Source organism: Protopterus annectens, chromosome 11.part0 (assembly GCF_019279795.1).
Source record: "Protopterus annectens isolate FY-2018-M chromosome 11.part0, PAN1.0, whole genome shotgun sequence".
Taxonomy (NCBI): Eukaryota; Metazoa; Chordata; order Ceratodontiformes; family Protopteridae; genus Protopterus; species Protopterus annectens.
In genome coordinates, this window is record NC_056745.1 from 1,051,544,445 (window position 1) to 1,051,616,533 (window position 72,089).

At 37.2% G+C, this 72,089-nt stretch overlaps 2 protein-coding genes and 1 long non-coding RNA gene across 3 annotated transcripts in view; all 3 read right to left on the minus strand.

Annotated features, from left to right (window-relative positions):
- LOC122815020 (mucin-19-like) overlaps positions 1 to 11,673 on the minus strand; it is a 118,947-nt gene extending 107,274 nt beyond the window's left edge. The window contains exons 1-4 of the mRNA XM_044087272.1: positions 11,647 to 11,673; positions 10,985 to 11,177; positions 4,900 to 5,028; positions 4,464 to 4,584 (exon numbers count right to left, since the gene is read on the minus strand). Coding sequence (XP_043943207.1) covers positions 4,464 to 4,584; positions 4,900 to 5,028; positions 10,985 to 11,177; positions 11,647 to 11,673 — 470 coding nt within the window. The remainder of the gene's footprint in view (positions 1 to 4,463; positions 4,585 to 4,899; positions 5,029 to 10,984; positions 11,178 to 11,646) is intronic.
- Positions 11,674 to 31,611: 19,938 nt separating this feature from the next.
- On the minus strand, positions 31,612 to 60,146 carry LOC122815692. The gene is made up of 3 exons (XR_006366988.1): positions 60,029 to 60,146; positions 40,203 to 40,263; positions 31,612 to 31,711 (listed from the first exon to the last, which is right to left on the minus strand). It is a non-coding gene; the product is annotated as an uncharacterized LOC122815692 (long non-coding RNA).
- A 5,913-nt stretch (positions 60,147 to 66,059) lies between these two features.
- Positions 66,060 to 72,089, minus strand: part of LOC122815021 (mucin-6-like) — an 11,823-nt gene continuing 5,793 nt past the window's right edge. The window contains exons 2-4 of the mRNA XM_044087273.1: positions 70,665 to 70,697; positions 66,218 to 66,446; positions 66,060 to 66,126 (exon numbers count right to left, since the gene is read on the minus strand). Coding sequence (XP_043943208.1) covers positions 66,060 to 66,126; positions 66,218 to 66,446; positions 70,665 to 70,697 — 329 coding nt within the window. The remainder of the gene's footprint in view (positions 66,127 to 66,217; positions 66,447 to 70,664; positions 70,698 to 72,089) is intronic.

Here is a 72,089-nt window from a genome sequence, read left to right on the forward strand (position 1 = left end):
GCAAGTGTGTGTGCTGTCCTTTACCTCTTAGCCAGGGCAAGGATATATTGTGCATTTCTATGTCTGCCGGCTCCCTCTGCAGCTGGAGGTTCTCCCTCAGAATCCTCATCTGTATGTGCTAGAGGTGCTGGCCCTACCTGTGGTCTAGGAATGTGTGATCCTGGTCCTTGCTCTCCAGGTTGCAGCTGTTTCCTCAATATAATATTATGTAACATGCACATACTGTGAGAAGTTCTGTGCAGGTGCCTGGATCATACTGCAGGCCACCCCCTGATGTGACTAGACAGAAGACACTTGATTTCAGCATGCCGGACACACACTCTGTGATGGCTCTAGTTTGAGCATGGGCATCATTGTATCCTTCTTCTGTGAGTGTCTGTATATTTCTGATGGGCATCATGAACCATGGCACCAGTGCATAACCTGCATCACCCAGCAGATGGCCTTTTGGAACATCACCTCTAGCAAACCTTGTGTAAAGCCGAAAGGTATGCCAAGGCAAGGGTTGGAATAAAGGTTAAAGTTTTAGCCACACAGACACAAGGTACAGAGTTTTATGCTCACCTTTGAGGGAAATTGGCTAGGCTTAAAATGGCCTATAATGGCGGCTAGCCTATTATTTATCAGTGAACCTATATATGTGTGAGTTATGGTAACTGCAAGGGTTGCCTGCATACATACTGAGTATGATCCCTCGGATATTACAAACAACTTAGCATTTGACTGAGTGGAGCCCCTTCCTGTCAATGTATGCTTTTCCCTGTTTACCAGGTGAGGCTTTTATTTATAAGTGGGTGCAGTGTATGGCCCCCAAAACTTCATGGAAGTATGCTGTAGTGAGCAAAAAAAATCCCTGCATTGTTCTTGCTGTCTCATCTCATGTGCATGGAAAATAGATGTACTCCCTTACGTGTTCCAGCATGACACCCCTATCCCCTGTGTGTCTCTAAAATGTACCAGTAGCTAATATCCTCAATGCTACACATACCTTAGTTTCTAGTGATACAGGTTCTCCTCAATTTCAGTTAGATTTAATGTGGTGGCAGCAGAGGATGCAGAGTTCCTGTATTGTTTCCCTATCCACCTGTATTGCTCTAATATCTTGATATTCTGCATTCCATTATATGTTAAATGGGGTTTGAATACCCTTCTCCTCCTAGGCGGAAGTCTCTCAGCAACAGCAGTATAGATTTGAGCCTGTTGCACACACACATGCAAGAGAGCAGCAGCAGCCCCTGATATTTTTTTTTTTTTTTTTTTTTTTTTTTTTTTAAGTGTGATGATGGCTGTATTCCAATAGGTTTTGTAGTTCAATGCAAAAAATGCAAAAAGCTACACCAAGTGTACATAATTACTTTATAGCTTCCTGAATGGCTTCGCCAACTCGGATTGTTTAATTAGCATGTAATTCAGCTGTTTATGTTTTCTTTTACATACTCTGCCATTTACCTTTGTTTTTCAGCTATATAAGATGTGTATAGCTGTTTAATGAACACAAAATAGTTCTCGATCATATGAGAGTGGCAGTGTGATGTGCACATGGTCGGTACAAAGTTCAGCCATTCATGGATCCAGCCCAGAAATGTTTCCTGAGAGATGAAATTGTTTATTGATTTTGGATCTCAGAGTATATAAGTTTTGCTTGAATGAATAAGAATGGGTATGAAGGATCAGGCCCGACACCCAAATATTTAAAGATGTGTATCCTCTAAAAAAGAAATTAAGTTGGGTCCAGGCAGTTCCAGACAGGAATCTTGCTTAATTTCTTCATAGTGTCACATGGCATGTCCTAGAGTTTGATAACATTTCATTCTGGTTTTGTAATATCCATATAGTTAAGTAAATTTAGAGATATCTGCAAATATCTTTTCCCTAAGAGTAACCTTAAGAGTATGAGACATGCGACAAAAGCAAATCATCGGCATACAGCATTGCACACAGACCTGATTTTACTAAGTTTATTAATAAATTAATTGAACAGCAGATCAAAGGCTGACCACTGAAACAGTCCAGCCAGAATGTAATGTGATATGGCATATCCCTTTTTCAACCTTGACCCCATAATGTCAACTGAAGAAGTGGTTTGCAAATCACAATTTAGGGTTGCCAACAAAACCAGGTCTAGCTAGAATGCTCCAAACTTCCATCATAGCCATCATTCTCTTAATTAAATTATATGGTATCATTGTCATTTGTCTGATATTTCTCGATATCTTCAGTGAATTCACTGGGTGTAGACCAAGACAAGAACATTTGCTCACCTTATCAGGGCCCTTACCTTCTTTTTAAATCAAATGTTTATCAGAGGTCACACAGTCTGCATTCTCTTTCTTACTCTGGAGTTCTGCACCTCACAGCTTACTCCTGAAAGACTGAAAACCTGTATTATATGAATTTTACATCTTTACACATCTTTTAAATCTAATTCTGACTTCACCTTATTCACTTTTTTGGGTATCAGGTGATTTGTATGCTGCATCCCACTATAATGAATCTTCAGCCCTTTCTTCAAGTAGATTGACTTCATAGTCACTGGCGTATCCACCTTTTCCTTTAACAAGTCACATGGTTATTTGCTGATATGTTAATAACTATATGTGCCTCCCCCTGAGCTTTTTATTATTTCTTCCTTTACATTTCAAATGCACTTCTTGGCACTATTATCACCCAACCTCTGTTCTGTCTTTCTCCACTGCCATGCAGACTAATCAGTACTACTACTAAATATCCACTATGTATCTCTTACCACCTTCATCCCATCTTTGAATCTCAGCCTGACACCCCCCATTACCCTGCCATCTCCATCTTTCTTTTCTATCACTCTTGTGCCATTAACCTCCACACTTCCATAATCACTTATTTCAAATTCATTGCAGAAGCTAATCATTTTAGCAAGATATGCAAAGAAACTGTCAGTGACTTGTATTTAAGCACTATGCTAACTTGATGAAAGTTACTGCTGCTGGCACGTTTGAAATACCTCAGTTCATATGCAGATGATTTCTGTAGTGGTGGTGACTGTGCAGATATATGTGTGTGTGTGTGTGTGTGTGTGTGTGTGTGTGTGTGTGTGTGTGTGTGTGTGTGTGTGTGTGTGTGTGTGTGTGTGTGTGTGTGTGTGTGTGTGTGTGTGTGTGTGTGTGTGTGTGTGTGTGTGTGTGTGTGTGTGTGTGTGTGTGTGTGTGTGTGTGTGTGTGTGTGTGTGCGCGTGCGTGCGTGTGTGTGTGTGTGTGTGTGTGTGTGTGTGTGTGTGTGTGTGTGTGTACATTCATTTCCACATTAACAACATCAATCATCTTTTCCCTTATTTCATCCAATTTTCTATTTCCAGGGTGGGAAAAAAGATTAAAACTCCTTCCAGAAGCTTATATCTGCCTCTGCATTTAATTTTCTCCAACTGTCTGCTTCCAGCTTCACTTTCATATTTCAGCAACTCTTACTGCCTGATCCCCTACCATTCCCCCTTGCAGTAAATGGATCATTGACTCACACCTTTGTTACTAACTGGGATCTTCAACTACAAAGGCAATGAAAACTCATAGTTTTCCATTCTATCAAATTTAAGCAAGTCCATCCTTGAGGTCTCACCACCTCCAGTATCCACCCAGTGCAATTCTCCTGCCTATCAATTTCCAGTACCACAGATGCATTCACTCACCATCTGCCTTCCTAATGTATATCACAGTCCCTCTCCACATCATTTATTTTCTTCCTTAACATAGCTGCAGCTTCATTCAAACTCCAGATATATCTCAACTTGCTTCTGGTCTAGCCACACAACTGTAAAACAGCATTGGTACTTCCAATGCATTTATATTTCTAATTGTATCCTACTCCTGGACTAAAGTACCTTTTCTTTTCTCAGCTAAATCACCCTTGCAATGTAAGTTATTTCCCCTTATTCTCTGCACTACAAATGATTGTTCCTTCCTTTTCTCATGAGCTATTATTGCAATGTAAAACAATGAGTGAAAGTTCTGGATGAAAACTTAGCAACTCCAGATCATAAACTAACATGTTACTGCACTAAACAGGCCATTCACTCTGATACAAAACTCTTACAAAGTTCACCTGGCTTCTGGTGGACATGTTGTGCATCCTTAGTGCCAAAAAAGTAAATGATGCTGCCTTACACCCTTATATTCTCTTTTGCCCATAGCTTCATATTCACTCAAAAAGACCCTTAAGCAAAATAAGTGTGTATTTCAACAGGTGAAGGGAGCTTAAAATGGCATGGGGAAAAGAGAGAAATTATATGGAAACTTCTCCTGATATTAAAAATGTTTGCAGAAAATTATAAAAAGTTTGATAATGAGTTTTCTGTGCAATATGAAGAACATAAGTGTAAAAGAAAGCCAGAAGTGATACAAGAGTAGAAAAAGTGATTTTAAAATGAAATGATATGGTGTGAAGCAAAGGCATCATATATACTATGCTAATGAACTCAGTAAAATGCTGTTTACCATGTCTCACACTGTGATGTCCTTTTTGCACCAGGCTGATGTACAACTCCTCTGTATTTACAGGGACAGTGTTCCTTTTTAATACACTGCTGGCCATTATCGATATCATTAAGAACCAGATCTAGAATAAAAATAAACCAATTAAATATCTGATTTGTACTGTCAAACTCAAGCCAAATACAATAAAAACAGGGTAAATTTGAGAAATATCCTCAGTTATTTATTTATTTGTCTTTGTTTACTGGAACATCTGACTGGGCAAAGTCTGTTTTCACTGCAGGTCCAGGGAGAAAACCTCCATCAGATACAATTAAAATACTCATAAGAAAATATTTTTTTTACAAAGATACTTTACTTAAATAGTTATTAATACATCTGGAAACAATGTATTATTTTGCATGTAAAAACAGTAGTAGAAGATACTGTTAAAACTAACCTTTGTCACATTTGCAGACACTTGCACAAGAGTCAGTGTTAGAATTGCTTGGATTTGGATGTGAGCATGTTGGCTGGTAAGGTTTATCGCACAGGTCAAACACTTGATTACCCTTGCAAGTTGGTTTACCTATATAGGGAAAAGAGTGTTACATATTAAGTTATTTTAAATCACATTGTTTGAAATTTAAACAATGTCACTGAAGTCCTTTTAAAACCTTTCTTTAAACTGTTTTAAAAAGCAATGAAGGATGAGAGATCTATTCAAGGACACATTCTGCATCTCAAATGGAGTGCAACACAATGACAACAGCTTTTGTATGAAATAACAGAAAATGGTGGTGTCTTAGGCCAAAGAAGTCCTGAAGTCTCTTCTGCCACTATATGTGTTCAGACTCAGCAGGTAAGATGAGTTCAGTATATTTCATGACACAGATTTTTTTTTTCGTACACGCACAAAACAGATAAACATAGTCAATTATTAACTCTGATACAGTATATATAATAATAAATATCATTTTAATTTCAAAAATGTTTCAAAAATATATACAAAAGCTGCCTGTGACGTATGAAAAGTACAATTTGTGGAGTTTTAGAACCATGTATAATCACACTGCAAACTTCAAAAAAGGATAAACTGAGAGATCTGAGGGGTAGGGAAGAGAGTGCCCTGAAATAATATTGTAGAGAGATGTGCCAGGATTGGTGCACTGCAGTGGTTGTCCTACACTACACCAGTGAGATGTGATTCTGCATCAGAATTATTGTGTAGTTTTTTAACTCAGGGACAGACCAAAGTGAATGTCCTGCAAGGTGTTGCAATAGGATTATACTGTGGCTAAAAGTGTAGTGTAATGGACCAGTTTGAGGTTTATATCAATTAACTGAGGATAATGAATAATTCATTTCACTGTCTATGAACTATTAGCTTTTAATATTTATAATGTCTGTTAGTTGATTCAGTCTGGCAGAGGAATAAATGATTTCTTCACTGTTAAATTCAGTGTTGAATATCTGCACGCCACTCCAATAAGATCTGATTATTACTTTTTAAACTGTTTCTTAAACAAATGCATACATTTTAGAAAATGATACCTCACATAAAAATGAGAAACAGCTGATTCAAAGCATTGTTTTAAAAGCATTCTTTCTGATATTCTTTCTAATGTAGTCTAACATTCCCCTTTAACTCCCCTAACAATACTCTTTAGAGTACTGTGCAAGAGTGGTGGGGTAGACTGAAATGGGGTGTTCACTCCCTCTAGAAAGAATTACAGAAGGTGGCATTACCCTACATATACCAGAGCAGCATGTGTCCATGTTTACACATACAGTTGCAGTGTGTCCATGCTTATACATTCTGTAAATTTGTTAAGATACCCAAACTATACAACAGTATTGCTACATTGTGTAATAATTCTGGTACCAAAATATCCTGAGGAATCACTGACATTCATTATAACAGTAAGGGGCTGAAAGACTACTCTATGTCTCCCCAGGGTAGGTATAAAGAGGTTCACAGACTGATGGTACATTGAAGAGAGGCTTTCAGAGGACATTAATAGTGCTGACACAGCTAAGCATGAACAAATCCTAAATCCTAAGGTGAGTTACTGTTTTGATTTACCTAAGAGTCATAAATACTTGGAAGATCCATCTCCTAGGCATATGGCCACCATCTGTGGCAGTCAAACCAAAGCCATATCCGTTTACATTGAAGAGAAGTCAAAGCATACAGTCATTAAAAATCCTTTTATAGATAAGAGCTTTGCTCAAAAATGTAAACATACTGCAGTGACTAAATTGATGTGGAGTCTTTATATTCAGTAATAGCCAATGATATTGGTTTAGAAGATGGAGATTTGTCAGCCAGACAGGTTAGATTATTCAAAGAAGTGATGAATGTTTGTCAAAAGGGCTTTTCATCCAGAAAAAAGGAGGTCACTGTCCCACTGTACTCATCCCTGATTAGACCCATTATAGAGTACAATGCCCCATTTGGTATGTACCTCACAACATATCTGCAACAGTTGGAAAGGCTGCAGAAATATCTCACTAAAAGAATCACAGGCCTAAAGCAGATGTCCCATGCTGACCATCTAAAAAACTTCCAGCTATACTCTGTGGCATATCATCTAATCAGAGGCAATCTCTGCTTAACATACAAGGCCATGTCAAACCCTGAGCTGTTGGACATGCTCCACTTAAAGAAATCCCAATCCCTCAGAGCCACACACTCCAGGGATCTAAACCTTGTCATCACAATAAACAAAACATGCTGGAGGGATAGGTTCCTGACCCAGAGACTCCCCATGGGAATAGACTGCCCATACATGTCAAACAGAGCGCCTCCTTGGCCGTCTTCAAAAGGAACCTTGACGATTGGATGGGAGACAGGAAATTCACCGCAGGGATCATGTCAGTCACCCTGCTAGACAGGGGTCCAGGGAAGTAAATATTGTGGGAAGAAATATCCAGGGAACTGTTATGGCTAGGCTTGTATAGGCCCTAGGGCCGATAGCCTACTACCAAACTATGAACCTATAAAAATGTTGTAGCTTTTAACAAAAATATTTCAGGCAAAAAGGAGTAGTGATAGATGACAGTTGCTGAAAGAATATTACATTTTATAATTATTTTATTGACAGCATATTACTGATATGCATGATGAAATTGTTTTGAATTCTTCATTTTGCTTGAAGCAATACTGTGATTTTTTTTGAAATGCATGCACAGATATAACTTGACCAATATTATTTATTTGGATTTAAATATTTCTAAGTTTGATGGGCATTTACATACTGGAATTCACTTGAAAGGGGTATTAAACAAGAATTTACCAATAAAATAATTCTGTAAAATTGGAGGATTTAAATAATAAATTAGCTAGGCATGCTCAATGTTGTCTTAATTTTTAAACTTTACTTTTTTTTTGTTTTAGGTTGAGTAAATTTAATTTCAGGGATAGTGCACTTGAAGAAATGTTAGCTCTTAAGGAATACAAATGGCAACATAGACTTGATAATTGGACCTCACATGAATCATTAAGGTGGTAAACATTAAAGTGGTATTGAAAAATAAGACATTAAAGCACTAGCCATTCTATTAGGTCTACCCTTTTACTGGTTGTTTTTGTCATAATTTTACTTATTTAAACACTACTTTAAATGCCCTAGTCACATACTGAAGAAGTTCTTTCAAGATGGAATCGCTTATTGTGATTATTAATAAACTTTGGTTTGCTTTTATTTCAAAATTTCCAGTTTGTTTTTGGGACATATTTATTATTACTTGTGGTATTTGATATGACATTGGACTCTATGTTGATAACTACATATGATTTGTGAATAAAAGCCCACAAGATGCATTGGCTTTTAAATACTTTTGCCTTGAAAGAGAGCAAAGGCTGTCTAAACATTAATTATTGTCAGTTATAGATGGAGCTATGAACTCTGGGGAATTATTCATGGAGCAGAAGCAGCTAATGCACTGAGAAGTAATTCTTATTTATGTTGTTAAATAATTGCCAAAAAATTATATTTACATTATATTTTATTTTATTTTACTCATTTGTTAAATGGGTAAGCCCACTGGATACTTTTGTTTGAAGTGCAAATTATGAGCAGTGCCTTGTTACATTACTTTCTTTGAATCACACAGAAAACAAATTAAATCAAATCCTATACAATGGATACATACATGAAGCAACTTGATAAAAAGCTCAGATCCATAATCTTCTACTGCACCTGCCCAATATTAATACTAGCCATACAGGTCTTTGTGTTGACAAGTTACCCTCAAATGATATTACAGATGAGGAAAGTGGCCACTAGGGTTATTGGCAGAAGTTGTCAAAAAATTGTACCCTGAGATAGCTAAAACTATTGGTGCCAGAAATGACCACCACCAACCTTCAAAGCTAAAGTAGAGCACTGACAAAATTCATTGTAATATTACAAGACAGTTTCATTAATAGTATTTTAGGCAACAAGTGAAAGCTAATAAAAGAAAAGAAATTGTTACTCAGTAAAGATGTAAATTAAAATGAGAAATGAATGCCAATGAGAAGCATGTATTCTTTCTATTGCAATGGGGATACTATGGGGTTGAAAAACCACTTGAGGGGTACAAGGAGGAAGAGATATGAACAAGTGTTTGTTTCTACATCCTCAATTACCTCCATTAATACCAAGAAGTTGGGTCATAGCTTATTTGAGAATATGTGGATTCTGTTGGGAATACTGATAATGTTCCTGACTTTCCATTTGGAATATCAGCTACTACTATACAGTATCTAAAGATCAACCACAATGTCAAGAGGTGCATCCACTCAAAACAAAGGGGGGGGGGGTTGATTACCAGTCCTAACTTACCATATGGTAAGTGATGCTGCTAAACCAGTATTAGAGAAAGATATTTCTTTTCTGCCTGCAGCTGTTCTAAACGAAGTGTCTTTAACTGTATACATTGTATGTTTTTGCTACAATCTTTGTTCACATCTGTGTATGTTAAGCAATTTGTTAATTGAGTGGATACAGAAAATTATGAAAGCGTTGAGTTCAACATTAACTATGAAAAAGATAGCCAGGATTTGAATTGCTTACACATAAATGTTTGTGAACATGATGAGTTAACTGACTGTGATAGTGCCAGCAGATACAAATAGTTTTATTACTAGGTATATTCCTCTTCAAGTGCCTCCTATGAAAAGTATAACTATTTTTTTTTTACCAGAATTGAGTGTCTTCACAAAAATACAAGATGGTATATTTTTAAATCTATTAAGGATAGAACCAAAAATGTTATGAACCATCGTTTTATCATAATATTAATCAAGAGAACTTATTAGTAAAAGAAATACAAAAGATAAGATCAGACCATGTTTTCAATCCAGCATATAAAGGAGAAGCCTGCATATAATGAAAATGTATGACTATGTCAAGATGTATAGCATCTTGTTAAACAAAGAAGCCACAGCCTGCCCTCTGAAACCTTTATAAGAGGAGAAAAAGTTGGAATTGCTAAATGGGGCAGCAACTGGATCTCTTAACTCAAGAAGAGAGGAAAGTTTTTACTGAATGTGCTGAACTCTCTGTCATATAGATCTTTACCTAAGCTGGATAAAAGTTTACAAGGTCTACTGTGTCAACCAGTTGTGTCAACTGCTGACAATTTATCATGTGGCACTCTGCTTGGTCTTCTAAACAATGTAGTACTGCTCAGTCAAAAGGATGGCTTGCATGCAGTCTCAGGTGTATTTACAGAGGCTGTATATCTAATTAGGTCCTTGTTTTGCTTTCCATTTCACCCATAACAATTTTGTATTTAATGGTTATTATCATTTGCTGTAATCAGACAGTCACTGTCAAACCATTAGGGAAAGTAATTGGCAGGTACTTTTCATACAGGACTGCAGTACTGGCATTGATTTATGAAGTTGCAAGGGTATTGTGGCTTTATAAATGAAGGCAGATAATACATTTTTGGTAGCAAGTAGCGTGTTACAGTTGTAGTAAGTTACAGCAGCACAGAGTCTCTAACTTCGAGAAGACTTTTTTCTTTGCTCCTTAATTTTGAGTTTTGGGAGTTGCCAGTTTGGAGAACACTGCCACTCTGGCCTTGATGGATCAATGTGCAGTCCTTTCCCTGGCAAGATTGTACTATGCTGGAAATGATGCATAAAGAGTCATCATCAGGTTGGGTTATGCTTAATTTTCTGAACTATTTAGCAAAGTTAGCCAGCATTGAGCATCATTCTGAATACCCCCCCAAAGGATTTCAGTGTAGACCTGCATTTAAATAGTCAATGTTGATGTTTTCTTACTGTTAAAATAGGCAGAAAAAGCTATTGTGATCATTTCTTTTAAATTCAGATGAAAGTTTCTGTCTTATGGAAAGTGAAAACTTCCGTTTTGCCTAAAGTAACTCATAGTTATCAGTAGATCATAGTAAGTAGTGTCCTAGCATATTCTGAGATAAATGCGTAAAATCTAATTGTAGTGTTATGCGTATTTCAGGTTGTATCAGTGTCATATTCTTAGATTCAACAAAAGCACATTTCAAAATATGGCATGAAAGTTACATACCACATTTTGGCATAGCCGTTCTCCAGTTCTTCCACGTATCATCATCTGGAAATTGTCTTGCAGCTTCTCGTGCCACTTCCGAAAAGATATCACATATACATTTATCATCATTCTTACAGTTGCAGTATTCTTTTGATATGTCATTTTCTGAATACCTTGATCCAAAGTAGTCAGAGAGTGCTTTCTTAAAGGACTGTAAAAATAAATAAATATTAAATATAGAAGATAGAAATGGCAAGCAAAAATTGTAAACAAATAATCATGCTTCATTCTGAAAAAAAAAACAGTTGCATGGGGAATTCATAGTATAATACTTATATCAGAAATGGCACAGCAGTATAAAATGTAATAAAAATAAATGTATATAACATTTCAGAATGATAAACATAAATTTAAATAACATTTCAGAATGACTTCACATGATGATATAAAATAAAAGGCAAACACAAAAGGCCAGAACCGAATTAAGACTGAAGATACTAGACATTGAAATGCTGTCTCCATAACAAAATTATAAAGACATACAAAGTTTTAGTGCCAGAAATCTATTGTTTCACCTTACACAACAGTGCTTGTAGTGTACTGCTGACTTATTCGCAATATTCTTAAAATCAAACCTTAGTCACTCAGTAATTTGTTTTCAGGTACAAACTACAAAATACCTTTAATTGTAAATCTAGTTTGTCCATTACTTTGGAATATCAGAATATCCGGCAAAGGAAGAGGGCTATATAACTTAAAAGTAAAATAGATATGGAGCTCCATCAATGCCCAACAATATTATTTCTATAGATCTGTTATAAACTATGTAAATCTATATTATACTACTGATATGAATAATTAATACACTCGCAGAAATCGATTCATAGATTAGTACTAAGTTAACTGCCCTTGCGAGCCATTTTAAGCCTAGCCAATTATCCCTTGTGAGACTCAAACCCTGCACCTTATGTTTATAAGGCAAACACCTTAACCATTAGGCCACCCTCCCATTTAAAATAGGTAATCAGCTATTCTACTCAAGGTGCCTAACATCAGAGAGAAAAAAAAAAAACACATACTACATAATAAAACTAAACATCTCCTTCCCAATAAGGGAGGGGTAACGTATGTCAGTGCGTATTTAAATAGTAAGAGGTATAAGGTGAGCAGTCGTCACATAGCATATGCAATCGGCATGTGCTCTTGTGGAAACATTATTTTAAAATGTCAGTGTTGTAATATGTTACTTAATACACTATGACATTTTGAATCAGAAACACAGTTTCAGACTTTTAGTCTTTTTATTTCAGTTATTTATGTTCAGCATAATGGCATTCAGAATTATTCGTAAGAGCCCTCCACAATATTAGTTAATGCATGGCATTAAAGACAATTTTAAAATGTATTTTACTGGTTATTTTTGTATTCATTTTGCATAATGTGTAAAATTATGACTTTTTTAAGAGAGCGGGATTTGACCAAAAGAGGATGTTAAATCTTTGCTGGCCTCCTAAGGCAGGCAAACATGAGTGTGCTAATATTTTATCACTCGAACTTTCCAGAAGGACATAGTACAGTTCTGTTATTCATAGTAAAATTAAGTGATTAATAAAACATGTTGCTTATTCATTGAATGGAAATCTATCAGGAGACATGCAGGGCATGTAGGTACTATAACAGTTAGACCATGCTGACTTAGTTCATAGGACAGGAGCAGAGTAACAGGAAAATAGCATAGCTTAAGGTCAGCTTCACAATAAGCAGCATAAGATTCTCTGTCCGTCTCCTTATACATCCTACATGCTATCAAGGTATGATCAATATCTAAACAGTGTCCACCTGTGCTGTGGGGTCTGCCACAGTGCCACATTTATTTTAGACATACAAGTAGCCTTTGTTTCTTGGATAAGTACAGCTTCAAAAAAGTCGCAGGGGATCAACTGGTTCAGCAACATGGAAAAGTTTGTAACAGTTGTAATAATGAATCATAGAGTAGCATTAGATGCCACAGAATTAGGCTAGCATTGTGATCATCTGAAGTGACATGTCGATAAGTTTATGACCCTACCATATGGCTACCACAGCATCCCTGCTCTTCGGGTATAACCTAGCCATGCATCCAGTCTACACTACCCATAGTATTCATTCATCCTTCCTTCCAGCCATCTACATTCTATGCTCACTGTCAGCCAGTTCAGCATTATAGAGCCAAAGTCAAATTGAGCACTCAGCAGACTCAAGGCAGGATGCAGCCTCATATGAGTTGCCAGTCCATTGCATGGGGCATTTTAACCTTGTCAATCAAATTATCACTATTTCTCTAAAATGAGAGAGGAAGCTAGAGACCCTGAAACAAATGCATACAAAAACACAGAGAAAATACTAACTTCATACAGAAGACCCCTCATTCAAGAATCACCAGCGCAATCCACAGAACTGAAGGCATGTGGACTATTCCATTAGTGTATTGCCCCACTCCTTACAATTTTGTATGCATTTTTTTAATTTGCATATTGTCAGAAAAATATGTATTAATGTATGTGTTTAGTGCTTATTAGAAGCTAAAAGGGTTAACACATTTCATTCTATTTTATGCACAGCTTAGTTTTGTATGAAACTAAAAGATGCTTTCTGAAACTACAAGATGCTCTCTGACCTAATATTTGCTAGCACAGCAAAAATCATGTTTATGCCTTTTGGAAATTTACTGAGAAGCAGGTGATTAGCTTCTAGGTCAGGAAAATAATGAATAGAACAATACTGTTTTCTATAATGTTATTGAACTTGAACAATCAGCTCTGTTCGTGTTATGAGAACATGCACAGCTGCAGAAAAAGATAGATACAGCTGAACAAAGACTGCTTGAAGAAATGAACTATAATCTGTGCTTGCTTTGTGCTCAAATTAGCCATAGTACCTTCAATGGTAACATCACATAGTGAGAAGTTGTATCTAACCGGTGGTCTCCAAGGCCACGTTGTTTTTCTTTGGAAGTTTTTTCATAATCTTGAAAATGTCAGCAGAAAATCATGGACAAACAGCTGCTATGAAATAATATCGTAAGAACTTGTGATTTGTTACGTCAGCCTAGTAGGCAATGTCTTGTAAGAAATGTATAAGAATGGCCTCACTTCCTGATTCTAGTTAGACAAACTCTGTATTAACACATTTTTGTCTCCTTGCTGCAAGAATTAAAGTGCCTTAACCTGAACCTGCCATGTGTTGATCTTTTTGAAGTTGTTTTTTGATTTGACAGATTGGTATTTCGGACCGGAAACTTTCACTTCGCCTCAGGTCAGATGGGCCAGGTGGCATGAAACTGTACGGGGAAGAGACCACATCTGTTCTTCTGATCTGAAAGACCTCCGACTGAATTGTTCTTCAAAAGAGGCCAGCCACTGTTCTGATCTGCGACTGGAGGATGATTTAACGCTTTTTCCTCGAACCAGACGATCGAGTATCAGGTAAGGTGAGATTTATCTTTTTCTGTTTTAGATCAGGGACTCGATGTGCATTGTCTGTCAGGAGATTTGTCTTGTACAAGTCAGGGACAGGAAGACTGCAGTCTTGTCATAGATCAGGGAAACAGAATAGGTAGGCAGTTATTCTAGATAAACTGAGAAAAAGAGAAATCGTGGTACCACGTAAAATAAGAAGGGTTGCGTAACATTTTTACAGTATGGGAAATAGGTGCACAAAAAGATTCCAAGATCCGCCATTAACTGAAGATGCAAAATACATGCAATTACAGTGTGCCGACAGTGTTAGGTACTATACAAAATGGGTTAATTAATATGAATTTGATGGCAAATTAGAAAAATCCTCACTTATTAAACTTGTCAAACAACTTAAAACCAACGCAAGAGGTCATGTAAAAAAGTAACTTCAATTAGGCATTCCTCAGGCACACAGGTGGATTGAGGAAGCAAACCGTAGGGAACAAAAGAGTAATAATTCAAAAGCAATGTTTCTAGATAAAGAGGACAATAATTTGGTAATAGCATCAGCCCCTCCGCCCCCTCCGCTTCCCTTACCAGAATATGAAGCGAGTGGACAAGCTGGTCCACCTCCGCTATACCCGGCTGTCCCTGTGAAGCCAAGACCGTTTATCAGAGATCCCGTCGAGACTAGGTCTCGAACACGTAACTTAAGAGGGGATATTGAGTTATATCAAATGAACAAAAATTCACGAGCTATGAGTGAAGAAGAGATATGTCCGCTCATAGAAGTACCAAATCCTCAGGCAGGACAGGAAGGGCAGGACCCAACTCTCCTGGTATATAGACCATGGACACCGGAAGACATCCGGAACGCCACAGAGGGAATTCCCCATCCAAAAGTTAATTTTAGAAAATTCTTAGAAGACTTACAGGGCATGAGGTTAAGTTATCATTTAAATGGAGAAGAAGTAGAAAAAGTAGTTAGACAAATTGTAGGTCCAGATTGGCACATGATCAGTGGCAACTGGAATCCCCGTGATGCAGAACACAAGCCATTCCCACATAGCAACGCAGATCTGGATAACTGAATAAAAGGTCTTACAGACCGAATCTCTGAGAAATGGAAGCCTAGGGCAGACTGGACTTGAATCAATCAATGCATCCAACAAGAAAGTGAAACTGTTGGCAGATATTATGCTAGATTATTAGAGTGTTTTAATAACCATTGTGGAATGCAGGTACCTGAAGACCAAACACATGATTCCCCATATGAGCAGCAGCTAAAGAATGCATTTTTAAAAGTCATTATTTTGCCTATAAGCAGCTTTATTACAAAGCACATGGTAGACCATCGTACAAGTAGATTACAGTTACTACTTGAATAAGCTAGACATGCCGAGAGGCATTTTAACAGTAAAAAGAAAAAGAAAGCCCAAGTATTTTCTGTAGAAGATGGAGCAGAAGTCTATGTAGTACAGTCCAGAAAAAAGGGCAAGAAAAATGCCCAGGGAAACAAACAATCTGATAAGTGATCAGAGGAGTTTGAAGAGAGAAAGAAAAGGGGTGAATGTTTTAAGTGCGGAAAAAAGGGACATTTAGCAAGGGATTGCAAGCAAAACAAGAAGGTAACCATGGAAGATAAGGAGGGTGAGGACTGACTATATGATAGTCAAGAATCACTGGAAGGGAATAACCAAGAAAAGACAAATCCAAGTATGATAGAGGGAGTAGAGGATGTGACAGAACAAATAGAGAAACTACAAGAAATCGCAGATAGTGAGGAAAGTGAAATTTTAGACTTAGCATTATTGAGCCTAGAGCTCTACATAGTAGATACAAAACCGGAAGTTACACTTCTGGTAGAGGGGAGGGAAGTTAAATTTTTGTGTGACTCAGGGGCATCGTGGACCCTGATACATCCTTCCAAACTACCAGAAAATTCAGTCACTCGATTACATATTAGTGAAAGCAGCTAATGGACAGCTGTATCAGGAGCCACTCTCCCATAACATAGCAATAACTGACCCCGTTTCAGGGATGACCCAGAAAAGCAAAATTGTTGTTTCTGAAAAATGCCCAGTAAACCTTTTGGGCAGAGATCTTATGCAGATATTAGGCATAGCAGTAGTTACAACTATGCAGGGTATGGAAGCACAACAAAAAATGGATACTTTTGTAGTGCGACCGGAGGGCGAAACATTTTATTGGTACAGCCAGGACTTGGTTACGACTGGTCCAGGGGCAGTAACCAAAGAGCTGATGAACGTAGCCATCAGTAAGTCCCCCTCCTTGACACTGATAAACAACATTTGTTGCACTGTACTCTGTATTACTGTAGCACAACGGGACCTGAGAAGGAATATGAGCAAGAACTGTTTAGAAACCGTGCAAACAGATTAGTATTACGTAATCTGTACTGGGACATAGAAGGGAACAGTGTAGTTAGCTGTTCATTGCCCCAGGAATTTTTTGCACTTTATAAATCTAATCGATTACCACATGTTAGTCTGACTAAGGACAAGAATGTGAAATGGGCAGACCTAGGAGAAAAAGTCACAAAGTGGGAAAAACAGACAGAGTTAGAACTGTCAGAACAAGGAGTAAAGAAGCAGAAGTTAAATTGGATAACACAGACACACCCAGCTGTACACTTGCAGTCTAGCAAGGACAGCTGATTAGCACTCTTACAAGAAGAGGAAGAAAATGCCTTATTGGGTATACCAGAAACTCTCTGGTCAACAGAGAAATCAGATGTAGGACTCATTCGTACAGCAGGACCAGTTACTATCACGTCAAAATCAGCATTTAGACCACAGAAGAGACAGTATCCCTTAAGGAAATATGCAGAAGTAGGAATCAAACCTATAATAGCAGCTTTACTTAAGGAAGGGGTACTGGTAGAATCTCCCAATTCACCATGTAACACAGCCTTATTTCCTGTCAGGAAAGCAAACAGAGAATGGCGTATGGTCCAGGATTTACAAGCTGTAAATGATGCAGTAATACCTAGAGCACCTACGGTGCCAGATCCACACACCCTATTGAATGATTTGAAGCCTCAACAGAAGTATTTTTCTGTGGTAGATATTAGCAATGCGTTCTTTTCGATACCGATACACCCTGACAGCCAACATTGGTTTGCATTCACATTTCAGGGAAAAAGGTATATATACACGCGACTACCACAGGGATATTGTGAAAGTCCAACAATATTCTCACAAGAGATGGCAAGCAACTTGGTGGGATTTACCCCACCGAGAGGCAGTCAGATTTTACTATATGTAGACGACATCCTGCTGGCAGCCCCCACCCAGCAAGAATGCAGAGAAGATACCATAGCATTATTACACTTCTTAGCCACTCAAGGACATAAAGTAAATAAGAACAAGTTGCAGCTTTGGAAAAAGCAGGTTAAATACCTGGGATATGTAGTATCCAAAGAAGGCAGAACACTAGATGAAGATAGGAAAAAAGCCATTTTACAAGCACCCAAACCGACTACCAAGAAGGAAATTATGTCCTTCCTGGGTACGACTAATTTCTGTCGGAGCTGGATTCCAAACTATGCCTTGGATTCTGCTCCACTGACCAACTTGATATACAAGAAGCCTATGGCAGCACAAGATTTATTACAATGGACACCAGAAGCAGAATCAGCTTTCTGCAAACTAAAACAATTGATAGCATCCTCATTAGTTTTAGGATTACCAAACTATCATAAACGCTTTTTCCAAACTGTAGATTGTAAGCAAGGTTATATGACATCAGTGTTATCACAGCAACATGGCGACAAACAACACCCCATAGATTATTATTCATCACAGCTGGACCCAGTGGCGCGATCCCTGCCCCACTGTGTACAAGCAGTAGTTGCAGCTGCAATGACAGTACAGGCTTCAGCCTCAGTAGTGTTGTTCCACCCTCTCACATTGAGAGTGCCCCATGCTGTCGCGATTATTTTACTGCAAGAAAAAGTAGCATATCTTTCTCCTGCTAGACATCTTTCCTGTATGACTATACTGTTGAGCCAACCTCATATGACAATTGAACGATGTATGACTTTGAATCCGTCTACCTTGCTCCCAGCCCCTGCGGATGGCACACCACACAGCTGCCTGCAGAAGATTGAGCAAAAGACACTGCCTAGAAAAGATCTAATGGATGTTCCCTTGGATGATGCCAAGGTGACATATTACATGGACGGCTCATGCAGAAGGGGTCCTACAGGGCAGAACCCAGTAGAGTATGCAGTAGTTTCTGATACTGAGATTTTAGAAGCAAAGTCTTTACCACACAACTTATCTGCACAAGCAGCAGAATTGATTGCCTTGACAAGGGCATGTACCTTGGCAAAGGGTAAATGTGTAAACATTTTTACTGATAGCCAGTACGCTTTTTCTACTGTACATGTTTTTGCACAACAGTGGAAGAATAGAGGAATGATAACATCTACTGGCAAACCGATTAATCATGCACAGTTTATTTTAGATTTGTTAGAATCTATTCAGTTACCTCAGAAAGTAGCTATTTGTAAATGCGTAGCTCATACCAAGCAACAGGACAGGATTTCAAAAGGTAATGCGAGAGCTGATACAGCTGCAAAGCAGGTAGCTTCAGCTTCAGAAATATTTCTTTTGAGTGAGGAATTACAACCTTCTGAGATTTTAGATTTAGAAATGTTGAAAACAATGCAGGCACTTACTACAAAAGTAGAACAACAGAAATGGATAAAACGAGGAGCAATTCTTGAGAAAGGGTTACACATCTCCAAAGAAGGAAAACCGATTATGCCATCTAACTTGTTTAGATATGCAGCTTTGTTGAGCCATGGGCTGTGCCATGTCTCAACAGGGGGGATGGTACAGTTAGTGAATCGAGTGTTCACAGCATATGGATTTATAAATTACACTAAAAATTTTTGTGCGGCATGTCTTGCTTGTAATAAACATCATGCACAAGGGGCATTGAAGCCTAAGCAAGGGAGTTTCCCTGCACCACCGTACCTGTTCCATACTATCTGTATGGATTTCATAGAACTGAACAAATGCGTAAACAAGAAGTATTGTCTTGTCATTATAGATATGTTTTCCAAATGGGTGGAAGCTTTTCCGACCAAAAATCCAGCTGCAGCTACTGTTGCAAAAATCCTTGTTAGGGAAATTATTCCTAGATTTGGCATACCGGAAAAGATCTACAGTGACAATGGCTCACACTTTGTAAATCAAACTATACAACAGTTGAGCCGATATTTCGGAACTTCCTTGAAAAACCATTGTGCATATCATCCACAATCTGCAGGACTAGTAGAGAGGCATAATAGGGTTTTGAAAAATAAACTTAGGAAGTTAATTAGTGAAACACAAAAAAATTGGGTGTACTGCCTGCCTCTGGTACTGTTGAGCATGACAACTGTTCCAAATGCAAAGGGGTTAACTCCTTTTGAAAAATTATTTGAGAGGGCATATTATATACCTCAGTGGAAACCTCTCATGCCTACAGACCAGGAGGCCGACAGATCACTCGCAGAATATATGAGACGACTTCTAAGTAATAAACAACTTTTGCAGTTTGCGTCTTGGATTCACCTGACACACTGTAAACTGGTTAAAAACTTTGAACTGGACAAAAAACTTGTTACTGTTACACAATAAGAACAAAAATGACCAGATATGGAGCAAATAGAAATACAGAACAACCTCAGAAGTATTGCATGATCATTCTGTTAACTATACTGATAACAATAATCTTTTTGCTGTGGCCTTTCCTTTTTCCAGCCACACGAGCTGAACTGAATAAACGTGATGTGTTACTCATAGACTGGCATCCAAACTTTAACAGTTATCAAGCAATCAAACATGTGTATGCTGAGACTTTTAATATTTCATATTGTTGGGTTTGTACAGCTATACCAACAGCATACAGGGGATTATTAATGACTGCTGTCCCCCTAGGGGTCAATGAGACCTGGGAAAATTTGATTTTTGATACTACGACTGTAAAATCACAAGACAAAATAGCATTGTACCTGCCTGTTACACAAAAGGGAATTGTATGTTTTTACAAAAATGATACTGTTCAGGTGGGTTAGAGCAATTGTAAGGTGACTTTTCCTTACAAATGTTATACCAAAGCTAATAATGCAGGTTCTATTTGTGATACAAACTATGACTCATTTCTTGAATCAATGCACAAAACAGTTAATGAAGTACAACATAATCCTGTTCTTTTTAAGCAACTAACTATCATTGATAGAAAAATGTTTCATGCAGGGCAAGTATATATTAATACTAAAGTAGAGGACTGTTATTTTGTATGTGGAAAAAAGGCATACAAATGGTTATCTGAGAATTGGTCCGGCAGTTGTTTTTTGGGCTACCTGGTTCCGGCCATACGACACACTGCAGTTTTGCCTCAGGGAAGAATTTGAAATGTCAGAAAGGTCACCAAAAAACCTGGAAATCCAATTAAGAAACCTTAGAATCCAATGGGACGAATCGAAGCAGGTTGGAGAAACCATAACTCCATAAAAAACAAAGATAAACTGACACACATGGACTTGAGTGACACTATTATATCGTGGGCAGGTATAGCTCCTGCATATGGCACAGTAAAATTGATTTGGGAGCTGAGAAAACTGTCCAAACTTCTCGAAGTAATGAGCAATGCAACTTTTTTCTGCTCTCAAATTAGTAACTGATGAACTGAACGCTATGAGAACTGTGGTGCTTCAAAACCGCATGGCTCTCAACTTCACCCTAATGGCGAAAGGCGGTACTTGCGCTTTAATAAAAGAGGAGTGCTGTTCGTATATTCCTGACAACCAGCATGAGATAAACGACCACCTTGAGGTAATTCAGCAAGTATCAGCCATGACCAAAAGAGGCCCAAACCCACTGATGGATTTTTTCCAGAATTTGTTTGGGGGGTGGGGTACCATCCTAATGAACATCCTCATTGCCATTTGTGTGGGATTACTCCTATTAGGAGTGTGTGTTTGTTGTGGTATTCCCTTCATGAAAAGATTAATTAAGGATTTTATAGACATGTCAGTTTCTGAAACTTTGTATCAAAGTACTGAATTTGAAGGACTGTTGAAAAATGAAACACTTTCATAAGTCTAAACTGAATGACTCTCTTAACTGCAAATTCTGAACGGAAGAGGTTAGGAGAAGAAGCAAACTGTTTATGCTTTTGAAAATAGAATAAAAAGTATTAACAGGGGGGAAATGTCAGAAAAATATGTATTAATGTATGTGTTTAGTGCTTATTAGAAGCTAAAAGGGTTAACACATTTCATTCTATTTTATGCACAGCTTAGTTTTGTATGAAACTAAAAGATGCTTTCTGAAACTACAAGATGCTCTCTGACCTAGTATTTGCTAGGACAGCAAAATTCATGTTCATGCCTTTTGGAAATTTACTGAGAAGCAGGTGATTATCTGCTAGGTCAGGAAAATAATGAATAGAACAATACTGTTTTCTATAATGTTATTGAACTTGAACAATCAGCTCTGTTCGTGTTATGAGAACATGCACAGCTGCAGAAAAAGACAGATATAGTTGAACAAAGACTGCTTGAAGAAATGAACTATAATCTGTGCTTGCTTTGTGCTCAAATTAGCCATAGTACCTTGAATCGTAACATCACATAGTGAGAAGTTGTATCTAACCGGTGGTCTCCAAAGCCATGTTGTTTTTCTTAGGAAGTTTTTTCATAATCTTGAAAATGCCAGCAGAAAATCATGGACAAACAGCTGCTATGAAATAATATTGTAAGAACGTGTGATTTGTTACGTCAGCGTAGTAGGCAATGTCTTGTAAGAAATGTATAAGTGCCTTAACCTGAACCTGCCGTGTGTTGATCTTTTTGAAGTTGTTTTTTCCTTTGACACATATTAACTGGATAAGTGATTTGGTCCATATGAAACTTCTGAATCTAAGAAGATGTCAGTGCAGCTACAGCCAAATTCTACATATATATAGTAGCAAAGGCCAAACACTTTTAAAGACATGGCAGGCGCAGTATGAGGAAGCAACAGGTAACTGAAACAAATGTTTTAAGCATAAAACATAAGTAAATTTCATCACAGGGAGCAGTGTGATACTACAAGTCATCAAATAAATTCACCACTTAGAGCTCAACTAAAGTAAGCCAAAGCTTTCCTCCTTACTATAAATATTGATGATAATCTAGATTTTAGAAAACCTAATAATATGCTCTGAAATAAGGGTACATGACAAGTTAATGAACACTGCTATACTGAAAGTCATAATACTGAATGTAAAATCCTGAAATGTCAAAATGTTGAAAGTTTACAATGTTGAACTCAACGTACCTAGTAACATACATGTACTGCAAATGTACAGTGCACCAGTTCACAGCCAATACAAACAATATCACTCCCTTTCTGGTGACAATTTTGCAATGTAATAGTGAACTAATGAAAGCGCTTAAATACCTTTTTTGTTTTGCTGTTATGTGGCTATTTCACTACTGTTTTTAATTGATGTTTGCTGGAAGATTGTGAATATTTCACTGCTGGAATTAAATCAATATTGTGCTGAATACTGCTGGAGCTATATTGATTATGTTTTGCTGTGAAGCAAGTACCTGCTGCTTTCCTTCATTTCCACAAGGTTTGTGTTTTTTGTAAGTTTCAGTGAACTTTGAAACAGTTAAAGTGTTTAAAAGTATGTATGTACATGTATATATCTATATATATCTATCTATATATATATATATATATATATATATATATATATATATATATGGGTACCTATCAAACCATCGACAACTTAAAATAACTGACTCATCGACAACTGAATTAACGACAGTAAAAGCGGGCGTTTACAAGGTAAGGGGTGTAAATTCGCTACTCAAGCCTACCATGGTTTAGGAAGGGTGGCAGTGTCATGCACACCATGGTAGACTTGAGTAGCGAATTTACACCCCTTACCTTGTAAACGTCCGTTTTTGTGCTGTCGGTTAATTCAGTTGTCGGTGGAGTCAGTTTCGTTATTTTAAGTTGTCGATGGTTTGATAGGTACCCATATATATATATATATATATATATATTCACACATTCATCATTCATCATCAATAACTGGAATGCTAAGCATGGTAGTAAATATCCAGCTGGAATAATGGGTACGTTAAACCTTGGAGTACAAAATGAAGCAGAATGTAGAATAATAGAATTCTACCAAGGTAATTCACTAGCCTTAGCAAAAACTTTTCCAGCAGACTGAGATGGCTTTATACACGGATATCACCAGATGGTTAACACCAAAATCAGACTGACTATATAATTTAAAGGCAGAGATGGAAGAGACCTATACAGTCAACAAAAACAGGACTTGGAAATGACTGAACTTTGCAATACAAAACCATTGCCATTGTATTGCAACGTTAAAAATAAAAAAAAATAAGTCAAGACAAGCCTCCTGGTCAACTAGATATGGCCTCAGTCATATTCTATATATAGTTCAGGTAAAGAATGGATTTAAGGGATCAGATGTGGTGATAGAGCACTTGTACAACTATGGACATAAGTTCTTGACATTTTCCAGGTAGTGGCAACTATACATGTTTTAAACAGATCGAAGATTAAGAAAGCAAAATGTTTGTGTATAGGGTTTAAAACTGTCTGATTAAAGAAAGATGGTGACACATAATGGAGATAGGGATAAATATGTCAAATGTGAATGCACAGTTTCAAAGAAGAACAATAAATATTTAAATAAACAGTGCAAGGAATGGTGTAAATAGAATAGTGAAGACAAGGGATCCTTTCAAGACGTTCGGTGATAATAAGAGAAACTTCCAGGTAAACTGAGATAAAAAACAAGAATAGGCGGCTCCTAACAGAATATATTAAGAAGTTTTAGGAATATAGAGAAGAATGATATAAGGACACCAACATTGTTGTTTCTCTGAACTGCCAGATAATCCTATTGCGATGTTAAATGGGCCTACTTGGCTGGAGGAAGTAATAATGTTCCAGCCAAACTGTGCTAAATTTTGCAAAAAAAAGAATCTATTATAGTATTGCTTGAAATTTGCCAGGAAGTTTGGAAAACACAGCACTAGGTATTGCTTTGGAAAATGTCAGTTTATATTTTAATCCCCAAAATTGGGAGTTGGTAAAGAATGCCTAGATTATTGCATAATACCAAGTGCTACAAGTGGTGCACAGACTAAAAAGGTAATTTCAAGAGCCAGCAATATATGGACTACAAACTGCCAGATCTGCAAATTAGTTTTAGAAGGATCTGACGCACCAAATATCAAACTGATAACATCTCCCAGATGATATGGAAAGCAAAGAAGTCTGGAAAATATTTACTTCTATTTTATTTACTTCTCAAATCCTTTGACTGGGGGTACCATAACAAACTGTGGCAAGTTCTTAGAGAAATTGGGATACCAGGTCACATTATTTACCTCCTAAAAAAATTGTATGCAGAACAAGAAACAACATTTATAACTGAATATGAATATATGAATATTTGGAAAGGAGTGATAAAAGACTGTATATAGTCATCCTATTTATATATTTATATACTGAGTACTGTATGTAAAATACTAGGTTAGGTGAATCAGATCTAGAATCAAAATTGGTGTGAGAAATACTAATAACTTCAGATACGCAGATGATACCATTGTATTGGATGACATGAGAAAGTAGTGAAGAGCCTGTTGATGCATTTGTAACTGAAAAGCCAAAAGCTGACTTGCTGCTCAATGTTAAAAATACTAAAATGACATCATTGTACCTTGTTATTCCTTTGGAAAAACATGGGGACGAAGTGAAGGCAGTGAGAGATTTTATTTTTCTGGGCTCAAAGATCTCTATAGAAGGTGACTGCAGCCATGAAATTAAAAGATGCTTTCATCTGAGAAGGAAAGATGTGGCACATTGGATAGTATTTTAAAGAGCAAAGATGTCATATTGTCAAAACGGTCCTGCTAAAAACACAAGGCTGTGATAGTTGGACTATAAATAAGACTATGGGTTGGAAAAACAATGGTTTTGATCTGTGGTATTTGAGAAAGCATTTTGAGAATTCTTTGGATTGCAAGCAGGTCATATCAGTCAGTACTTAAGTAAATTAACCCAGACTGTTGACTAGTAGGTCTCCTTGTAAAACTAAATCTCAACTACTTTGGCCACATAATGAAAAGACAGGATTTACTAGAAAAGGCACTGATGCTGAGAAAGTCTGAATGCAAAAGAAGGGTCAGCAGATACTAAGATGGGCGGACAGAATTACTGAAATAATAAGGAAGCAGGTTTTGTAAAAACACGAAACAAACTTCAGGAACCACACAAAGGAAACCAACGGCCTGTAAACTCCCAAAGGAAATCCAACAGCAAACTCAGCTGGAGTACACCCAAAGTAAGCAGCTATACAAGCAGATAAATCCAATAAGCAAAAAATTGAAAGCTGAAAACTGGAAAACTGGAAAAACTCTGGCAAAACTACTTTATTTAAGCCTTAAAAATATAGCTTTACGTCAGTCCACAGACTAACTTCTTCAGAAACAATGTATCCAAAACAAGTTCCAACAGTACTCTTGGCTTTAAAAGCTCTGAGGAAGCAGGTTTTGACAGACAGGTCTGATGTGTTAAAGTCCTTGAGACCATGAAGTCAGACTGCTAAATAACTAAAAAGTGGCAATGAAATGGTCATGAAGCCCATCTGTCACCCACATCTCTAGTGATGACAACAATTATTTTTCATCTCTATGCTGTAGTGATGGTAATAAACCGGCTCATATACAATACTAATATCAGTGAGTTCTAATTTATAGTCTAAAACAAACAGGTTGAAATATTCACTGACAACAGCAGTCATCCCTGAAACTGTTGTACAAATTTACTACAATTTTCCATGACACAATGGACTATGAATCTGCAATCTACAAAATGCATACTACTGCTAAGTTTAACCACTGAGGTTGTACTACTCAAATGATTTTATCACATTTAAATACTATTAGAGTATAGGTTCATGGGTTCATAGGTAAATACCAGGCTACCTACACTTGTGGGCCATTTTAAGCTTAGCCAATTTCCCCTTTGGTGTTCAAATTAAGCTACCTTCTTTGGTTAGAAATTGGCTTTACCCATCCCACAGTTGATTATATATTAACCCTAGTGAGAATAGCCAGGATCATACCATACATAATTTGAGGGCACCCATGCATGGGATAAACCATTCAAGAGCTTCATCTGTCCATTAGCAGTACAAGGGGCAGTCCTAGTTCCCATTCATATATCTTTGTTGCTCTTGAATATTGACACAGATGAGCTCTGTTTTACATGGTTGGGGAGTTTGTTCTAGAGCAGCCATATCTTTTGCGAGCTACAACTGACCCTCCAATCTGGCAATAATTCTGAAAGCAAGATTAGAAAGTGTAATTATGTTGGTATATAACTGCAAAGGTAACCTCAGACTATACTTAGCCTTTTTCCAACTGTTACCTTTCAAGAGTTGTATAAAGTCAGTAACTAGAGTTGTCTGAAGTCAGTAACTGTCCTTGTCCGATGCAAAATGTTGAAACATATAGTTAGTTCTTCCTTCACTTATAATGTAGCTGCATACACTAGAATGGAAGTGTTTTCCGGATACACACACACACACACACACACACACACACACACACACACACACACACACACATATGTACACACACAGTCACAGTCACGTGTGCACATGCATACATACATACACACACACACACACACACACACACACACACACACACACACACACACACACACACACACACACACACACACATATATACACACACATTACTCCCTGTCAAAAGTTGCATTACCTTATGTGGAATGGAGCTCTCTGTAATACATGTAGCTTTGCTTTAAAAATAAAAAAGCATCTGCTTTGATCTGAAATTTCTAATCTATAAGAAATGTTGAGTGAGGACCATGTACTTTCCTCTTTGTTTGGAAAATGGACATGATTTTTATATGGATAGCAGAAGAAAGTGATTATGGCCTTTTTTCAACATCAGTGAGCTCAAACCTTTTCTATTTTGTCTGTGTAAAACTTGCAATGTATGAATGTTTACAGAAAATCAGTGGTAGTTAGAATATAGCAATCAGTGGAAGGGGTAGGATCATTTAACTGTAGTTAGTATTTGCCTTTTGCCATCAATTTATTTAAAACCTTTTATTTTTGTATTCTTTGTATAACAATATGCTTGTTTGTATATTTCATTTGTTATATCTATATTAATAAATGTCTATTAAGTAAATTGTTTTTATTACTCAGTTATAAACTTCATGGTTTCTGGTTTATTTTAGCATATAACAGTATTGACTCATTAACTTTTGCTGTCAGATTTTTGAAATGTGAGTGATTTAGCCAAAGCTGCTATGTGGTTATATTATTTGTTGGTTCATTTTAGAATCGTGTTTGTGTACTTGGTATGCTACATTTGTCTAGCTGGTGGCAGCATTACTGTAAAGACAGGACAGAGGTTCTAGCACTACAGAGGTATCATGCAAGTAAGTATGCAAAATTGTTCTGACAAAGTCTTAGTTATGATTATATATCCCTCATTTTGAAGGAGGCATGGGCCTCCGCAAAATTGATTACATGTAAAGATTTGCATTCATAGGACTGCATACATATCTACTGACCTCATCAGATCCAAATATAGTGAAAGTTTTGAAACATGAAGAGAACAAAAGTAAGATGACTTTCCTGCTTAGTTTGGCAGAAGCATATGAGTGTCAAGCAGAAATGGAAATCAAACCAAAAGTAGACAAAAATAAGGCAACAACTGAATGTGCCAAAAACAAAAGAAAGAATGTAAGGTGAAGGATTGGATGGGAAGGCAAGAAATGTGGAAAAAGCATAAATATAGTGGTAAGTACAGAAAATTCCTGGAATGACCTCATGATGATCAGGATCTGATGCAGGAATGGTTAAGAAGAGGTGAATTTAAACCAAAAGATGAAAGGTTAATATTAGTGGCCCTGGATAGTTGATTATTTACACAGTGGTTTACAAAGTCTATTAAACATGTGGGAGAATCAGACAAATGCAGGTTCTGTAAAACAAAACTGGAAACAGTCACATATCTTGTTGCTGAGTGTGATACACTAATGGCAGAGGGCCTGTATATTGAAAGGCATAATAATGTGGCAAAACTGCTGTATTGGGAATCATATCACAATAATGAAGTAGGTGAGAAGCATTGTAAACATGAACCATAAAACATTATAGAGAATGATGAAGTTTTTACCACACGGGATCTCCCATTACCAACAGTTCAAAAAAACAGATGTGAGAAAATCAGATATAGTAGTCCATGGAAAGAAGACAAAAGTAGAATTGATCATTGAAATTGTTATACCCAGTGATTATGGTGTCTTATGTACAGAGAGACACAAAGTCATAAAATACTAGGATTTGTGGGCAAAAACAAGGGCAATGTTGAGGGAGGTAATCCAGACAGTTCCAATAGTAGTAGGAGCAATGGGCCTCATAAGAAAAAGAATTTACAATCTTATTTAGATATGCTACTGATACATATAACTCTGTATGAGTTGCAAAAGGAGTCAGTTCTAGGCACGTTGTGGGCACTTGGAAGAGCACTTTTGGATAACATCAAAGACTGCATCGATACTAATTTAACAAACTTTAATCATGCTTTGACTTAGGAATGGGGTCTATTCCTGTCATAGTATTAGAAACCCAAAAGACTTGTTGAAATTAAAAAGTGATATACCATTCGTAGTGACCAAGAGATGAACTATTGAAATTTTCGAATACATTTGTTTGTGTCTTTCGGCTTTTCCTGGTTAGGGGTCGCCACAGCGGAACTCCGGTCCGCTAATGATTGGCAGTAGATTTTTACATGCTGGCTTGCCAGACCTAATGCACAACCTTCAACAAAGGAACGCCCATTCATGCATGTCATCACACAGAAGATGCTCTAACTGAGAATCGAATGGGCAACATCTAACTGTGAGGCAACAACTCTACCGCAGCACCGCCACCGCAGTAAAATTGTCTAATACATAAAATTGCTAAATCTTACAGTAAGATTCCACTAAACATTTCTGAATATTTTATTTTGCTCTGCATTAATACCAGCCTTCTGCCTGAGCTGTAGTTTTCCTTTTACAATCAAACAGCATGTTATTTAAAACATGGAAAAAACTGAAGTTCCAAAAAAAAAAAAACTCATACACACGTGGAAAGAAAATATAAAGTCCACAGACAGTGACAGCAACCAAAGCTATGGCTTGAAACCCCACATCTTACAGCTATGAGATAAAGGTCTTAGCACTGAACCACATTGCTGTGCTTATACAAAAAGTATCTCATATTGCATATAACCCCCTTATTTGTGGAACAGATTTATAATCTTTCTCATACAATATGTATTCTTATGCCTTTGACATTACTTGTTGCTGAAGGTTTCATTTTTGAATGAAAGGCTTGAAAAAAAATATTTGCAGTACTTTTTTCCAGTTTTATTTAAAGTTAAGATATACACCAATTTTAAAATCTAATAAGAAAATATGCAGTTGCAACTGTTTTTGAACATTTAAGTAAAAAAAAATACTCTGGCTTCCATTGCATAGCAATCCCTTTCTTTATACTCACAGATAGTTTATATGTTTGATTGTTAACTGAACGTGAAGACATGTGAAGGAGCTGTGCATGTTTTATATCTGCAAGCCTAGGTGCATAGCAAGGCATGAGCCTAAGTCTGAGCGCCCGTCCTTACTTTGCATACTCTATCACGTGACAATCAACATCCTGAAAATGCCTTTTTGAGTAGATAAAATTACAACATTGTATGTTACATTTCTGTAATAAGTCTTGCACCTTATATTTCAGTATCTTAAAAATGATTTAGCATATTATTCTAATTAATGGATTTTAGCTAGCTTTCTACATATAATATCAGCATCTTCAGTATTCATCCCAGAATCCACATAATCAAATGTATATTTCATACATCCTGTTTTAATGTGTCCACTGTAAAGTCCACCACTTCAAAGAGTAGAAGCTGTAGAAGGAAAATGAAAAGTCAAAGTGGCCAGAAATTAATTAAACTGTGTGTTTATAATATGTGGAATATAATGACTGGTAAAGGAAATACATTAGTATGCTAGCCCTGTGATGTAAAAGGATAATGCCCTAATTCTGTCCTAGGTTACCTTATTTGATTAGTGGAGTAGTATTGCAGGGACTAGAAGGGGGATGGGAGTGAGTGATGGTAGATGCCAGGTTACCTATCCTGTTGAGTGGGGGTAGCTGCTCAGCATGCTGCACTGGTGATCCCTGCAGGAGTGCAGGTGTATCATCCTTAGAAATGAGCTGAGGAGGCCTACACTGCAATTATGTACCACCTAGGAGGAGACTGTCATGTGGAGCTGCATGCATGCTTCCTCTGTCAGCAGCCATTGTACAGCAATTGAAGTCACTAGTGGGAGTGGTTAGATAAGTGAGACAAGATCCATTATGTACAGCCAACAGTTACATTCTTGGTTCATTTGGCACTTTTTCTGGAAGAAAGAATTGGGCATCAGGTTCTTTCCTCTCAGGAGTGAATGGACCAAAGCTGAGCATTCATTAGTGTAGATCTCAACAGTGAGCAGGAGATCACAAAAAGGAAAATGGATTGGTATAAAATTCATGAATTTCAGAGATAAGAGCAAAGCTAACTATGTGAATTATTCCATGCATTTCAGAGATGGAAGTAAATCCAACATTTTGAATTAGTATATAGATTAAATTATTTTTTAATGCTTAAGTCTGCTAGATAATTGTTTTGTAGCTGTTATTCTCAATATATGTGTATTTCATATTCATTGTTTGTCTCGCCACAAGGCCCAGGTTGCGGTTAAAAAGATCTTTAGACTAGATCATTTACCCAGTTAACAAACCTAAATAAATAAATAAATGATCTAGATTATTAATTTCCAGCATAAAAAGCTAAGATGCAAAGATGACATCTCACTTCAGAAAAAGAGCTAGGATTCAGAAGAAAGCAGTGTGAAATATACAGCTACTGTACTTATAGGTAAGTAAAGTAACTGACTTAGCAGAAACAGAAGAGACACAAAGAAAAAACACAAAGCAAAGGCTTCAAAGAGAGATCTTAATATACCTATCATTAATATGATCAAAATGTATCCAGACAATCTTACCTTATCAATATCACATGATGCATTAAGCTGAACTGGAGTAGTACAATATATTCCCTGGTCACTAAGTGTGCTCCTGGCAATCAGTTCATTGATTTCAACGTCTGAAAAATATTAAATTGTTTATACAATTAATCTGCATTACAGTAGAGTATGTTTTAGATAATTACATTAAAATATTATTACAAGCACTTGCTTTTAAATTATAATCATTAGGTTTTAAAATATTATCTCCATTATGTCTAAATTTAAATTAGTATACAGTGCAATGCTATAGACAAATACCTGTTCATTTTAATGATAAAGCATGATGTTAAGTATTAGACTGTTACATGGACATTCATTTAGCAGAAAACTGTTCCAAATCACACAATGACAGGAACATAAAACATAATAAAACATTGTGAGTATAACAAAAATTGCCATGTTAAATAGCCCACAGTTGGAGGAACCACCTTACTTATGTTTGCAAGTTGACTATGGATTATATTTCTCAAAATTCAAGGCTAAAATCAGTTAATATTTGACACATAATGTGCTCATGGAGAGGCTGATTGAGACCAGGTTGCTTATGGTTAACAATCTGTGGATATAATAATAGGCTGTGGGACAAACACACAAGCAGAGACTTCTTTTGACAATGCACTAACTTGAGCTTGTAGTTCCCCGATACCCAACTGACCCATTCAGTCTCCTATCCTACAAATTATAGCACCATTAACATCTTATGGAATATGTCCTGTTTTTTCCAGAGTGCATTAACCTTTCAGTTGCAACACATCCTGCTGGTGTAGTGGAAGGCAAGACTCAAGCACCATATAACCATTAGCTAAAGTTGGCAAGGGTTTTTCATTTATGTTCCAACCTTTGACTGTACTAGCATATTGAATACACAATGTAAGTAAACACCAAACATTCCAGCACTATTTTAGTTACTGTCTTTGTGCATTTTCAGGTAACTATTACAAACTGCACCAAGGCTGAGCCTTCTGGTTTACCCTTGAGGATATTCCTGTCAGTGTCAAAATCCCTCAAAATGGAAGAGCTGCAGATTATTCAATTCAAAATCTCCAAGTGCATCCTCAAATATCAGGCCCCCTTTTCAAGCCCTGATTGCCTGCAATACAGTGAGGATGGCAACTTTGATATCAGTGGAACCATTTAGAGACAGCTAACATTGTCTCTTTCGGAAGACAGGTAGTAAAACATAACTCCATCTTACTCTAAATAAGCAAGGATTGGACACGTATGACTGACATCATATTAACTGCTCTGTGGGATCTGTGGGAGGCAAGCTAACCAAAAAGTATAAAATTACCCCAAACAGGAAAGAAATATTAACTAATTAATTAATGATTAAATATGCTGCACTTTATTAAATACTAAAAACTTCACTACAGATTATTTAACTGTGGAGTTTCATACTATATGCATTATAATGCCTTACTAGGTAGTATATATAGAAATCCTGTTGCATTGCCTTATATATAGAGATCCTGTCACATTGCCTTATACAGAGAGATATCACTTGCCTTATATATAGAGATCTGTCACACTGCCTTATACAGAGAGGTATCACTTGCCTTATATATAGAGATCTGTCACACTGCCTTATACAGAGAGGTTCATAGGTTCATAATTTGGTACTAGGCTATCGGCCCTAGGGCCTATACAAACAACAATTTCCTGGCTATTTCTTCCCACAATATTTACTTCCCTGGACCCCTGTCTAGCAGGGCAATTAACGTGATCCCTGAGGTGTCACACTACCGCCTTGCTGCATGAAAGTGCTGGAGAGGGTGTCTGATAAACAAACATGCTGAGTAGTAGACAGGACGATGAGTGATAGTTCTGACTCATATGAGGATACAGTATAACTGACACAATGTATGCAGTCAGACAGATATTGGAAAAGTAGCAGGAAATGAGAAAAGAATCCAAATAAGCACTCCTAGACTTGAAGAAACAATATGACAAGTCCCCAAGAAAGCTAATTTGGGTACACCTGTTATGGTCTGAAGTCTTAGAAGAATTGATAGAATTAGTGTAGGCTATGCATAAGGACCTAATAGCAAAACTACAAATAGCATTTGGACTCACAGAGGGGTTCCAGTGGCAGTGGCTGCACATCAGGGATCCTATCCAAGCCTACTGGTGTTTATACTGGGGATAGACTACATCTTTATTGTCATTATATCAACAAATAGTTTGGAGGATTGGAGGGCACATATCAATAAAGCTGTTGTATGCAAACAATGTGGCAAAACAAGCAGACTGTGAACAGGAATTTGTGCAAATGATGGGAGACTGGAATGTAAAACTAATGGGAAATGGCATGAAACTGAATACAGACACGAGGGCAACCATGTCAGTAAATGGGGGAAATCAGAGGAAGCTTAGTGTCCATTCACAATACTTCACTTACTTTTTGTTTCCAGGTGGTACATCCAGGACAGCAAAACATTCCCATTTGCATACGGCTTTATGTATTCAGTAGATATTTTAAATAAATGTTCTGTGAAATTCAGTTATCAGTTCCCAAAGGTGTAAATGTTACTATAACCCTCAGTGACATCACAGGAGGGCTAGCATGTTATTACACACATTTTAATGGACATGCCACTGCACATGCACAGGGTCCTGTTCATTTATGGACAAACTTGTCACTGGAGGCTAAAAATAATTAGGCATGTTTTAATAAAAACAATCGCAGAGCTTTTTAAAAGCTTTTTTATTTGTTGTCACTGGCTGGCTGTTGAATACTGACATTTTTTTAAATGTCTTGATCTGAACTAGGGACAGTCAGTTGTATCATATTGGCAGAACAAAATGAAAGGTATTAAACCTTATTTCATTTGCCTGTTTATGTTAGGGAAGTTTCCCTTCTGCATTGATTCAGTCAGCAAAATAATTATATCCTCCATTAACATGTTCTAATAAATGTGATTTGTATATGTAACAAACTTTGTTTTCTTTTGACAGTGTCAGTATGTCAAAAAATCTTAGTATTGATATATTTTTTAATCTTTTCTCATCCCTGGGTTTTGCTTAATGTCTCAGTTTCCTTCATACAAATGACCTATTTGTTCCTGTTTGAGCACAGCAGCCAAGGACTTTCAGTCCATGCAAGAGAATTATTTTCTCTTCATCCGGGCCTTGGGTCTTTGTGAAAAAAAATGGAGAGTAATTTGAGCAGACTTATTACTGCAAAGAAGTGTTTTATAAGTTGCTCATGGAGATGGATTAAATAAGAAACTGTGGTCTTTTTTTCTATCTCAGAATGCCTCAAATACAGGATTGTGGGTTCCCCTAGTACCATCAGAGGTTGGGGTAATTTCTTTGGCAATGGGTCTACCCTATAGCGCAGATAGTATTTCCATAAGAAAAAAAAGTATTAGGAAGAACTGGAATATTAATCTCAGTAAGAAACTTATAATCATGTATGCTGACTGACCATAATAACTTTTTTTCCCTCTATAACAGATTGGCATTAGGACAAGCCATATATACTTAATATAAACATATTCCAAGACAGTGAGAACAGCACAGTCTCACTAATTCTGCTACATGGCTTTGAGACAAATTGTATTTAAAAACAACATAAAATAACATGACAGGAATAAAAGTATAGAAAGTAAATTACATATACAATAGGAAGGAGTTCCTCTGCCAGTACAAAGTAAGATAATTAAATTAATAAAGATAGTCATATAAAATGAGTGAGATAAATCACAACCATTATATCAAAATTCCTATTAAATACATTACAAACTATTAATAAATTTACACAAATGTTACTTATTACATTGAAGTTGGCATGCTAACATTTTGTACACTGAAATGGTCCCAGCCATCTCTTATGGGAAAATAGATTTAATTTTGAGGAATGGTACTTAAGGACATTTTAAATTCATAACTTTCATTGCTATTTACATATCATATTATGTCATGTGATTACTCATTCCCTGGGTCCCTATGTAAATGTGCTGACTCAGTCGAAGAAATGAAACAAAACTAATTAATATTTTGGGTCTATATTACATCGTTTTAACTTCAAAAAGTTTGAACGATGTAATATCGACCGAAATGTCTGAAACATTAAAATAGCGAACAGAAAGAACAAAGATTTTTTTTCCCCAGGGAAAAAAATCACTGTTCCCTAACAAAAAAAAAAAAAAGCTCCAACCTAAAACTTAAACTACTTAAACTAAATTGGGGGGCTTTGCCCCCCACACCCCCCTACTTAAATATACCAGCTCCGAGATCACACCACAGTGAAGGAAATAGCAAAGCCGCGAAAATGGCCCACCAATTTTTTCCCTGAGAAAAAAATCGATGTGCCGTGCCTTCGCTATTTTCAGGTTTCGGACATTTAAGTTCGATATTACATCATTCAAACTTTTTGAAGTTCAACTATGTAATATAGACCCAATATTTTTGATAGTTATAGCTATATTTTATTGTATTTATTTATTTTACATTTGTTTACCGGGTAGCGTCCAACTGGGCTGGCGGCCCGTTTTCAGTGGTGAACCAGGGATGAAAAGCTACAGAAAAAATACAGATGAAGATATACACTAATATATTACTAAAAAAAAAAATAAGAAAAACTAATTACCATAATTGCCAATTTTGGCAAAGATTAAAATAATATTCATCATACAGTTACAACAATTATAAATGAAAATATCACAGGGTTTGGATAAGTAAGTAAAAAACTGATAACAGGCAGTAAGCAAACCTACACTGATGAGACATGCAGCAATGTTATAGAATGTGAAAAATTTGCTTTTGGACTGTATAAAATAAGTACAGACCAAAGGCTGTGCAAAGGAAATACTTAACATTTGAGCTGTAATAGTGGAAAGGAGTATGTGAGAGAAGTAAATGAGCATAGGACAGAGGAGTTATCCTGGTGGAGAACACGGGCAATGCCAGCTGATTTTAAGATGTTCTTTTATTTTTGCTTTAAATGTAGAGGAACAATAGGTGCATTGTATGCTTAGGGGAAGAGCATTCCAGGACTTAGCTATTTTGTATGAGTAGAGGGAGGCACCATGATAGTTATGTGACTGTGTTATTTTGAGCAATGGCCTGTTGGAAGATCTAAGGGACCTACTGTTTAACTGTAATTGGAGTAAGGTTGAAATCGATTTTTTTCTCAGGGAAAAAATTGGTGGGCCGTTTTCACGGCTTTGCTATTTCCTTCACTGTGGTGTGATCTCGGATGTGTACAATTTTGTGGGCTAGGGTAAGTTGGTTTAAGGTTTACAGGTTTGGAAATTCTAGCCAGTGAAGTTGAAGAAGAGAGGAGCAGTGATGGGTTTTATGGGGGTGGTTTGTGGCAAACTTTGCAATTTTTTTTATAGCAGGATTCCAGATTGTACAGGCCAGCTTTATGTAAGTTGGTAAAGATATGAGAGAAGTGTAGAGAGTAGTTGAGATCTAGCAGTGGCTAGTTTGGCTTAGGGTGTTAGATATGGTTTGGCCCTGTAGAGAGCACCAAGCTTGGAGTTGACTTTTTTGATAGTTTGTGAAATGCGGATATCAAATTTGAGATGGTCATCTATTGTAATACCTATGAGTTTGGCCTGGTTTGCTGGTTCAATTATGGTACCATTTGTGGAGGGAATAGGGAGGGGGTAGGTGGTTTGACTTGGTAGTTTTGTTCAAGAAGATTATTAACTTTGATATATCTGGGTTAAGAATGAGTTGGTGGTTTGATAAGAATGATTCAACTTCTTGAAAAGCTTTTTGCATTTTATCCTGTAGTTCTTGAGGGGAAGGGGTGGGGCAGATAAGAAAAGTATCATCTGCGCATTGTATGGTAGAGGCAAGTTGGGTTGCTGTGTGAAGGTTATTAGTAAATATGATAAAGAGAAGGAGGCCAATTATTGACCCTTGGGGTACACCAGTGGCAACTGGAAGTGATGGGGAGAGTTTGCTTTCCGATTTAGAAGCCTGTTGATGGTTTGATAGATAACTGAGAAACCAAGACAGGGATGCTGGACTGAGACTGTATTCGCAAGTTTCTTCAGTAGTAGTTGGTGGGAAATGGCTTTTGACATGTCCAGGAAAATTGCAGAGACTAGTTGTCCCTTGTTCATTAGGTGAAGAATGGCATTGGTGAAGGATAATAAGGTTGTGTTTATACTATACTGTGGTGTAAAGCCATGCTGGGAATCTGACAGAAGGTTGTTAGTGGTAAGGTAGTTTAGGAGTTGTTGCTGAATACATTTTTCTAGGATTTTGGCTAAGGGTGGGAGGATAGCAATGGGGCGGTAGTTAGAGATTTCTACTGAGGGGCCACCCTTGTGGAGGGGGATGATATGAGCAACTTTCCAGAGGAGGGGCACATACTGTTCAGAGATAGACCGATTGATTCATATAGAGATAGGATAGGCAACAGATGAGGCAGCAATTTTTAGGAATTCATTTGGAAGTTGGTCATCAGTCAGGCAGCAGGGTTTTAGTTTGCTTAGGAAATTTTTAATGAAGGATGTTTGAACTGGTTGAAAGGATAGGGAGTTAGTGGAACTAGTGCCTAGTGAAGGCAGTGTGAGGGGTAGTTGTGGTTGGCAAGGAGGGAGGAGATAGAGTTAATGAAATGTGAGTTAAACTGTGAAGCTAAGGGTGTGGTGGTATTGTTTGAGGTAGAAGTTGGGGTGGTGGATTTACCAGGATTGAGGAGGAAGTTGACTGTTTGCCAGAATTTTTGAGGGTTCATAGGTTCATAGGTTCATACTAGGCTATCTGCCCTAGGGCATTTACAAGCCTAGCCAGAGTGTGTTTGGCTTTCGCCACCCCTTGGAATGAGTTTACTGTGCCCTTTTTAAGGTTGTGTTTACTGTGCCTCTGTCTAGTAGTGACACAGAAGTGATCCCCGGGGTAAACCTACGATCTCCCATCCACTCATCAAGATTTTTCTTGAAGAGAGTCAGTGAGGGGCCCTGCCTAACATGGACTGGGATTCTATTCCAGAGTGAAAAGAACCTCTGGGTTATGAATCTGCCCCTCCAGCATGTCCTATTTATTTCTGTGCTGAGGTTCAAGTCACTCAATCGCGTAGCTCTAAGGGATTTGGATTTTTTGAGGTGGAGCATGTCCATTAATTCAGGGTTGGACATGGCTTTGTACGTCAGGCATAGAGCGCCTCTGAGTATGCGGTATGCAACTGAGTAAAGCTGGAGTTTCTTTAGCCGAGCAGCATATGGCATCTGTTTGAGTCCCTTGATCCTCTTAGTGAGGTACTTTTGGGGTCTTTCTAGTTGCTGCAGGTGTCGGGTAAGGTGCATCCCAAATGGGGCATTGTACTCAATAATGGGCCTGATGAGGGATGAGTAAAGGAGCACAATGACATCCCTTGATCTAGATGTGAATCCTTTCATGATAAGGTGGGCTATATAGAAGGTCTTTCTAACCACTTTGGCAATGTGGTTGTCAAAGGAGAGGTTACTATCAACTTGGGTCCCCAGGTCCCTAATTACTTCTTCTGTACTTAATGGATTACCTCCTGTGTGGTAATTTGTGGGCACTTTGTTTTTGCCAAAGGGTATAACTATACACTTTTTGGCGTTTAGTTTAAGGCCATGGCTCTGGCACCAGTTATCCATCTCTATGAGACCCTTTTGGAGGATGCTTGTGTCAGCTGGAGAGTCAATTATGGCGCCCAGTTTGCAGTCATCCTGGAACTTGGTCAGCCACAGTCCTCCCGTGTTAGCCTGTACCTCAGGTTGTGAAGGAACTTTTGTTGAGAGGTATGGAAGTAGTACTTTTTATCGCTATTATTTTTTTTCTTAGTCTGGTTTCTTAGTTGCTGATAAGTGGTGAGGTCAGATTTTTCTTTGGTGGATAGGTATTGAACCTTGGCTTTGTCTCTTTGTTTAATTAGTTGTTTTGCCTCATGGGAAAGCCATGGAAGTTGTTTGGATTTGGGGCATATTTTTCTGGTGGGGTTTAGGCTATTTAGTATTTCAAGAAATTTATTGTTAAAGAATTCAACTGTAATGTCCAGGTTTAGGTTTTTTTAATGGGGACCATTCGTAGCATTATAGTAATACATTGCATAATTCTGGTGAGAACTTACTTAAATTTTCATGCAATTTCATCTAGAAACTATAGCAATCCTGATGTCCTGTGAAAAAAATGCCTTGTCTCAAGTGGTTATGAAGGAAAGTACTCACTACAAACAGGCACATAAGAAGTGTCATTATATATATTATTACAATAATTTAGGTTTCTTTTATGATGACTAATAAATGGTTTCATATTCTGAATTTCCATTATGCTAAAAAATAAATTGCTTTGTCTGCACAATGAGTCAGAAGCAATAGTAGCATCATCCAATATTTTTTAACACAGACAGCAAACTTCTGGAATTTCCTTTTATATTTTATGACATCTCAAAATGTTTCTATAGCTGCATTAAAATTATAATTATATATACCATTATAATAATTTATGCTTTCTTTTATGATGACTGATAGGTGGCATTTTACAGAAAATACAAAGGAAACATTCATACACAATTTATTTAAATATTAGCAAGGAGAACGTATCATATGAAACAGTAAAAGAATGTCATAATTTATATACCTGAAGAAGCATTCTTGTTCCCACAAATCCCACGTGTTGGATAATCTTTCAGAAGATTCAGCTTAAAAAGAATAAAACATTGCTGTAATTCTCAGTCAGTAATATTATATTTTTTTTAGAATTATACTCTGCTTATGTTAAGTCATATTATGTCTACAAGATGTATTACTGTAATTCATAGAGAGGTATAGTTTTGCCTAGTGAATGATTACAGTCTGAAATACAGTTTTTCGCAGCATTGACACTAAGCGTAGTTTGTTGCACTGTTTGCAGATATTTTAAAATTCCTACCCCATGATCAAGCAACAGTGTGACAGTGGTAGGACTGCTGAAAACACCTTTGTTGTATGGAATCAGGCTACAAACATACCCAGCCTCATAGTCCAGATGCTATTCCTTCCCAGAGCTGCTTATACAGTTTATTAGCATCCTGTTGGGTCAGAGTCATTTATGTATATGATGATGTAAATGCCGGGCTCACATGCAGGACTGGTGAACAAACCATCAGTGTTGATCATAATGCTTACTGCTTCAATTGTGTAGTGCCCATTCTTTAAGTGGACATATCTAATTTAGACCTAAAGTGCTTGTAAGGGAAACCATAGACAGTGCTTTTCTATGTAGTACTAGTTCTCTGGTGCTATGATTAAGCAGCTTAAATCTAAAACATTGATTTAAATTAGGACAAAGAGCTGCTTTGCTTTATCATTTGAAAATGTTTTTTTCTCTTTACATTTAAATTTTATTTGACTGTGAGCGTCATGTTATTACTGTCCAGTCTGGCAGCAAGCATGACTGTCACACCTCATTAACTGACTACCAGTGGGTATTAATGAATTACCACAAAAATGCTTGAATGTACATCCTTCACCGAAGCCCTGCATAAATTCAATGTAAGAACAGATAATGATAACAGCTTTTACGTTGGAGTGGGGCCAGACTGCTGCTGAGTCACTTTGGAATGTAGCTTTCCTTAATAATATAGCCACAGCTTTTCCCCAGCATAACACAGCCATCACCTTTATGAATCATATCTAAGAACTGTGTCTGAGCAGAATGCTCCTTTGCATTCCACTATGCTGTACTTATTAGGAATGCATAAGAAGGGATACTGTCTTTGTGTATTATAGATATCTCCTTAGATATGGCCATTTGCTTTGTTTTATGGAATCACACATGATTGTAACAAAGGGGTTTGCACAAGGCAAGAAAGAAGGTGTAAATGATTTAATGTCTTTCATTAGATCTTCTTGAATCCCAGCCATAACGAGCAGCTAATGAAACCACTTTGTGTGCTATGATACAGATGAATGTCATATACTGGATTATATGAGATCAATGATATGTTTGATATTTAGACCAACTGTACAGGAAGCAACAAAGAGTGGACATGTCTCTATATACATTAATAATAAAACACAAAAGGCTATTTCTTCAGTATGACTATCCTGATCTACTCCACTTCAAAAGTACCTTAGATAAAGTCTATTTGTCCCCCTCTATGACCCAGGAAAACCGTGATACATACTTAAATGTACCGGATATGCTCCCCATTCAACCTAATACCATATTCATGGGTGACTTTAACTACACCCAATATAATGTAAGAATCATACACAACACCTAACATGCAGGCCCAAACTTTCCAAAGTTTTGTAAATGCAAACACCTTGGACCAGTTAATCTGTACATCCAATAGAGGTGCAAACTTCCATGACTTGGTCCTAACTAACAAAGTGGAATGCTGCACTCTCCCTAGAGTAATACCCTCACTAGACAGTTCAGACCATAAAGCTGCTCTCTTTGGAATAAAAGTAAAACCAGGGACACTGGATAACCTTTGAATTTTTTAGGAATTACTCTAGGAAAAACTAACTACTACTAAGTGATATCCTACCAAACTTTTAAGCCTCCCACCCCCTAAAACCTTGGGAATACCAGTTCTATGCAGAATTATTCACAGAAACCCTTTATAATCATATTAACAGGTACATAGAAACACCTGTATCTACCTTGATTAAGCACAGGATTAACTAAAAAAAAAGCCACAGTTGTGGAATCCCAACATCGACAGGTTGTATAACAAATGGAAAAGAAATAATGGTAAAAATTAGGAGATGCAATGTTCAGCAAGGCAAAAAAATCCCTCATCAACCTTAACAAGCAAAGCAGGGGGCTAACAAAGCACACCAAAGCCAATTTGAGGTAAAATTAGCCTCCCAGTCTATGGACAATCATAAAGCTTTCTTCAGCTATGTCAACAGTCTAGAAACCAAAAAGCAGAGAGAAAAACCTATGGTCAAAACAAACAATAAACCAAGGCAAAATCCAAGTAACACCCAGTCAACAAGGAGACTGAAAAAAACTTCCACATTCAGTTAAGCACTTCTGTCCCATTAATGTGCAGAGGCTTCTTCAGAACTGATTAAGTCCCTACATTTTAATGGGGAAAAATAACTTAACTTTACAAAATAAATTATTTTCTGAATGTTTTGGAGTTCCACTTTTTTTGAGTGAATCTGGAAGCTTTTTCAGTCTCATTGTTGACTGGGTGTTACCTGAGTTTTGTCATGGTTTATTATGTCCACAGTGTCAAAGGCAATGCACAGCAATGTAAAATGAATTATAAATGGTGTCACCTAAACATAGTTTGAAAATATAACAAACGGCCTGACCAACAAATTTAGTTCAAATTTTGCCCTACCTCTCCCTGCCAGATACCCCTCAGAAAATGTTCACATCCATATCCCGAACTATCACTAGAGACTAGGTGCGCAAAGCACTCTCCGAGGCCAAGAACACTGCATCAGTGGGTCCTGATACTATCCCAGGATGTCTCCATAATAGCATGAAACATGAAAAATCAAGACTATTACAAACACTATTTAACCACAGCCTCCAAACAGGCTGCATGCTAAATGACTGGAGGACTGCACAAATTATCCCACTGCACAAGGGTGGGCCATTCACAGACCCAAGCAATTATTAACCAAAAGCCTGACTAGTTTGGTATACAAAGCTATGAAGAGAATAATCATTGATATACTAAATGATGGCATAGGTGACATAAAAACACTGGACCCAAATCTGTTTGGCTTTGTTAGGGGCAGGTCTTATCTAGTCAGTCTGGTACCCCACTTAAGCATTGTAGAAAAGCTTATAAAACTAAGTATAAAATCATATATCACACACTAGATAGCTAGCCGACTTACAGACAAGACCCAAGATGTTAGAATAGGAGACTCTTCCTCTGCATTAAGGCCGGTTACTAGTGGGGTGTCTTAGGGCTCAATGATGGGGACACTCCTGTTTGGCATCTGCTTCCTGGCTTCAGAGCTAATATTCGACAACCATATCACCACAACAGTCAGGAAAGCCTTCTACCTCATCACTAAGGGCTTTTCATCCAGAAAAAAGGAAGTGATTGTCCCACTGTACTCATCCCTCATTAGACCCATTATAGAATACAACGCCCCATTTGGTATGTACCTCTCAAGACATCTGCAACAACTGGAAAGGCCGTAGAAATACCTCACTAAAAGAATCACAGGCCTAAAGCAAATGCCCTATGCTGACCATCTAAAAAAACTCTACCTATATGCTGTCGTATATCATCTACTCAGAGGCGATCTCTGCTTAACATACAAGGCCATGTCAAACCCAGAGGTGTTGGACATGCTACACTTAAAGAAATCCCAATCCCTCAGACACACATGCTCCAGGTATCTAAACCTTGTCATCACAATGAACAAAACATGCTGGAGGGATAGGTTCCTGACCCAGAGACTCCAAAGACTCTGGAATAGACTGCCCATACATGTCAAGCAGAGTGCCTCTTTGGCCTTCTTCAAAAGGAACCTTGAGGATTGGATGGGAGATAGGAAATTCACCCCAGGGATCATGTCAGTCACCCTGCTAGACAGGGGTCCAGGAAAGTAAATACTGTGGGAAGAAATAGCCAGGGAATTGTTATGGCTAGGCTTGTATAGGCCCTATGACCGATAGCCTAGTACCAACCTATGAACCTATGAACATCATGGGCCTCTGGCTGACAAAGTTTATAGATGCTTGTAATTTGGGTGCAGCCATCAAATTTCCAGAAGACACAAATATCCTCCAAGAAGGCTTGATGCTGACTAATAACCGGTGCCAGAGTCATCGTCTAAAACTCCATGCCAAAAAGTACTTAATAGTATCTTTCAGGAAGATGACCACTCTAGCAAACTACTACATTGAAAATACACCCCTAAGAGTTTACTGTGTAGTCAGGAATTTAGAAACATATGTAGGCAGTGATTTGGCATTTGACCATCATGTTTCTACCTTAATGAGGAAATCATTCTATGTTGCACACCTTATAAACAGGGCATGGCATCTAAAGCCAAACATTTCATCATTCCATTTTCCTCTGCTCTCATAAGACCAAATGTTGAGTACACTGTCCCCTTCAGTATGCACCTGGCCAGGCATATGCAACAACTGGAGTGTCTTCAGAGATTCCTCATAAAAGGAATACATGGTGTGGAAAACAAGTCCTGCATGGACTACCTCAAATTCTTTTCCTTATATTCAGTCTCCTGCAGGCTGCTGAGAGGTGATCTATGCGCCTACAAAGCATCCTCTGATCCAGCTATAATGGACCTATTGCACATCTGTAAAACAAATAGCAACAGAAACACCCAATCCGGGGACCGGAACTGTGCCTGCAACATAAATAAAACATGCGGGAGATGCAGGCAAGTGTTTCAGGGGCTCATCCTTCTTTGGAACATGCTTCCCATCCATGAGAAGCAGAGTTCATCACTTTATTTACTTAAGTAAAATTTGGATCAGTGGAAGGAGAACTGTAAATATACCCCTGGACTGAAATTTATGTCTCTGTTAGAGAGAGGAAGAGTGTAAATGCTTAACTACCCATGCTCAAGTATTTATACCCCAGAAAACCCTTGGGAACTGATACCTATCAAATTGTATTAGGAACCATGGCTAGGCTTAAAAAGGCCCCTTACATCAATGGCCTAGTTTCCTACTATGATCACATGCCTATGCATGACTGCAAAATCCCTGTTACATCATGCTATGAAATGCTGTACTTTTTATTTATTTATTTATTTATTTATTTTACAGGACAATGGGCAACTGTGATAAGAAGGGTTCTCTCCATTTGAAGGGCAGAAAAAATGAATGAGTCATGTCCTGATGAGGGAAAATCAGTTGACTTTAACAATTTGGATAATAGATTTAATTATATATTTAATTATGCCTGCACAGTTAATTTTATTACCAGTTCTTATACGATACTAAATCTAATGAACTTTATTAAATATAAATGCCTTTCATTGTAAGGGATCCACTAAAAAGACTGACGTATTGACAAAAAGTAGTGCCTTAAATAAAACTCATACTCACTGACATCGTTTGCATTAAAATAATGCTTGATGAGATTTCATATCTTCTATGTTTATTCTGTGTTATGAAGCAAATTCAATTTTTACTTATTATAAACAAATTTTGATGCAATTAATAATAACTAAGTTACTAAAAGTCATAAGATGTTAATAGAGGCTGAAAAGTTGAAACGTCTAGCTGATTAAACAATGATGCAACAAAAAATGTCTGCATATAGTAATCTTGAAGATGGCTGGCCTTCTTAGCAGCTTCTGAGACATGGTACAATGATAATTCACTTGAATGTCAATGAGAAAAAAGTCTGGAAGAGGGAATCTGGGAATAGCATATATATTGGCCTCACATATCTATATTAGGTGAACTATCTGAAGTTGACAATATTGAGTTTTTGAGTAGGTTAATAACTTGCCATGACAGCAACTCAGCAGGAGGCAACTGAGTACAAAATAAAAATATAATACGGGCAATCAAGTGGAATGTATGCAGCAAAAGCTGGTTGCAATGAAGGATAAGACATGAGGGAAGGATCTGAGAATAAATGGAGTTTTAGAAAGACAACAATGTTTGCATCCAATTGATTTTTGTGAAAACCAAGGTGATGTTACAGAGAGGGTTTAGAGAGTCACCATTTAGGACTGTAAAGGAAATCAGTTGGAGAGTGTCTGCATCAGAAAAAGAACAACCAGGCAAGAAACTAATAGCAGTAAGCATATGCAGATGATTTTTTTGGACGCAACTTTTCAGCAGACATCACATTTCATGAAAACAATTAGATAACTGAAGACACATAGGTTAAAATACATTGATTTTTCCATCTATGTTGAAAATTTCACTAGAAGGTGTCTTGACTTTTACAAATGTCAAAGAAGCTAAAGCTAAGGTAAAATAGCTGCCTCTGCAAGCATTCCAGGATATATATATATATATATATATATATCTATATATATATATATATATATATATATATATATATATATATATATATATATATATATATGGGAACCATGGATTCTCCCCAAACAGTTAAGTAAAAGAAGGAAGGGAAGACCAGCAGAAGATGTTATGAGGCAAGCCACCTGGATAACTATGGTATGAGAGAAGTCAGTTAACTGACTATGCACTTAAAACTAGATTTACGCCATGACAAAACCGAAGACTGAGAAGAATAGAACTGAGCTGTACTCATTCCTGTTAAAGTGATGGACTTCAGTAACTAAAACCTGAGCTCTTCACTACAATTACTAAAACTGGAAATTAAATTGTTTTTAGTAGGAATGCATTATTTTGAAGGAGGGCTCCATATAAAGATGGCGATTGTTGCAATGACGCATATCGGGACAGCCTGCTTTTTTCATTAAAATCAAATAATATACCTGCTGGGTTCTCCTTGGTGGGAGCTACAGTTGATTATTCTTATATTGTTTAAGTTGAGCAATTATTATAACCGTAAAGATTAATAGAACAGAATGAGGGTCCTATTTGGGCTTCACTTATACACTTATTTATGTATGTATGTATGTGCCAGTCCCAGTCCACTTGAATAATGAAAAAGAAATAAATGCAAAACCATTAGTATTTACCCACTTATTTGTTTTTTTAAAGTTAGTCTGAAAATGTCAGGCAACTAGTCAAACAATTGGAGGCTGAGTCTTCAAAGGCAAGACAAACTCAGCGGTAAGACTGTATAGTTCCCTTTCCCTGACAGGAGTGCTACATCATGGAATGGATAAGTCAAACACTGACACTATGTGGGACATAACTCTCTGCATGGGTTTGTTTTTCTTGTCAAACAGTGTGCTCAAGTGTGAGTCTCGCAGTCCTACTTTTCAAAAATTGGTCTTCAAACTTCCAAAACACAGCTATGTGAGTAGTTAGTATGTAAGCAAATAATGGATAGTCTGATTTTTAAATCATTATAAGACTCCCAAAAGAAAGTAGCTTACATGGTACACAGATTAATTAGATGTTGTCCTCTGAATGAGTAATTGGAAACTTTTTTTTGGGGGGGGTGTGCATAATCCCACTGACCTTAGGTATGTTTTTCCCAGCTGCCACATATTTATTTATTTATTTATTTATTACATTTAACTGGGAAAGTCTGACTGAGCCAAGAGACCATTTTCAGCTCCAAAAACAGTTTAATAAATTCTTTGAATAACACAACAATAGTTCAGTTTACAGAATTAAAAACCATTCCTCTTCATCTTCAGCTTTCTAGCAGATGCCTGAAGGCTTTTGGCCAAAAGTGACTGGGATTTGGAACTGTTCATAATTCCCTTCACCTTGACTAAAATCCCAGTTTCAGCTGAAAAAAAGCAACCCCAAAGCATGATACTGCCACCACCATGCTTCACCGTGAGGATGGTATTCTTTTGGTGATGTGAAGTGTTGTTTTTGTGCCAAATGTACCTTTTGGAATTGTGGCCAAAAAGTTTAATCTTGGTTTCATCAGACCATAACACATTTTCCCACATGCTTTTGGGAGATTTGATGAATTGTTTTGTAAATTTTAGCTGGGCCTGGATGTTTTTCTGTATAAGAAAAGGTTTCCATCTTACAATCCTACCCCATAGCCCAGACATATGGGGAATACAGAGGATTGTTGTCATGTAGTACAAAACCAGTACTTGCCAGAAATTCCTGCAGCTCCTTCAGTGTTGCTGTATGTCTCATGGCAGCTTCCCTGACCAGTTTACATCTTGTCTTTTCATATATTTTGGAGGGACTTCCAGTTCTTTGCAACGTCACTGTTGTCCCACATTTTCTCCACTTTTTGATGACTGTCTTCATTGTGTTCCATGGTATATCCAATGCTGTGGAAATTTGTATGTACACTTCACCTGACTGATACCTTTCAACAATGAGATCTCTTTGATGCTTTGTAAGCTCTCTGCAAACCATGGCTTTTGCTATAGCAGGAAATTGAGTAAATGTCAGGAAAATCCTACTAGGCCAACTGAACTTTATTTGGGGTTAATCAGAGTCTCTTTAATTGATGGCAGGTGTGTACCCAAGAAGACTGAATGCTGCAACCAAATCAAAAGGTGCCTTAACAAAGTACCAGTCCAATGGTGTGCACACCCATGCAACCAGCTAGCCATATGCTTTTCATTTTTTATATCCCTTCCCCCAACAGATCTGTCCATCCTCAACTGAACCGCACGGGCTACAGGCCACACCAAAGGCGGGAAAAGTCCTGAAATGACCTACCATGGTCTCACCTTTCTATATCATAAAAATCTGGCATTTCTACCATCTACTGTGTATTTTATTTGACTTCACTGTATCAATTTTCTCAAATACTGCTGCCTTTGTGGTGCTTTTCTGCATGGGCTCTGCTGAAAAGTGTTAACTGCCAAGCCAGACCATACTGGTTAACAACTAGAAATGATATTATACACAGATCTATACAAAAAATAGTGAGATACATATACACCATGAAGCTGAACTTTGGTAAGGGGGTACAGTCACTGCAGCAGGCTGGAGATGCACACGGGTTAAATTCCGTTGCAAAAAGTGCAGCATAAATGCTGGGCAGCCTGATATAAATAAAATTAATAATGTGAGATCAAAGGTCAAAATTGTGAAGAAAACAAATATTTCTTAATACAAAACAGAAACATCATGTTAAAAATATATTTTTATGAAGACTATGTTGCTGGATAGGAGAACTGTTGTCCGCATATTTGATCTGGCAAAAATTTTATACTGGATACCCTTCCTGAAGTAAGCCTCCTCATTTACCTGGGCTTGGGACCAGCACAAAGGAATACAAGTGAGATCAGACAGGAGTCCCCGTGGACTATGATGTTTTTGAATGGCATTATGAATAGGCTGAGGAGACCCTGGAGAGGTGAGGATATGCTCTGGACAGGAGAGGAATGAAGGTCTGCAGGACTAAGTCAGAATATGTGTGTGTGAATGAGTGGGAGGTCAGAGGAATGGTGAGGATGCAGGGAGTAGACTTGGAGAAGGTGGATAAGTTTAAATATTTGTGATCAGCAGTTCAGAATAATGGTGGGTGTGGAAGAGAGGTGAAGAAGAGAGTGCAGGCAGAGTGGAGTGGGTGGAAGGAGTGTCAGGAGTGATTTGTGACAGACTGGTACCAGTAAGAGTGAAAGTGAAGGTCTACAAGAGGGTAGCCAGCTATGTTATATGGATTGGAGACGGTGGCACTGATGAAAAGACAGAAGTCAGTGCTGGAGGAGGCAGAGTTAAAGATGTTAAGATTTGCATTGAGTGTGACAAGGATGGACAGGATTAGAAATGAGTACATTAGAGGGTCAGCTCAGGTTGGACGGTTTGGAGACAAAGCCAGAGAGACGAGATCATATTGGTTTGGACATGTACTGGGAGGGAAGCTGGGTATATCTGGAAAAGGATGCTAAGGACGAAGCTGCCAAGTAAGAGGAAAAAAGGAAGGCCAAGGGTAAGGCTTATGAATGTGGTGAGAGAGGACATGTAGGTGGCTGGTGTGACAAAGCAAGATGCAGAGGACAGGAAAAAAATGGAAACAGATGATCCGCTGTGGCTACCCCTGACGGGAGCAGCCAAAAGAAAAAGAAGAAGAAGACTGCCGGATAGGAGAATTGTCAGAATATACTGAAAAAATGTACCTATGTAAGCTATGTGGTTATGTAAAAGATGTAGGTTGAAACAGTAAATAGGAGCAAGGGTAAAGGGTAGGGTGTAGTGGGGAGTTTGAGACAGTGAAAGTGAGGAAAATCAGAATATCTATGATAACGTCCCAAAATAGACAAGTAAGGCACAAAAATGGAGTGACTATAAGCTTTATATCATGAAGTAAGAATAAATGTGAATGGTATTGGTTGGGTGACTAGGTAGCGGGAGTGAAATATATTGGGGATTTTAACTGGGGTGCTACACAATCAAAGCTATGAATTATCTATAAATTGTCTTTGTGTCAGTTTAAAGGTTTGGAGGTTGTCCCTTGACCTAAGTGCAACAGGACATAAGCTCCAAGTCTTACCTACAGAACTAGGGTACAAGGCATTTGAGCTTTGATACCTTTTTAAAGTGATCTGGTCATAAAAAATGCCCTACCCTTGCACTACATCAGTTAGTGCAAGAAGCTTTGAACAAGATAATCGCAGCATTGAGAAAGGTGTGTAGCATCTGATTTTGCTTGTGGAAAAGCTGTTTGCATTAGCTCTTTCCCTACGATCATGCCACTGAGCTTAAAAAAAAACTTTAGCCTCAGACATCATGGTAATGAAGGTGTGAAGTGCGTCCTTAGACTTTAATGGGCACACTGCGCAACTGTGCAGAGATGCACCCATTAAATTCTATGGACAGAGTGCTTGCTCTGCCTACAGTAATGTCAAACTGCACCACACTAGATTTATTTGGGCCGTGGCTTAATAAAAAGTTTGCAAAGTTTTTTTTTTTATTTATTAAAAAATGGCCCAAATAAATACTAAATTGGAACACAAATGCATCCTGGTACCTAACTCACTAGAGACCACAATGCACCCACAATCATCACTGGATCAAAAAGGTCTGATGGGATGACAGTCATAGATGGTAGTGGTTAGAGGTGAGCAAGTGAAAGGTTTATGTACTATGTTATGAATGCCTGTGTCCCCATATATGCGGATATTGTATTGTGGACACAGGAACAGAAAATTGTATTAAACTTACCATTTTTAAACATTGCAGGCTTTACACCACATTTTTGGATGACATCATTGTATTATGGGTGGACATTAGAGACAATCTACCTCAGATTTCTACTTTTCTTAAGTTCACCTATAATATGCAATATAAACCAGAGCAATGTTTCATTCTGTTTGTTCTGATGAAGTCTGCTTTGATGGATAAAAGTGCTAAACAACAGATTTATTAAACTGTTTTTCTACATTGAGTGGCTTTGTTCTCTATTTGTAAACTATGAGTACAACTGTTGTCGTTGGACTGTTTGTTTCAGTAGGATTTACTTGATTATTTATGTTATGAATTACAAATTGCTGGTATATGTCTGACGGTGGGATAGTTCAATTCAGTTTAGCCATTTTGACCAAGGAACAGTGATAGGTTTTGTTAGCTGCAAATGTTTCTATTAGCTATAAATGTTTTTATTTTATTATAGCCTTGTTCTAGTTTCTTCATTATTAAAGCCTTTAGATTTATGAGGACTGATGCTCCATATATAACAATATGTAAGAGGCAGGTGGTAACTAGGGCTGTTTTGTAAAATTAGTGAGTATTTTTTGATCTATATTAGATTTCTAGCTCTTGATTTTTTAAATATGCTGTTATTAAATGCTGATATGGATCTGTAGATCAAATTTAAGGTTGGCATCTATGCTTATTCCTAAAACCTGGTATGTCAGACTATTTCTAGTTCAGTTTTGTTCTGGGAAGTGATTTTTAATTAATTTCTGCCTTGGATATGTCATTGGGGGAAAAACAAGAGTAATTTTGTCTTTTATAATTAAGCAAAAGTTGAGCATTAATGAGCCATTTTTTTCCGTTGAATTGAAAGCATCTTGTGTGATTTGTTAGACTTGGATTAAAATTATCAGAGGAGCATATATGGGTGGAGAGTCATATGCACAATGAATTAATGAGGTCTGTTGGGAAGAAGCATGACGATTTTTAATGAAAATATTGAACAGGACAGGGCCAAGCACAGACCCTTAGGAAACTCTTGTGGTGATGTCCAAGTATGGAGAAAGTGAGTGGTGCCATTTTAAGGATTATTTGCTGGACAAACAGTTGTCAGACCATTGGAGTGTATGCTGTAACAGTCCAGAAGAGAACAGACTATGTGAGACTGTATCAAAGGCTTTAAATAAATCTAGAAATATGGCAGAGACAAAGTAAAATTGCTCCTGGTTTTGTTGCTGTTTTCCAGGAATGTTAATAGAATTATAGTTGTGCAATGGGCTAGACAGATCCCATGTTCATGGATCTACTGAAGTTAATCTAAACTTCAACAAATTGAGACACAAAACAAAAAACACTGCAAAGAGCTTGCTCCAAAACATAACCTCGGAGCATGCAAAATAAAATATTTGTTTGCAGGGGGACAAAGACCCCCTGCACTAATATGTGGATGGCTGTGCCCCCCACAACCCCCATACTTAAAATACTAATTATGAGATCAAACAATACTAGGGAAAGGGCATATATCCAAGTTACAGTATTAAAGAGATCTCACACCAATTCCAATCAGTTTTCCTGTTTATCAAATTAAATAGGCAGGAAAGCTGTCAATGGCACCAACATTAAACCAAAGCAACGGGACCCATAGGTACAAGTCAGCAAAAGACAAACTCTGGCAACCATAAACAATCAATCTTTTTAGAATGAATCATTCAAGAACAAAAATGAGGGGTAAAAAGCAAGTGTAAAACTGTTTTTTCCCCTCAAGTGCAGGGCTCTGTCCCCACACCTCCTGCTACTTATATATACCAACCCCGAGACTGTACAATGCGGGGAAACAAAAAGTCCCTGAAGCATTCGTACTTTCCTGTTAATCTTTTGAGATAACTTTTTTGTCAATTATATTGAAGTCTATGTGTTGTTCATTAGATCACCTTACACATACACATATGTATCAACAGTTGCGTGTGCATACACACACACACACACACACACACACACACACACACACACATGCACACACGCACGCACACACAACTACCAGGCCCCCAGACTGATCAGGATCAAGCCACAATGTACAATGGTATTAATTTTAGAGATGCTTCTATTCAGTGACATTCCTTGTAACCTATTATGCATGTAAGACATCAGTCTAATGTATGCTTCCACTTCAATTTCCATAATTCTCAAATATGTTTCATCCAACTATTACACTGAACTCAACTATACAAACTGTATATACGTAAACAGTGCATTACATGCATATTACTAATGGACACCAAAACTGTCACAGCAGTAATCACATTTATTATGTCTTATGCCTTGTCCCTGTCAATTTTTCTTAAGGGCCCAAGTCTTGTCTCAAAAGGGTCCACCAACCAATCCAGCTACCTGGTTAGCAAGCTGAAATAAATTAAAATAAAAAAAGAATCATTGTATAAATCTATGGAAGTGATGCTCAAGAAACAAATTCAGTTTTTCCAGAAATACTTCAACAACAATAATTGCTGCTGATCCACTTTTGGAAAAACTGCCTCACCGTGACAATCGGACCACAGAGTCAGTGCCGGCAATTAAGAGGATGGGGGGCGGGAGCTAGGGTGCATGTCCTCCCTGCAGAAGAATGCAGGCTGTCTTGTTTTACAATTTTTGTAGCAACCACAAGGGTCAGTGGTTTAAATGTCTGTGTGTATGTTTTGAAGAAAGTACTTCACTGTACTCAAATCAAAATGACCTTTGTTTTTGACTACTTATGACAGAAATATTGTAGCAGAATTCAGCACTAAGTTAAAATCACATGCAGGATAGCTTGGTGTGTAACCCCATATCCCTAAGACTTCAGCAACCATACCTAAAGCACCACTAAAACTCTGAATACTGCATTCAGTAATACTACATCTCAAGACAACTACACAGGTACAAAGTTCTGCAAATGACTTGTAAAAAAGTTAAACACTGGATGCATATCTGTTTTATTTCCACATCTTCCAACTAGAAATTTTGTGAAATATAGAAAACAGCCAATAGTTTATAATGTCACCCCTAAAATGGGAGACTCCACAGTGCCACCCACTTAGTAAAGACAAAATAATACAAAAGTATCCCCCGGAGGGGGTGGAGTTACAGTGAGTCATCCATTTCAAAACACAAATATCTGTCCCTGTTAGCAACCAAGAAGATTGAATATATGATACTGTTGCAGGCTTTACTGTCAGGATACAATCAGTTGGTTTACACTGTAATCTACATCAAGCTTTCCAACTCTTCCAAAAAGTCAGCATTGTGTGATGCTGATAAATACAGCAAAAGCCTGGAAGGATGACAAATAATGCCCAGAACAAAACAGCATAGACAAAAGTTTGCTTACAGTCTCACAATGTAATCACAATGTAATGCAGGCTGAAAGTCTGAAAAACAGACCATTGTTTAAACTGTAAATAAAACTGTCAATGGAAGCTCTTCAAAGGCTGCATAAGCTCTACCATAACTTCAGCCATGTCCCCTGCAAACGTTCACACTTTTTTTCAGCTAACTTTCCTTTGTTCTCTGTTTTCACAAATGCCCCTCCCCCTTACCAGACAAAACAAAGCAATTAGTTTTTTTCCCTCTTTAAAATGGCATGTGATATAACATTATCACAAAAGAAATGCCCCTTCCCCCAACTAGCAAATCTGCTTGAAAAGTATTTCTTTTAGCATATATCAGCTAAAAATAAAATACTATCAAATGAGTGATTTTTAAGCCAACTGTCGACAACAACACAAGGAGCATCTTGATGGAAAATTCTACAAAACATGCTTACTTCTAACCATGGCCGGCCTTAGGCATAGGCCAACTAGGCGGCCGCCTAGGGAGCTGCTCTAGTAGGGGCACTTTTCCAGTATTTATTTGGTGTAAGTAGACTAGGATGGGGGCACCAGATAGTGTGGTGGGGGGTGCCGTGGAGCCCTTTTGCCTAGGGCACCAGTTGACCTAAGGCCGCTCCTGCTTCTAACAACGGAAGAGAACAAGGGCAAAACTGGTGGAAAGATTTCTGATGATGACTATGCACAATGAAACTGTGTACTGCAGAACATTTCTTGCAAAACAAAAACAGATGAAATAAAACAATTAGATATACATATTGTCTTTGTGCCAATATAAGTACTGGTCCACAGTTCACTGCGATCAGCTTCATCTCTGACTGCTCTAAGACACTCACATGTAACCTCACTACACTAAACCTTCCCCTTATGGCTACCATGTTAAATTTCAGCTATCTAGCACCATTAAATTGTTAAACTTATCAGTGTTCTACTGACAGAAATGTCCCTGTTCCTACTAGCCTTGGGATGCCATGTGCCCAGTTCCTATACCCCTTAAGACCAATATTTTGAGAATGTTACTGCATTTTTTCTTTGATCATTTACAACATATAATGGCCACCATGGTCCCCACCCCATGATTCACTACAGTATTCACTATACACCACAGATTTCCTTCAGAAAAGAGAGCCACAATCCCACCACATTATAGGTGCCCATTTTCACCTTCTTGATTCTGTTTCCTTTTACTGCACAGTGTCTACCATCACCACCCATCTCAGGACCAAACAGTAGCCTGCTCCATTCTCCAATATTCAAAGCTGGTTTAGTATTTTTCTGTATCACTAAGTTAACCTGGTACCCTAATAAAAGCGGATCTCCAACCCTTTCCTCATTCATGCCACATAGTTACAATTCAGAAAATATAACTTTTTATCCTTTGTTCCTTCCTAGATTGTAGTTGTGAAGATCACCTACAGATTGCACATCTATGCCCATTTCTAATCCCTCTTAAAGAATTATATAAATCTTTACTAATTCACTTGGGCCATTTCTTGTTTTGAGTCACTTGTGCAAATGTCAGCACCGCCATACACGTATAATTCCCAATTACTATAGTCTACTGCAAACCACATAACCTCCAAATGCACACACTCACACAGCAACACGTTATTTTTCCATAGATCACCTGGCAATATACTTGTGTGTAGACCGATCTGCCCCACAAGGTCTATCTACGTATATTTCTTTATTCAGTCTCGTGTAAATAAACTTTTACCAGGAAATTACAAAAACCCGATTGCAAAGCCAAGTGTCCTCTAGTTGCTCCTCAAATCTGATGTCTATCTCCAGCAACACGTGCAGCTGCTGTATGTGTACATCCCACCCCACTCCAGCACACACCCCATCGTCCTACCATCTGATCATCATCTACAGGTGGCAATGCCTGAATCTTCAGTCTATGCCCGGTGTCTGAGAAAACAAATTTGGATTGAGAAATAGGGACTGTAATCCTATGTAGTCCCTTTTTCCCCTTCTTTTTGATTGGCATAATCATGAAATGCTTTAGATGGTTGCACTTATGCATAGTCCCATATCTAGTGAATAAAATAAATCCTGATGAGATATATGTAATTTCCTGTATTTAAATGTCATTTTCCTTTAGTTTTAACAAAATGCATGTCACTTCATCATGTAGAAATATAAGGGTGTATTTTCTGCTGAATATTCTGTATCTATTAACCCACTGAACTCCTTTTAAACATATTCCAGAAGCTATTTAGGTAAATGATGGGTACTCACACTTCTGAAACTTTTTACAGCACTGTCATCACAGGCTTCTCCTATGAACACATAAGACACAAGCCCTCAAATTTCAACTTCTTAATTAGCCAGCTCCATTAGCATATAGAAGTGAAGTTATGATTATGACCCAGGTCTCATCAGTTTGATTAACAGCTGTGGTGCCACTTGGAAAGGAAGTAATGATGAGGATATCCCTGCTCAGCACTCTTAGACAGGAAGGTCCAGGTGATGTGATGGCAGAGAGAATGAGTACCAGTCCTTATAGCCATGGTGGAAAACATATCATGGAGTAGGCCTAGGCTAGGTGTGCAGATAGGACATGGGAGGTCATGCTAGCTTAGGGATCAGTGATGTTTTCCGACCATGCCTCAGAACGTGCAGTGGCCTTTAATAATAGCAACTGCACATAGGGTTTAGGGCTTATCCTAAGTATATATCAGACAAGCAGCCAACCAGTCCTTACTCTATGTGATGGACGTAGTACAGTGTTTACAGTTCTACCTTGAAAGCTAGGTTCCTACCTAGTGAGTGAAAGAACCAGAACTTATCTCATAGAATAGGACATTATACCTCTATCACAGTACTGCCTGATATTTCAGTACCCTGTCTGGGGCATTATATGTCTATCACAGTCCTGCCTGGTATATCAGTACCCTGCCTGGGGCATTATACATCTATCACGGTCCTGCCTGGTATTTCTGTATCCTGCCTGGGGCATTATACATCTATCAAAGTTTTGCCTGCTATTTCAGGCCCCTGCCTGGAGCATTACATATCTATCACAGTCCTGTCTGGTATATCACTACCCTACCTGGGGCATTATACATCTATCACAGTCCTACCAGGTATTTCAGTACCCTGATTGGGCATTACACATTTGTCACAGTTTTGCCTGGTATTCCAGGACCCTGCCTAGGGGAGGGGCAGAGCCAGGATGTTTTCCAAGATGATGGTGGTGGTTGACCCCACAGATATAAAACAAATGTAGAATAAGTGGGACTAAGAGGCCTAAAAGGGACTGAAGCTAACAGTATCTCTACCTGTGCACATACCCAAAGTCGGCAACTTAGAAAGCATAAGCTAGGCAGATGGCTGATCTGTCTGTCTAGGAATCCTGTGAATAAAAAGTATTATATCTATTAACCGGCATATTATATTTATCCATTCATTCATTTATTTAAATTATCTATCTGTATAGATGCCTGTCTGTTTCTCTGTCTTTCTGTCTATTTTAAACATCTATCTATCAAACTATGCATCTATTTCTTTGCTGGGTAGATAAGCTTGTCCTATGATCTTTTTACATATGATCCCAACCCACAGAGATACAGTTAGCTTTAATGAAAATGTTTAAATATAGATCAAGTTATAGAAACATTAAGGCTTAGAAAATAATACAAAGTAGCATGGTAATAGGAAAAAAATATTAATTAGTGCATCTAAAACTTATTAATAACATCCAGATTTACACTAATAGCAAATTTTCCACTTTATATAAGTAATACAAGACATGACTGAGGCAAGTGGTGCAGTGGTAGCATTGTTGCCTCACAGCAAAAGGTTCTCTGGTTCGATTCTTGGCTGGGGTGCCTTCTATGCAGAGTCTGTATCTCCTCCCTGCACTCAAGTGGGTTTTCTCTGGTTTCTTGCCACATTACAAAAACATGCATCTAGAGCATTTCTCCCTAGGCCTCTGCTGAAAATTGGCTTTGTTCCAAGTCGGACTTTACAAGTAATCAAATGTTAAATAAGAATTGGACTGGAATACACAATGCTAATTTATCTGTCCTTATCGCTCAGCATGTCTGAAACAATTGCATTCACATACTGAAGAAAACATGCTCTTTCAGTTTTAAAATCCTGACAGAATTTGCTTGCTATAAATATCAGCTGGTAGTTATATCCAGCATTGAGGTCAAATTTCTGGGAAAAAAAGCCTTTTCACAAAAAAATAAACGAAGACCTTGTTATGCCATGGTGAGGGCATCTTCATTGTTGGTTCTGAGAGCATAGTTTGGTGTCTTGACTGGAAATCTGGCATATAATAGGGGACAATGTTCCAGTTTAATACATTTGGTGATGAGGGTAACAAACAATGGGGCTCTTCCAGTCACTGGTGACAAGTTTGCTTCTTGTAAGAAGAGGCATGTGGTAGTTCTATGGGCAGGTATAAAAATAAGCATGAGGTCTAATTCACAGCTGTTTAGAAAGTGCTAGTTTTGTGAGTAGAAGTTAGTGAGGTTACTGGTAGTACACGTTTTAATTTGGCTTAGAAAACAGTTATGTCCAGGGCTCTCATAGCTTTTGAGCGAAGTAAAATAATCCATAACTAATCATAAGCTACACAATGCCTATATTAATATACATTTCTGTGTATTTTTTGTAAAGAAGACCTGCCTTTGATTACTTCATAGATTCTAATTTTATATTGTCCTCAAAATTTTACTGATGATCCAGATTTTTGTGGTATTTTATCTTTTCTAAAAGAAAGCTTCAGCACACATTAATTTTGTCCATGGATCATAAAAACAGTTTCTGTTTCCCTTCTTCATCTTTCATTTTGAAATAGTTTATTGTGCTGTATAATGTGTTGATTCTTGAACTAATAATGGTATTTGCTTACTGCTATTTGGTTAATATTTTGAAAAAAGTCTTTTTAGAAGGCTAGAGATCCCCCAGCTTCATAATTAGCTCCATGGTTCTGTTTCACTTTAGTTATTTAGTGAATGGCTTTGTTGTTTGGAGTGCATGTCATTATGTACATGCCATCACTTAATGTAGTTAACTAAGGAATGGAGAGAGAATTAAATCAGAACTTTTGTCCTATCAGAGCACTGACAGAGTGCTCATGCTTAGTGTAATGCATTGCCACACAAGCTCACTATCACCTCTAGAACTTCAAGACTATGTCACTCTGTCAGATGCTTACCATTCTTTCATTTCCATGCAAGTATTCGTTATAATATTGTATATTAACTGCTTTAAAAACAACAAATTTGTGACTCCTTTATTCCTGCAAATAACAATGTCCAATGTGTTTTACTTTTGGGGAGATATGTCGCACAAAAATCCATCATTTGCCTTTAATTGCATTAGTTTACAGTTACCTTTTACATATATTATGTCACATGCCCTTTTATACTTCAGAACTGTACAGCAATACAAATCTGTACTACTTACCCATAATGCATCATCTTTGTTCCAAGTCAAAGTCAGAATACGTCTACGACTTGAAAACTGTATATCAGTTCCATAATTCTGAATCTGAACAAGACTGTTACTGTACGGGATCTCTATTCTGTAAATGATAAAAAGAGACAATGATCTAAATAACAATTACAAAACTGTAAAAGTGCTTACATCATTCATTTAAATGCTATTTTTATGGCTAATGTGTGGACTCATACAGGAGGACAGAGCTAAAAATATGAATGACTGATTAGCAATAACTTCACATCCGTGTGTTGTTATATTACAGATAGTGGAAGTATGCATTGGATGGAATGATGAAGGGTTTGTTCCTCTTCTGATCTTTGATTGCTCTTATTCAGATTGTTAAAAGGGAAATGTTTCCATACTGGTTCAAAATACCATGCAATTTTATTAATATCTGTTTTCACAGCTTGTAATATTGAACAGTTTGTTGAAGTGCAATGTCTTTCAGCTTTGGATAAAATCATACTCCTTTTTAAGATAACCAGAATGTTTACTGCTGGCTAAATAAATCATCTACCTAATGGGAAAGTCAGACTGATATTTTCATCAGTTTCAAAAATAAAGATGGCATTTAAAAATAACTAAGCCGTATTTGCATTATTACTATTATTTGGTCTACTTTCAGTGATAAGTGTTATACATTGTCTCAGGTATAGATGTGAAAATACAGTAGTGATTTTTTTCAGTATAGTTAAGGTGACAGTGGTTTGTGTTATTGTTAGTACTGTGTCTTCAACTGGCTGCAGCATGCACATTATAGAATAATGAAGCACTGTCTCTTTAATGAACTGCATAAAACAGCCTGTTGTCCTATGTCGATTGTTGCCAACATTTCAGGCTTGATGGTCATTTTGTTATGAGTAGGAAATCTGGTAGTGTAATTACAATGATCTGATACTTTTTGGAGGTTGCATGGAATTGCCCAACCAAACAACAGTATGTTCATAAGTTCATAGGTTCACAGATGTATACTAGGCTAATGACAACTAGTGCCCTTATAAGCCTAACTGTGCAACCCAAAAATATGATTTATAAAGGGGGTGATTTACTAACTGCCTCTGTCCATGAAAAACATAGGTGCTAAATCAAGGGTGAGTTTCTGGATATGCATCCATTGGTCCAGATTTTGCTTAAACTTGTGTTTAAATAGATTTAGGGAGGATTGCTGCTTTGTATGGATGTGGAGCCTGTTCTAGAGAAAGGGAATTCTCTGAAAAACATATCTGTCTCTCCAACATGTCCTATTTCTGTCTCAATCAAAATGTAGGTCTTTTGGTCTCGTAGTTCTGAAGCTGCTTGTTTTGCTGGTGTGCAAAAGGTTCATTAAAACAGTTTCCAGGGATGCCTTGTACACCAAGCAAAGATCAACTCTTATAATTCTCTATGATACTGAGTAAAGAGACAGGACCTTGAGGCAATCAGTGTAGGGTATTGTGTTTAATCCTTGCATTCTTTTCTACGGAACCTTTCAGGACATTCCAGTTGCTGCATGTGTTAGGTACCACACATACTGAAGGTGGATTTATATTCTAGTATGTGTCTGATGAGGGCCAACTGCAATGGTCCGATGACCTCTCTGGACCTAGACGCCATGTTCTTACTTATAAGATGAGCAACATAGAAGGATTTTCTTACTACCCTGGACACAAGTTAAGGCTAGATTGCTACCCACATGGGTTCCCAGATCCCCGACTAGTGAATCACCTTTTAGACTGTTTTATTGAAGACATTGTTACCTAGAGTGACTGATTTCCCAAAAGGTGCTATAATGCATTTCTTGATGTTGAGTTGTTAGCCATGGCTTTGGTACAAAGTGGTTGTCTGTGTTAGACCTTTCTGAAGGTGTTCACATCTTGGGGTGATTCAAAGACTGCTCCCAGCTTGCAGCCACATTGGCTTTGCCCTCCAAGAAGTAGCTGCCAAAGAGGAGTGGGTGCAGCACAGAGCCCTGATGGAATAGAGTATCTCAACAAATGATTTAGCCAGATCTAGGTAAGCACTCTGTACCATTTTCCACTCACGCATTGCCTTAGTGACTTTTTCAAAGAAATCTACGAGATTCAGTAAGGATAACCTTTGTTTGCCAAAGCCAAACTGTGATGGATCGAGTGTCTGAAGGCCTGATAATTCTTTCCATGGCTTTGCAAAGAAGACTATTCGGACTAATGGACCTATAGTTTCCAGGATCTGTTGAAGGTCCTCCCTTATGAAGAGGGATGACTGTTGCAATCTACCATTCTTGTGGCACAAAGCCTGTTTAAGACTATAGTTAAATAGTGACTTCAAGTCATATTTAAGACAGTTCAGGAGGCATCTAAGGATGTTATCCCCTTACCTAACAATAAAATGAACTCCAAATGTGCAACACCTTGGTTTAAGTTTGGAAAACCTTGCAATTCTTGGAATATCTAGCTGGATTTCACAAAAAGGCAGCTTGGGCAATCGATTACATACCATTCTTGGAGGCACACAGCATCTGCATACTCACTGCAACATGGGTTGGCAAGTTAAGAATCATAAAAATCAACCCCACAAAATGCTAATTATTCAACTATGTTTCTATGTGCATGCTCATGTGTGTTTCTATGTGTGTCAGTGTGTGCATGTGTGTGTTTCTATGTATGTATGTGTATGTGAGTTAGTTTCCTGGGTTTCTAGTACATATGTCTGCTTGTGCGTGTCAGACATGTGTCTAGTTTTAGGTCAACTGAGGGATATTGCATAGGAATTTTGGATTAAATGTCTATTAAATATATATAATATATATATATATATATATAAATATATATTTATATATATATATATATATATTTTTTTTTATATACTGTATATATATATATATATATATATATATATATATATATATATATATATATGGTCTACTTTACACAGTCGAAATCCCACATTATCGAATCCCAGATCGTCGACACGAAATCTACAAAAACCCACTTCAGCGAAACACCAGACTGTGGAATATATTCCCAGGATAAGTAATCGCTCATATCAAAAGCCATGAAAATGAAACCACCCCATCCCCAACCCACGGGGTTGTAGAAAGGTAAGGCACAGTATTAGGGTTAGAGTTACCTGGTATTTGTAAGGTGCTGCAGGTTGACAGGGGCTACCCACCATATTAATATCTGCTAACCCTAACCCTGCTCCTAACCAAAACTCTTAACCTTTAAAAACCCTTTCTGCAATACTATTCAAACAAATTTGATCTGAATATGTGGTTGGATTTTGGAGCTCTGGTTGCATGTTTCCTTTTGCAATCAGTTTTATTTTAGAAGTTCTGAATTTCAGAATGCTAATATTGATCTCTTCAGTCCAATGCCTTTGTATTATATCTGTATCTATATAGAGAGAGAAACACACTATATATATAATATATATAGTATATTTATATCTGTATACATGCACACAGACACACACACACACACACACACACATATATATATATATATATATATATATATATATATATATATATATATATACAGACACACACACACCCATACATATGTATGTACATACATACATACATACATATGTATGTATGCGTTGTCGCCTCACAGCAAGACGTTGTCCCTTTCAATTCTCAGCTAGAGCGTCTTCTGTGTGGAGGCATGCGTGAATGAGCGTGCCTTTGTTGAAGGTTGTGCGTCAGGGCTGGTAACTCGGCACGTAAAAATCCACTACCAAACATTAGCGGACCGGAGTTCCACTGTGGCGACCCCTAACCAGGATAAGCTGAAAGACTCAACAACAACAATATATATATATATATATATATATATATATATATATATATATATATATATATATATATATATATACCCTGATTGCAATTAATATATACTTGTCAGTAATGTGCTTATTTCCATGCACCCACTCGCTATAGGTGTAGGTTTAGGATCAGTCTGTCATGTGATCTTGAAGAGATTTAAGGGGGCAGTCTCAGAATTAATGAATCCTGCATCACATAAAATATATTTGATGAGTCATTTGAGAAACAAATCACCCAGAAAAGCTGTTTCTAACTCAGTTTTTAATAACTTGCCATTTCTATAAAAAGCTGAATAATCTTTGTTTACAAACTGTCATTTAACCTTCAGCTTTCAATTTTTTTCTAACAGTAAGTATCATAGCATGAGTAGAGTACAAAGAGGAGTTCTGGAAATGTACCTGACTTGTGCTAACAAAGTTAAGAAAATGATAATGCTGAGTGTATGTCTGTTAAATGTACAGTATTATTTATTGCGCAATATTCTATAATGGGTCTATGTTAAATGAACGAACGATCATAATGTTGAGTACAACATACTCTAAACATTATGATCATAAGTTCAAAACCTCGAGCCTTTAAAAGCACGAAACAAACAAAATCAAAAGATTTTATTTGTCCCACAATTCCCCTACACTAACATACAAAACACATGCACATACAACCAAAGCATACAAAACCCCTACACACTCACATCATTGAAACACTACCACACCTACACAAACTCACCAACTTTTAAAATAAAGTACCCCCCCAACTAAATATGCTAACTCCGAGATTGCTGTACATTGAGGAAAGGGCAATTTCCTGGTAACTGCAACAAGTGGGAGTTGGTATATTAAACTAAGCAGCCTGTCACGTAGCTATTCCGAACAGTGTAGCATGTCTACATCACACGCTACACTGACTGGGATGGCTGACCAAAACATTTCAGAACTCCATATTTCGGCATTTGGAGTGTCCGATTAAATGAATGAGCAATCAAACATTGTCGAGTATGTTGTACTCGACATTTTGATCGTTCGTTCATTTAACATAGACCCTCTATAATCTACAACTGTTTTATCTGGGGGGGGGGGGTCGGTTCTTCTTTGATTTGTATGCAGTTAAATAATGTTAATTTCTGTTACTGACTCATTCTAGGAAATATTTATTTATTTCTTTGTTTGTTTATTAATTTCAGAGTGTTGACTAGATGAATGACACTTTTCACTCACAACCTGGGTCATAAGGCAAAAGACACATGATTTACAATAAAGGAGCTTAGAAACAGTTACCAAAGACATAGTAAACAGTGTAGTTTATTTTAAGAAGGTACACTCCAGCATGAATGAGTTAACTGTCAGATATGTATGGTTTACACATATTTAACAAAATAGAACTAAACACATTCCTGAATACTTACAGGAAAGTCACAGTCCACCATGTTTATACTATGGGTTTCAAAGAAAAAAAAAAAAAACAGTCATTTTAAAACAAAAATATATGGCTATAAGATTAATGCAGATCAGCAGACCTAAAGTTATTTTTGCTGAAGATTGACTCCAGTAGTGATAACAGTAGAGATGCTGCTTTTTTACAGAGAAAAGTGGTTTTGTACTTATGGTTTTCATACCTCGTGACAAATAATTTTACCACTTCTGCGGTCACTGTATGTCAGAGACATACTTGGTCCTCCATTAAAACCATCTCATGTTTGGTTATTGCCTTAAGGAGATTATGACCAGCTGCCTTTACCAAAACAGACAAAACTGTTCTGTTTATATCACTGTGTGTATCTGAAATACTGCAGTTTTGTTACATTTTGAAATTAGTCTGCAAGTATTTCCCTGATCATGCTGAGCTTTGATGTAGCAATTTATACAAATAGTTCTTTAGTTTGTTTCAGACATGAATCTGCTATTCCTTCTTTTGGATATTCCACTACAGGTATAATTACTCTGAGAGGGAAACACAATTGTGCCGGGTTCAGATGTCCGTCTGCACTGCTGGCGATCCATCCCATGTGTTAAAAATGGCTATAAAAGGAAAGTCAGACGACTACACAGCAGTTCTGCATCATAGGCAGAAGTTTTCCATGATTAGCTGCTCTTTCTACATCCTTGTAGAAAATGATAGGACATGCCCACCAAGCAGTATAAAATTCAGTGCATGGCAGTGATGTCCTTGTGGGAGTGGGCAAATGGAAACCGACGCACGACTTAAGCATTGCTATTGGCAAACTTGGAGAGGAGCAAATTTGCAGATTAAAAGAACACGGACATAACTACAACCCTTGCTAGAGAGAAGACAATAAAATTATGAAAAGTTCAGCATACCTTTTGACAAAGTAAAATTATTTGTATTACAAAAATGTCTTGAATACTCACGGTTGGTCATTAACGGTGATTATTCCATTATTTACAAGGATGTATACTCCATCAATCATGATCTGTATTTGTTCTAGGACACCTGTTTGTCCACGTTTACACTGAATATTGAATTCAGCTCCTGAATCAACATCATGACGACTGAAAACATAGGTACATGTGGTTGGAAAAAAGTAAGATGTGCCTCTGAAGTTTGAGAATGTTCCTCTACCCCATGTGCTGCATATAGCTAGACGGAATTAAATAAGAAAAAAAATGACTTTTTTGTCACATTATACTTAAGATAAAAACAATGCTAAAATAAGGTTTACAGAAATTCATCTAGTCATTGCATTGCATTTCTTGTGCATTAGGTGTTTAACATTTTGGACATTGTTAGGGCAATCTAAGGCAAATTAAAAAAACAAATAATGCATAGATTAAACATAATGTATATAATAATTTATATAAGTTGCCTAAAATTTTTTAAAAAAATAGGCGTAAATGAAAACACTAGCTAGATTGTAAATCTGTCTTACTGACACATTGTCAAGGTTATGTTTTTTAATCTGCGTGCTTATTTCCATTTTATAATACACCAACACACTTAGACTTCATCTGCAAGCTATGGTTTGAAAATGGCTATGGAGGTTACCAGCTTCAAAGCCTGTTGGAGTCGTGTGGGTATGGATGTAAAATCAATTTAGATGCAATCAATATGTAAAAGTATTTGGGGAACAGGATGTCTCCTTGCACATGAAAAGAAATTGAATGGGAGTGGGATGAAAAGGAAAAGAATGTTACTATTGCAAACTGTAGTTCAGTGGGTTCAGCTTTGGCTGGACAATTTGTCCATCATATGACTGTTATTATACAGGAGACTGGAGTTATTGGTAGTGAGTGGTTAGCAAAACTACCTGTGGATTCTGTGGTCTTCTAGAATGGTTATTTAAAGAGATTGTAAGGCATACATGGTGAAACAATGAAACACATTTGATTTTACCTTATTACTGGGGTTCAGAAATTAAATGGCACAACAGAAGCTCCCTGAAGTGTTCAGACTCATAATTTAGAACCTTGCATTGCCAGTTACAGGGTTCATAAACTTTAAAAGTGAAGCTATAACAAGAAAGCACTTTGATTTAAAAAAAATGCATCATCACTCTTTTTTTAAACATTTTTGTATAAGGGCTTCATCTCCCTGTAAGCTTGATATGGGGGGGTTTATGTCCCACCACCCCTTCTACAGATTTAAGGGGAGTGCTCTGAGAAACCACAAGCTCAGAACTGATATCACCTGCCCCCCAAATTCACACTTGCACTTTTCATCAGTTCCAGCAATCAAAACTCATGGTATTTGGAATTTCAGCCAAGACTAGTCAGCACACTATCAATACAGCCCTGTTTTCAAGTCATGGGAGATCACTTAGAAAACAAGATAACTCTTGCAATTCTGAAACTTCAAAGCATAATTTACTTTTAATAATATTGTTTCTAGCTAGCCAACTGGGTCATAGACAAGATATATGTTTGTGCAGCCAATGACAAAGATTCAGGAACAATTACTGACACAAGAAGGGTTGACTGAGGAGCGAAATATGATGAAGCAGTTGGTTCCCAGCTCTCAATGATTAGAGGTCATGCTTAACTCCTTCATGTGCAGCCTTTGGTATTAACCAGGGACTGTGAAAGCTACAGCAGTAACTTTAGAAGAAGGGGAAATGACAGGACATCCAGTGCACAATACATAAGTCCTCAGACCTTGCCACGCTAATGCTTTTGAATACTGTTCACCCAAGGAAGAAATTCTGATAAGCATCAACAGAGTAATGACTTTGTGATTCCATCCATCAGTCCTCGATGAGTCATTGTTACCAGGTGCAATGAATTAGAAGCTGCAAAGTTTCTCCCTTATGAGGTGCTTGGACACCTGTCCCATGAAGGGATTCATCTGAGATCACTGGGAAGGATACGGAGACAGCTGAGAATGATAGGGAATCATCTGAGATCACTGGGAAGGATACGGAGACAGCTGAGAATGATAGGGAATCATCTGAGATCACTGGGAAGGATACGGAGACAGCTGAGAATGATAGGGAATCATCTGAGATCACTGGGAAGGATACGGAGACAGCTGAGAATGATAGGGAATCATCTGAGATCACTGGGAAGGATACGGAGACAGCTGAGAATGATAGGGATTCATCTGAGATCACTGGGAAGGATACGGAGACAGCTGAGAATGATAGGGAATCATCTGAGATCACTGGGAAGGATACGGAGACAGCTGAGAATGATAGGGAAACAAGGTGGCTGACAGCAGTGACTGGGTGGAAAACAGTGCAGGGGCATAAAGTAATAACGTTAATGTTCCAATAATGGGAAATTGCCTATAAGCAACACAGGTGGTTATGCTCTGGCAGAATTATGACCAACTTATTGATACAAATGGTGTAATTCCCTAGGAAACAGGTGTTTGCACTAAAAACCTATTACATTAATATTGGTGATGTTTAGAAAATCAGTGACTTTGAAAATACGTTCACATGCCCACATTCTAAGCTTGAACAGCGGGCTATGAAATAAAATACATGACCATGTTCCTTCAAACAAACCTTTCAGTTGCATTTAATTTGAAAATGGCTTCATAAATGAATGTAGGGGATTTTTAACAAATAACAATCTTAAACTGTATATTTGCCAGATTTTTAAAAGAATATATATTGGAAAACATTTTTTTACTGAAGTAAGTCTGTCTGGTTTGGTGGAGTGCAATGAAGTGGAATTTCACATTCAGGAAGAAATGTGTGTGTGTGTGTGTGTGTGTGTGTGTGTGTGTGTGTGTGTGTGTGTGTGTGTGTGTGTGTGTGTGTGTGTGTGTGTGTGTGTGTTTGTGTGTGTGTGCACGTGTGTGTGTGTGTGTGTGTGTGTGTGTGTGTGTGTGTGTGTGTGTGTGTGTGTGTGTGTGTGTGTGTGTGTGTGTCTGCACACGCGCATGCGCATCAAGCTTAGTAAATAGATATTATGTAAATACATAATAGCTCTTTACCCAGAAAAGAGACAAAGACTTTTCTTATTCATTCATTCATTCATTCATTCATTCATTCATTCATTCATTCATTCATTTTTTTTTGTTTCCAACTCTGGAGGGCAACAGACAGTAGTGTTGCTTTTCATGGTATCTAGGATTTATGTATCTCCTAGAACCACATAAAAAAATTTCAGGCAAATGATAAAAGACATGATTGCTAAATATATTATAGTGTTTTTGGGAGAATGGACTCAATTAAAAGTGCTGTTAAGGGTATAGGGGTTCCTGAGATTTATTATTTAAGGTTTATGCAGTGATATGTTGGCATTGCAATTAAAATGATGAGCCAAAATTAATATTCAGATATAAGACAAGAATTTGGACAATATACATGTTATTCAGCTAAATAATAATCTAGATCATATAGTGATAAACTTTATATAACTAATAACCACATTTATCTAGTTAACAAAATTAAACTACATGTTAACAGTGGTTTCAGATCATGCATATTTGGAATCTTGCCTGCACACCTTGTACTGTATTTATTAGAGTGGCATTAGCAATTTTTTAACAGTTAGGACAGAAGGAAAATCCCAAGTAGAGATAGTATGCCAACAGAGTTTAGACTATCTAAAAAGAAGGTTTCATTTACGCATATACCTCTTTTTTAATTCTGGATCAGAAACCAAGCAATTATGAGAAAAAGGGTCACAATACTGATTAATGTAGATTTGTGGCAGAAATACACACATTTATAATGTATTTAATACAGGTCTGCTGACAAATCATGCCCAGTCAATAGTAATGGGCATGTTTGTGTGCAAAGAAATTATAAATTGTATTATTTGATCCAGGTCTTCCTGGAATTTGCTTTCACAACATAATTTGTTAAAAGCTATTTATATGACTCCAAACAGAACAGATACATATCCTGTGGTTATGTAACTCAATTTAATATTGTCTAGAAACACTGGGCAAGGATGTCCCATCACCTTTACTGTTTGTTTTAAATGTAAAACATTTGGCTTCTAAAGTGAGAGAACAAGGACTGACAAAGACTGTGGAATTTGTGGATGATGTTTTTTGTTTTATATATATATATATATATATATATATATATATATATATATATATATATATATATATATATATATATATCTAGGTTAGGTTAGGCAGGCATTTTCATCTGTCAAATGTAATTTTTGGTAAGGTTATGACTGAGATATGATACTGTATTTTATTTAGTAGTGAGTAATTAAGCAATCATGATACTAAAATGTTATTGTAAGTTATTAGTATGGAATCAGTCATTAGTTATGAAACAGAATACAGTAGCTGCTTCTCACTCTTTAAAATGCTAAATTTAAGGCTTACCAAATATAACTGAAAATAACATTATTGAATATTGATTTTTAAAAATCCACATTGACTTACGTGTGACTGAGGATGGATCATCCGATGAACCACCTGTAAAATAAAGTAAACAATAAAAAGGTATTCAGTTTGATGTCATTTTATATCATTTTTTATTATTAATTATACCTTTATCATGTATCCAAAACAAAGAAATCCATTTCGTTCATTTGGAAAAAAATATAGAATATTCTTCTACTCTAAAATGTTATAATAGCATAGGTTCTAATGCTTCATTAGGTACACTGAGCAGCATTGTCATCAGCAGCAAAGATAGCTCTTTTTTTTCACATTCAGCATGTTCATACACTGACAACTTATCCAGCTAATGTAATACATTTAGGATCAGTTTAATAAATAAGTGATCAACAAAAGGCATGACTTCATACACACACACGTATGGACTGATTTTATTGATTTAATTTGTCCTGTTATAAAAATACTGGCAGGATGTCAAACATATCTGCCAGGACCAAAGCTACTAAATGTTTATATTAATAAATGTATAGAGATTTATTTTTGCCCATTAAATGCTCATAATGAATTCTTAATTGATATTTTAGATATCCATGCAATAACACTTTAACTGTATGATAAATTATTTCAAAGACTGACTGCAAGAGAAATTAATGTTGTGACTAAATGTTTCAAAAATGGGATGTAAGAAGAAGCATAGGTCAAACAATTAAAGTAGAATTAAGATGTTAAACCAAAATAACATATTAAGTGTGCGACAATGGAAACATCCAGCAATGCTTTTCGGGTAGCTGGGCCTATGCATCTTACTGTCTACATTGAATAGTTTATGTTTTATGTCAAAGTAATATATCTTTGGTGAATTATTAATGCATTAAGCAAATGTAATCTCTGTGTGGAGAAATTATGCTTTATCTTCTTTCGAAAACTCTAATAGAAATATTTCAACATTTAGTTGCCAATGTAGTATGAAATCCATTTAAAATGATCAACCCCATAAAAATCCTGCTAAGTGTGTAAAATGCTCCTCAGGTTTGAGTTTCCCATAGTTTCTGCAATGTGTCTGTTTTATACTTTGCTTGTGTGTAGATTTATTTCATGGTACTGAACCTGAATTTCCCGTAGCTAATTTGAATACTTCAGCAATTACAAGGTACCATACAAAAAGCACACAGACATGTCCTAAAGACAGAAATCTTCATTTTTGCAAGGGACAAATCATGGTAACTTATGGAAAGGGTATAATGCCCCCTTCTGAGAGACAGAGCAATGTTCAAGTTAGAATACAATAATAGAGGAGGTGTGGTAATGGAGCCACAGCATGTATAGTGAATGTGAAGTCGTTCCTCTGGAAAAAATACTTTTAAATAAGTGTATTTTATGTTAAGAAAATGCTTATGAATATGGGGTGAAAAGAAAGGAATGAGTGACACAAATTGTCCATCATTAGATACAACGTATGAAGTACTG